At 45.8% G+C, this 72,089-nt stretch overlaps 1 gene segment (V, D, J or C); it reads right to left on the minus strand.

The window, feature by feature from the left end:
* Positions 1-46,434: 46,434 nt before the first annotated feature.
* On the minus strand, positions 46,435-46,916 carry LOC130023169 (immunoglobulin heavy variable 1-2-like). The segment is given in 2 exon segments: positions 46,435-46,751; positions 46,830-46,916. Coding segments are annotated over 2 exon segments (375 nt in total).
* Positions 46,917-72,089: the final 25,173 nt, after the last annotated feature.

Genomic DNA, 72,089 nt, shown 5'->3' on the forward strand with positions numbered 1-72,089 from the left:
TTCATGTTCCCAGAGCGAACAGATGCCATTGGGTACACTAGCACGCGACAGAGACAAATGGAGACATTACTGGCGCCCACTCGAGCAAGTCGACGACTAACGGGAAGTTAAGTGATTAAGTGATTAAGAGACAAACTGGCAGGCTACCAAATGTAGCCTGCCCACACGGCAGAGTCTGGCAAACTCTCCGTGACATACCCAATATGCCAAATACCAGTAAGAATGATGGGTCTCATTCTCCTAAAGAGCCTTGAATATAATCTCAGGGCTAGGATGAAGCAGACATTAATGGAGCCTGCTCGAGGCAATCGAAGAATAACAGAGACAGTAAAGAAAAATATCGAAAGAAAACATACGTAGAACATTCATTTCATATTTTATCATTGTTAGACATTCCTGGCTTGAGAGAAACTTTAAAATTTTATTTTTCAGAGCAACTTGAACAGTATCAAGGAATTGGAACATCTTTGCACAGGTTCATTTTCCTGAACCACTAGCTTGATCCCTGAGCACTACAGGAGAGACCAGAACACAGACAAAAACTAAACGTAGAGCAGTCCTAGGGATGGCCCCAAAACTAAAGAAACACATGTTGTCCACATTTGAATAGTACAATTTTTCACAATGATTATATATCCATTAATTTTATTCTCTATTAGCCATTTGTAATCATGACTGATAGTGTAATTTCTAATAAGAAATATACCTTCAACCTTAGTTTTTATTATTAATATTGAACCTTTAAAACTCTTCGAGTTCCCTAAGTGAAGAATTAATGGTGAACTTGTGATTTTAAAGAGTTTACTTTGGAAGGTCACCAGAACAGGAATGTTCCTTCAGGGGGGTGAGCACGTGAGGGGAGAAAAAAAATAGATTCTAATCCCCAAGTTTCTCTGTCTTGGGAGAGTATACCGGAAATTGAGTGGAACCACAGTGAGAAAATCATTGAGTCTCATCTGCAATGGTGTCCGTATGGAGCCTCAGTATAAGGAGGGTTCCTGGACTCTGGGCTGTGGTGTATCTCGGGGTACCAGGAGAGGGGGGCTCAGGGAGAGTGTTGGTGCTCTGGGTCCTTCCCTGTCTCAAGGTGAAGGGGTCAGCAAAACTTGTGTCACAGGACCTGGTCTCTCCTCTACAATGGCTGAGGGGTGGAGAAGGATTGGGGAAATCTGAATGTCCACTTAATAAGTGGATGGAGGACAGAAGTCAGCCAGTCCAGGAGAACAAGACTCCCAGGTGTAGGGTGACCAGTTAGAGGCTCTCTGGGAGCAGGTCAGAGTGTAGAGGTCAGTGGGCACAGAGTGTGTCTGAGAGCAGCAGGAAGGAGACAGCACACAGCTAAGTGGACACCAAAATTTCTCTTTCTGACCAAATGACTATTCCAGGAGACAATGATAATCTCTACAGGGTTATTTCAATTTCTGCGAGAGAATTATATGACCCTCAGGCCCCAGGGAAGTCATGATCCTATCACTGGAAACTTTTTTATGTAGGAGTACTGCTATTTATTCAGCCACTGATTAGCTGATTGAATTGGGCATGAACTCCATCTTACTTTTTTTTCATAGTTTTATTTATTTATTCATTTTTCTTCTTATATTTATTTATTGAATCACTGTGGGAAAAATTACTAAGCTTTCAGGTCTAAGTCTTGGTCATACAATGATCAAACACCTCTCCCTTCACCGGTACTAATTTTTCACCACCAAGAACCCCAATATACCCTCCATCCCTCCCAATGCCTGTGAGGCAGATGATTTCCACTTAAATCTTCTCTACATTGATTGCATTCATTATTTTGACAAAATATGCACCAATATTGTTTAGAATCCCACCCCCCAACAATCAGAATTGCTGAAAAGCATTGTGAAATACTTTGTTTTCTATAGCTTGTTATGAGAATCTTATAATGTCGTGCAGTCACGAAAGTGGCCATGTGATTTTGGATTTCTGCAAAGAGCCAGATAATTACAAAATTGGTTTCTGTGCGTCTGGTGTTATGACTGTGCCAGAGAACCGCTCGTGGGGGGCAAATAATGACCTTGGTAGGGCATGAAGGAAGAGCCGGTACCAACCCCCTTCCCATGAGACTGCAGTTGCCCTGTCACTGCCGGCTCATACTTGGCTTTCCAATAAGCTCAGAGGCGGTGGCCACCTTGCTGCTGGGGTTGGGTGGGGGAGGTGAAAGGGAGCAACAAGGGAGCGCCATGCCTCCCGGGGAGGCATGGCGCTGTAGTTTAATGCACCATCCATTCACTTTTCTGCCTCAAGCTGCCAGGCTCTGGATTAAATTCTTTTGCCTCTGTAGCCATGGTCGTGCCAGAGAGCTGCTCTTGGGGGGCAACTCGTGACCTCGGTAGGGCGTAAAGGACGAGCTGGTACCATCCCTCTTCCCATAAGACTGCAGTGGCCCCATCACCACTGGCTCATACCTAGCTTTCCAATAAGCTCTGAGGTGGCAGCCAACTTGCTGCCCGGGGTGGGGGGGGGGGGAAGAAAGGCGGAAGGGACCAACACCCTTTTCCTCCTGGGGAGGCATGGTGCCGTAGTTTAACACATGGTCCATTCACTTTTCTGCCGAAAGCTGCTTGGCTCTGAACTAAGACCTTTTGCCTCTGGAGCCATGGCCGTGTATGTGGTCTAGATGCATTTCTGCCAAAAGCAGCTGGGTTTCAAGGTTTGTTTCTGAAATCATTGCCATTAATCATCTTGATCAGAGCCAGAGAGGCCGTTTGTAGGCAGTGACTCAGGATCTCGCTGGGATGGGGAGGAGGCCGGTTCCATCCCCATCTGGTGAGGCCCGGCGTGTCTCGTCACTGCAGGCCCAAGCCTGTCTGTCCAGTAGCCTGTGGAGGATGATAGTCACTGGGTCGCCAAGGGTAATAGGCCAAGGTACAAAACCGATTCCCATCTGGAGTGGCCCGCCCCAGTAACCTACTGCAGGAACAGGATGCCTTTCTGCCAAAAGCCTTTGGGTTCTGAGGTTTGTTTCTGAGTCTCTGGGATCATGGCTATCAAGAAGTTCAATCAGGAACCGGAGAGGCAATTCCTCCAATTATATAGCTGAGCCAGAGGTGGTTCATGGGTGTATCTCCCACATATGTAACTTTTGGCCGTTTACTGTCAGGCTGGAGCGATAGCACAGTGGTAGGGCTTTTGCCTTGCACGCAGCCAACATGGCCGACCCGAGTTCAATTCCTCCGCCCCTCTCGGAGAGCCCGGCAAGCTACCGAGAGTATCTTTCCCACACGGCAGAGCCTGGCAAGCCACCCGTGATGTATTCGATATGCCAAACACAGTAACAACAAAATCTCCAATGGAGACGTTACTGGGCCCCCTCGAGCAAAATCGATGAACAACGGAGGGCCTTTACCTTACTTTTTGGTGAACTTTGCCCCAAGTTTTTGTGGTCTGACCAAAGACACAGCAGCAATTTTGGGGTATTTGAAAGTCTGAAGGTGCCATCAGGCTGCTGATACACTTGCCTCACAGGTACAAATTGACCTGCTGACGGCACCATACCCCCTGTCACTGGAAACTTTTCATCAGGAAAGAGAGAGTGTGATAAGTTGTTACTGCCCACAGCGGGGATGGAGACTCAGGGCCACAACCCGCAAGACAAGGTGCCCTTGGGTTTATCTGAGAGCTGAGGGGCAGGTCACGCCTGATCTCCAAAGAAACATGATTCATCTGCTCATGAGCAACGTCTCCTCAGGGGAGAGTCCTCAGAGCCTCCTCCCGGTGGCCTGTGCCACTGAAGCTCACCCTGCTTCCTCCTGCAGGTGGTTTGTGTCTGGGCCCACACAGCCTTCCCCTCACTGTGTATCTCTCTCGCACATTAGTACAGGGTCGTGTCGTCCTCCTTCAGGTGGCTCATTTGCAGAGAGAGCGTGTTCTTGCTGTTGTCTCTGGCGATGGTGAATCGACCCTTCACAGATTCCGCATAGTATGTTCCACCACCAGTACTACTAATGCATGAGTCCCACTCTAGGCCCTTCCCTAGAGCCTGGCGAACCCAGTGCATCAAATAGTTGCCAAAATTGAATCCAGAGTCTGCACAGGAGAGTGTCAGGGACCCTCCGGGCTTCACCAAGTCTCCCCCAGTGGTTGTATCTCCCACATACATAACTTGCAGCTCACACAGGACCCCTGCAAACACAAAGACATCCTGGTCAGGAAAGTCCCCTCACACAGAGGATCTGCCTCTCCCATCTTTCCCATGCTCCGTGTCCCTGTCACCCACGAATCACCTCCTAACACAGCGACCAGGAGAAGCCAGCTTAAACCACATACCATGTTGGTTCTGTGTGAGTCAGGATGGAGCCCCTGGGAACCCCTGAATTGACGCCTCTCCTGGAGCTGAGGCTGGGCTGGTCCGTTTTCATCATAGCTGGGAGAGGCTCATTTGCATATCCTTCTCCTACATAAAACATTCTGTCTGAACATAAAGAGTAAGTGAAGGACTCCAGAGCAAATGTCTTCTTCTGGGGTGACTTGTGACCTAGAAAAGATTCTGTCATGTAATTATTATATGACAACAAATTTAGTTTGTGATTTCTGTTTTTATTTTTGATAACTATTATGTAATATATATAGTCATACTTCTGTTTCATGCATCATTTGTCACAGAAAAGCTTAAATACTTCATATAATATTCCCATAAGACATTATGTTAGTCCAATTATTGAGACAAAAATAATCCACTGAATGACACCGAGTTATGAATGAGTTGGAAACGAAGAATTAAAACAGAATCAGGAGTAAGGCAGAATGGACAGACAGCATAGCCCAGATACCTGGGAAACCTGAGGCAGGGTCCTGTGTCTGCTCTGTCTCTGCTGCTTCTCCCAGAGGAAACATCCCCAAGGTTAAACGTGTTTGTCCTTATATCAAAGGCCCCCAAATGTGCAAAATCTTAGCTCATATAGACTAAGTCAGGTAGCTGACCTAAGAATGTTGTTCTTCTGATGATTCCTGGTTCTAAGTGAAAACTCTCACTGTGTTGGGCTTTAGGAGCTCTCGGTCCATGAGCATGTTAGTCCCTTGACTCCCACCCCTTCTCTCTTAAGTCTGTGTTTAAAATACTCACTGCTTCCCATGGTTTGTCCCTGTCCACCAGGATTGGTGTCCAGTAACAAGAGATGTAGAGACAGCAAAGCGATAAGCTGCTTTCCTTGAATGTGACAGATCAAGGTTCATTCCCTGCACTTCATATGGCGTCTCATGCCCCCACCAAGAGTGACCCCTGTGCACAGAGCCAGCATTATACCCAGAGTGGCACAATAACAAATCCCAAACAACTGGGGCTGAAGGATAGCACAGTGGCGGGGCACTTGCCTTGCACATGGCTGACCCAGGTTTGAACTCTAGTATGCCATATTCTTCCTCCAGCAACTTTTTTTATTTACAGATTACCATTTTATTTCTTTTTTCACTAAAAAAACATTTTATTTATTTTTTTTCCGACTTACACATTTTTGTGCTTGGGTTTCAATTATACAATGATCAAACACCCCCAGCAATTTCAAGAGTAACTTCTGAGTGCAGAGTCAGGAGTAGTTCCTAAGCATAGCCAGGTATACCCCCAAATCAGACAAAAACTCACAAATAATACTAAACAAAATATGGGCTAGCGGCTGTCAAGAACTTCTTCCCTGTAATGAGAAAAAATTGTATTTATTCTGAATTTTTACATTTACCTGGAGGAGGATGTTGGAGACTAGTGTGCATGGAGGTGCATGGGGTGTGACTCTTCACATCAGCCCGACCCCACGTCTCCTTCTTACCATGTCAATATTTGATTAGCTGTTAAAACCACAGGAGGCTATGCCCTACACAGACTTATAGACTTATACTGACTTATAGATCATTAATGTTTCATGAGCGCTGGCATAAATGGACACTTGTGCAGTGATCATTACACCCAAAACATTGGATGAACCCCTCACCCCAGTGTTTCCCCTTGGCCCATGGTATTCCTCCCCCCACGCTTCACCCCTCCCTCATGCTCTCTGCATGCCTCCTGTTTGTGTAAGTGTGTGTATGGTGGGATGACGGAGATTCACTCTCAATAGCCTCCCACTCTAGGGATATATTATGGATTTTACTCATGACCCAAGGCATCATCTATTACTCTCAGTCCTGGGCCTTTAAAATGGGTCACACAAGCTTTCTAGAAGGAGGGAGAGAAATGAGGAAAAGCTGTTCTACATCTTACGTGAGTATCAAAGAGAAAGCTATGAAAATAATAACAAACAGGAAAGTACCGATTAATACTCACCTGCCAGGCGTTGGAGTCCTGGGGGCCTGGTGGGGGTGAGTGTGAGGGACAGAGAGGACAGATCACAGGGAGGGGGTTGGGAGTTTGACGGTGTCACTGAGAGTGGCTCTGGAAGCGACGGGGAAAGGTTCCAGGAAAGACGCTGGAACCGGGCATAAATGAGAGTGGGTGGGGGTGAGTGTCTTTATGTTGGGCAGTGTGGACTTCTAGCACATGGTGACCCTCTTTGCCCCCTGGTTGATTTGAGGCCTTTTCTGGAGTGGCTTCCTAGGTCCTCTGGTGGCCGGCAGAGCCCCTGCAGCCCCTCCTATGGTCTGGGGGGTCCTTCAGAGTTCCACAATTCCCAGAGTGAATAGAGGAAGTGAGTCCTCAGCACCATCGGAGACAGGAAGTGTGAGCACTGGGAAATGAGTCCGGCTTGATTCACATCAGTTTCCCCAGGGAGGTGTGTTCAGAGACAGCCCCATGGAGAAGGGAATCCTTTCTGCCTCCACGTGGAGGTCACTCATGCCTGAATCACATCACAGCTCACAGAGACCTTAGAGTAAGTCTGGGTTACAGAGAAACAGCTGGATAGGAGAAGCCCTGCAAAGGGAGAGTGAGGGTCAGTACAAAGAGATGCAAATATAGGAAAGAAACAAATTATGAGGTAAGACTCAGTTTCTCTGGAAGTCCATTATAATGAGAGATTGATTCATCGACCTGTAGCATTCCTGACACAGAAATAATCAATTCAAGCAGTACTTAAAAGTGTCTTTGAATTATTGTCATTATCTGGTTTGTTGTTGTTGTTTAATTCTTCTCATAATATCAGGTATTTATGAACAGTTCAGCCTGCCATGCACAAAGTCCTTCCCTAGGATAATTTCATTGTTTTAATTGAATCAGGGAAACCCAGGACCTGAGGTAACACCCACTCACCCCCCTGTGCCTGCTGCTGGACTGCAGCCTTTGCGAGGACCTGAGCGCCCCCTGCTGCTCAGTCTTCTTACATTATTTCAATGACTAATCACCTTGCAATATCTGGATTTCTGGAGGCTCCTTGAGGGGCTGCCACCAGGTCACTGTCTCAGCCTCATTCCTCTGTAGGTGCTGCAGCTCACCTCCGCTCTGAGCACCGGGAAATCATATCTGGATGCGAATATGATGCACAGCTAGGATCGAGTCCAGGTCAGACCCAGAGACAATCTGTCTAAAGTTTGTGCAACTTAGGATCCGCGGGAAACCGTTTCTACCCAGTCCTCACTCACCGTCCAGAAAAAAGCTGTCCCAGAGGAAATTGCATCTAACACAGAATTTGCACGCCCACAAGAAGGAAATCAGGAATACGTGAATAGTTAGTGGGTAAAAAGTAAAACCAAATAATTGATCCATGAAAGAATTTCATGTGTTTTTTGATGTTTCTACTGGAATGGTACAATTTTATCATTCATCTCTGATGATTTCGAACCTGTAAAAATCCTGACTGTAGGTATGGAGCAGATACATTAGCTGATTACACACAAAACCATCATAATCTCTAATAAGTAAGTTTCTTTGATGTATTATGCAGAGGAGAATTTAACTTTGATCCATGAATTTATTTACCATTATCAACATTGTCATTTGAGTGATTAAGGTGGGATAGTCCGTTGTTAGCAACATGAAACCTGTATACCAGGACAATAATAATTTCTAGATATTTCCCCAACTTTGCAGAGACCTCTCCTAGGTGATGCCGTCAGTATGAGAGACATTCCCTTCACGGTAGTCAGCTCTCAGCATTCCTCTCTGCCAACGACTGGGGGTTCTCTCTCTCTCTCCTGGCCTTACTGAGGTGGGTTTCCACTGTGTCATTATGGAAATTTCCACCCCATCATCTAGCTGCTCCAGACCAGCACTGTGTTATTGACATATGTCTCTCAAGGAAATGTATTCCATGATTAGGAATAAGTAATAACTTTAAGATGACGAGGACAGTGGTTTTTGCCTTGAGAACTTGGGAAATTCCGGGTGAATCTGAGATTGGCACCATGTACAGAGAAAGAAATGAGGGTAGACTGAGACACTACACCATAGTAAGCAGCAGCTTAATATCCAGGGACCCACATAGGTGTCTGTTTGGGGGCACAGAAGGAAAAGTGCATCAGGAACAATCACAGAAGGTTCATTTCTGGACTTGACCCCCTGTGAAAGTTCCTCTGCCTGTCATAGATTTATGTTGGCACACGTGTTCTCAAAGTTGGCCTTTGTTTTCTTGATCTTCCTTGGCCTCTGTTGGAACAGATCTGTGCCCATATTTGGAACAAAATTCCAACAGGGTTGTCTAAGCATCAATAGGGCTGTGGGTGGGCAATGCTCCCCTTGTGGGGGGGAAGGGGTGTCATTGTGGGGTCTCTGAGCTCAGTTCCTGAGTCATAAATTGTTAATTCACCACTATTAATGTAATTTGGGGATATTTTTAAAGTGAAATATTGAGATGTTGGTGCAGCATAATAAGTACAACTAATATTACATCTTCTGCTGCCCCCAGATGTCCAGGAAGACTGTGAGCAAACACACATGTGGCAGCCCATCCCGTGGACTCTATCATATCTGCATGGAGTTTCCATGAACACTAATAGGAGATGTGCTTATCTCTCCAAGTACTGATTCTCTAGTTTTTATTTCTGGGTTTTGTCAAACACTTTTCTCTAGGTTCTTAAAACTAGGCTCATTTTTAATGTTAAGTGTCCATGCATTTCTCCCTGGGTGTCTGTCCTCTGTGCCAAAGGATACCAAGTAGAATTGTTTGGTTATTCAGTTTGCATCTCATAATTCTTCTAAATCTGGCTCAATAAATGGCATTCCTTTTCAACAAATTTTAGGACAGGTGAATTAAGTTGCCACCTCCCTTCAGCTGAAAGCGCTGAGTTCTGTTATTGCCAACAGGGCCCCCTTAACCTTGCTCAGGAACCGCTGCTGCTGTCACTCAGGGAGCAGCTTCTTTGCACACATGCTCCTGGTGTCTCTGCCCTCTCCGAGTGAAGCATCTCTTCAGCACGGGCATGATGCCTCCAAGGTCAGGGGTCACAAGGACAGAGGGAGAGGCACGCAGGTTTCACGCTACTGCGTCATGCTAAGTCACAGAGGAAAGTCACAGCGAGGTTGGGACAGGACATGGACAAGCTCTCATTACACAAAACCATGTGGTCCTGGACCTCTGACCTTGGCCGTTATCCTAGTGTCACCTTGTCCACTCCACGTGTCTAGTGGCAGGATTTCAGCTCAGGGATACAGAGATGCAAATTCGAGCACGGCGCGGGGCCCACAGCCTCTCAGATGGGGTCTCTCAATTCCTGGATTCCATCTCACATGAAAGGAATTCCTGCTGGCCCACAGCAGGGGAATATGTACATATTTAGATGCTGGGATTATTTTACACATTAGTCAAAGGACTGTCCCTGTCTTTTCAGGCACAAATCACAGAAAGGAGGTCAGAAACTGACTCTGATACACCCGGGCCATCCTCCCCACAGCTGGTGTCCTATGTCCCATGTCTGGCCGAGTGCCACATGTGTGATGCTGAGAAGAGGAAATGAAGTTCAGTTCCAATTTCAATCTATTCACATTTCACAAAGAACAATTTTTTTGCCCCAAAATGTATAATAATCAAAGATTTTCCTGGAGCTGGATCCATGGTCCCAAACCTGCAATGGTCCCAGCACACACTGTCATATGTTAGCTCCTGTGGCAAGTGTGAAACACGAGGAGCTCAGCCACACATGAAAGAGGAGTAAAGGAATGTTCTAGAGGAAACTGTCCAAGAACCTGCTAAGCCCCCAGCACATACTTAAAAGTGATTCTTCCACTAGCGTCTGGGAAGTCTCTCAATCCAAAAAGTGTACAATCCAAAAAGAAAATATGAGTGTCTGCAGTTGTTCTAGAGAGAAGCCATCTTCCTCTTGGCTCTTGCTGAAGGACAGAGAGAGATCCTGAGCCTTTCCCTCAAATGAAGCCTGGCCCTGTGAGCTCCATTCCATGTCTCAGTGTCTCAGACCCTGATCCTCTGAGGAGGAAGTCAGGAGGATCAGCGTCCCTGTCATCTCCTCACCTGGCACAGCTGCTTTCCCCTCGGTTTTCTGACACACTTGGGATATGGTTGACACACTGTGTCTCTTGCACAGTAATACACGGCTGTGTCCTCAGTGCTCAGCCTGCTCAGTTCCATGTAGGCTGTGTCCTTGGACTTGTCTGCAGTGAGTGTGAGTCTGCCCTAGAACTTTGGTGCACAGCTTGTACCACCATTGTCAGCATATATCCTTCCCATCCACTCAAGACCTTGTCCCGGGACCTGTCGCACCCAGTACATCGTGTAGCTGGTGAAGGTGTATCTGGACGCCTCCAGGTGGTATTTTTACCAGCAGAGAATGAGGATTGCATTTCCCCCACATATATGCCAACACAGAATGTTTTGGTTCTTTGTGATGTGTGCCGTTCTCCCTGGTGTGAGGTAATAACTCAATATTGTTTAAATTTGCATTTTTCTGATAAGTGATGTAGAGATTTTGTTCACACCGTTGACTTCCTCAAACTCTACTTTAAGGATATATTCGTTTAAAACCAGCTCCCGGAAGAGAACAGTACAGTCTCCTGCCCCGGCGCCTGGCTGTCCTCGCAGGGGCCCCTTGGAGGGGAGCGGGTTGAGCTTTCCTCCCTGCTCCGACCAGGGCTCCAGCAGTCGAAGACCTCCAGGACCAGCCACCACCATGCTGAGACCACTCTCCACACACCTAAAGGTACCGGCAGAGGAACAATGGCAAGCGGGTCCTGGGGCTAAGATCTCCAAGCCTACTCGGATCGGGGCCGAGCATCCTCCACCCAGATCCTCCGAATTCCAGTAGGCGGGGGTCACACCCAACAACTGGCCCCCTGGCGCCGTGTAATCCCATCAATGGCCAAGACTCAGAGACTATAAAAACCAGCATTTGCAGCCGGGTGACATCTTATTATGACATCTTATTATCTCATTCCTACTTTGGACAAACTGGCAGGCTACCGAATGTAACCTGCCCACACGGCAGAGTCTGGCAAACTTCCCGTGGCATACCCAATATGCCAAATACCAGTAACAATGATGGGTCTCATTCTCCTAAAGAGCCTTGAATATAGCACTTTCTTAAAAATCTCAGGGCTAGGACGAAGGAGACGTTACTGGGGCCTGCTCGAGGTAATCAACGAATATTCGTTTAAAACCCCATTTTTAACTGGAGTTCATTTTTCCCTTAGGTTTTTCAAGTGCTTTATATAAGTTTTATTAATCCTACATAAGATAAGTAGTGAGTTTTATTAATTCTACATAAGATAAGTAGTGGGCAGATATTTTCCCCAGTTTTGGGGTTTTCTCTTAATTCTGGTCATCATTTCATTTACTATGACCAGTAGTTCTCCCGTTGTTCATTGATTTGCTCGAGTGGGCCCAGTAATGTCTTCATTTTTTTTGAGACTTGTTGTTACTGTGTTTGGCATATTGAATATGACACGGGTAGTTTGCCAGACTCTGCTGTGCAGGCGAGATACTCTCGGTAGCCTGCCAGTCTCTCCGAGAGGGGCGGAGGAATCGAACCCGGCTCATCCAGGCTGGCTGCGTGCAAGGCAAACGCACTATCGCTGTACTATGAGCCATATTAAAAAGTAGGTGTCAACTCAAAGCATGAAATGAGTGAAAATTTTGGCTCCACGTTGATGCAAAATTTATGGGAGAGAAATTGAAACAAGAAGACAGAGACCATGTGTTTGAACTCAGGTGAAACACAAAACGTTTGTCATGGGCTGATCAAAATCACAAAACAAAATCACCTTCAATGTTGGGTACAGAAACAGCGTAGAGAGTCGGTGACCCCTCAGATGGAATTGTGACCAATGTAGGTGGGTCATTGCAGGTTCAGAGTCAGGACATAACTCACGTGTATTCACAACGCAGGGCCGAACTTAGCCTCTGTGCACACAGCAACGCCCTAGGATGTGGTTCCTCCTTCCACAAAAACAAAATAGACTCTGGACTCACTCCCACTGGTTTCTCAGCACTTCCTCCTCAGACTAAGATGAACCGCAGGTGCTTCCTTTGTCTCCTGGAACCCAAAAGCATTAACTAGTGGAGGTGATTATCGTCGTGTTCATGCAGCACCAGATACAGTAGCCAAGATCCACACACAACACAAAACCGCAGAGTTTAGTTCTGTCTGTTTCCTCATTCAGCCATGGAGTCCATTCTTTCTCTCCTTTAGTTCTGTTTGAAGGACAGTGATCATTGTTCCCTTCGTTTTCTGAGACTCCCAAGTCTCCTTGTCAGTGTTTTCTTCAGGTCAGAGAGCACTGAGAGGATTGTTGCTCTCCATACACTCACAGAGCATTGAATGTTCTGATGTTCTTACCTGGATTCAGCCCACATTCATTGAACAATAGAATTAGGTTTTCATTGTTTCCACTGCTGTGGGTGCCGAGCGTGTGAATGCCCAGTGGTCTGGGTATGGATTGGATGCAGTTCTGCCCAAATAAACACTCTATTCAGCTAGGGCTGTGACTCTAGTAACTTCTGGTAGCCACAAAGCTTGTGGTGTTTTCTTAGTGGGACTGGTAGGACCAGAGTTTGTTGGCAGGAATAAGAGTGGGTTCCGGTGCTGATGAGGCTTAATTGAAACCTGTGACATCCTCGGGGAACAGGCTTTAAAGAATATCATGAAGTTATAGGAATTAACCCATGAGTTTCAGGAATATAAATTATCAGTCCAACTGTATAAAATTCGGAGCCCAGAACAAATCCTTGCATCTTTTATGGTGAATCTTTGAGAAAGGATTCCATCCCCTGGAGTGGAGCAAGTAAAATCTCTCCTGTGGAGCAAGGAATATCTCCAGGCATCTAGGGACGCCCCGGAGGCTCTCCCCTTCGCTGCCCAAGTTGAAGAGGGGTCAGGCCGCAACCCCACCAGGGTAGTTCATATCCTGGGTGGACGGAGGAGGAAATGAGGGCCAACACGGTTGATTGTTCAGTTGCTATTTATGCCATTCTCCCCACGCGCCTGTTCCAGTCTCTCTGAGCACCCCATTCTAGTCTCACACTGCCCCTCATTTCTGTTTCCTCCTGTCTCTCCCTCTCATCTCTCCATGCTCCATCTTACAGCCTGGGCTTTATCTCTCTCCATGAGCCTACTCCTGTATTCTTCTTCTACATTCTTCTCCCTCTGTTCCCCTCACTAGTCTCTCTGCGCTCCATTTTGCTGTCCTGCTCTCTCTCTCCAACTCTCTCGCTTCTCCAGTTCCCCAGCACTGGGGGTAGCCACCACACCCTGTCAGTTGCAAGATGAACATAAGAAAACCCTTCCTGATCATCCATCAGGCTCAAGGGCTGAAACACCACCTAGGAGTGTTCCCTTCTCCTTAGTCCAGTAATTTATTTAACATCTTTCAATTAACATCTTAATCCTACTTTTTAATATTAGTTATTTTGTATGGACACAGTACGAGATACAATGAGCTTGTAGTGTGGCCCTCCCAGGAACATCTCTCCAAGGACCAAACTATAGTGCCCAGGCCGTATTAATCATTTCTAATCGTACCAGGGTCAGAATCTAGTGATTACTTTTTATATCATGACAGAATTTGTCCATGACCATGCTCTTAAGTTATAGTAAAGTATTATGACACTTGGGGCAGGCCCATTTTGATGCCATGATAGCATATAGCTCAGAGCTTGCCCTGGGCCCATCCAGTCCCTCATCGAGACCCTGATTTTGGGGTGCTAGGAAGTAAGGGCAACTGAGGCTTAAGTGAAGAGAACAGATTTCCAGGAAGTAAAAATAATTAATAGTCAATTAACTCCCAAGTTCTCGGCCCTGGAACCCGGGGCCGAGATCTCCAAGCCTACTCGGATTGGGGCCAAGCAATCCTCCACCCAGATCCTCCAAATTCCAGTAGGCCGGGGTCACACCCACCAACTGGCCCCCTGGCACCGTGTAATCCCATCAGCGGCCAAGACTCAGAGACTATAAATACCAGCTCCCGGAAGAGAACAGTGCAGTCTCCTGCCCCCGCGCCTGGCTGTCCTCGCCGGGGCCCCTTGGAGGGGAGCAGGTTGAGCTTTCCTCCCCGCCCCGACCAGGGCTCTGACAGCCGAAGACCTCCAGGACCAGCCACAACCACGCTGAGACCACTCTCCGCACACATGAAGGTACTGGCAGAGGGACAAAGCCACGTGGGTTCCGGGGCCGAGATCTCCAAGCCTACTCGGATTGGGGCCGAGCAATCCTCCACCCAGATCCTCCAAATTCCAGTAGGCCGGGGTCACACCCAAGAACTGGCCCCCTGGCGCTGTGTAATGCCATCAGCAGCCAAGACTCAGAGACTATAAAAACCAGCTCCCGGAACCCTGCAGCTGCATTCGCGGCTGCGCGACATCTTATTATGACATCATATTATCTCATTCCTACTTTGGACAAACTGGCAGGCTACCAAATGTAGCCTGCCCACACGGCAGAGTCTGGCAAACTCCCCTTGGCGTACCCAATATGCCAAATACCAGTAACAATGAGGGCTCTCATTCTCCTAAAGAGCCTTGAATATAATCTCAGGGCTAGGATGAAGGAGATGTTACTGAGGCCTGCTCGAGGCAATCGACGATTAACAGGATGGTCGTGATTCGTGAACTCCCAAGTTACTAAAGCATAGTATTAACTGACTTCTTGTGTCCAGACAAAAAGGAAATTGCTCTGAATTTACTATGCAAATAACTTAAGGAAAAGAGAAAAACAATAGTTACAAGTGAACATAGTACAAAGAAAGAAATTACAAATAAATGCAGAGGAATGGGAGCACAGTGATGGGAGCAACCCAATAAACCTAAGCTCTCTGCGGCAAGGCAGACAGAACACCCAATGTTATCCTACATTCTACAACAAATGTTGTAATGGAAAAACAACACCATACACAAAAACAACAATAAAAGACAGAATGAATCCATACCTCACAGCAGATGCAGATTTTAATTAAAAGTGGATTTATATTCCAGCTTTGACAGCAGAATCCTTAAAATACACAGAGGAAAACCTCTGCCACTCTGTTCATCAATGTGCTTGAGGGGTACCAGTAACGTCTCTCAACAAATTGTGAGACTTGTTGTTACTGTTTTTGGCATATCGAATACGTCACAGGTAGCTTGCCAAGCTTTGCTGTGCGGGCGAGATATTCTAGGTGCTTGCTGGGCTCTCCGAGAGGGGCGGAGAGATCAAACCCGGATCAGCCACGTGCAAGGTATATACACTACCTGCTGTGATATCGCTCCAGCCAATCAGAGCAAATAACACTCTGTAAAATGGTGTGGGAAATAAACAGATTATTTACTAAAGCAATATTTCTATGGGCTGTGGGCATATGAAAAGGTGTTTATCAACACTTACTATAAGGTAAATGTTAATACAAAAGACAATGAAACCATCTCTCCCCAATGAGAAGAGCTTAGATTAAAAATACTGGAAACACTTGTATGTAAAGTTCATGACTTCATCTTTTCTAAGAGCCACATAGTACTCCATTGTGTAGATGTACCAAAGTTTCTTATCTGTTCTTGGGCACTCAGGTCTCTTCCAGTTTCTGGCTACTGTAAAGAGTGCTGCAATGAACAAACAAGTGCAGATGTCACTTCGGCTACACATTTTTGCCTCTCTGGGATATATTCCCAGGAGTGGTATCGCTGGGTAAAATGGGAGTTCAATTTCTAATTTTTTGAGGAACGTCCATACTGGTTTCCAAAAGGGCTGAAGCAGTCGGCATTCCCACCAACAGTGAAGGAGTGTCCCTTTCTCGCCACATCCGCGCCAGCAACGGTTGCTTTTGTTCTTTTGAATGTGGGCCAGTCTCTGCGGTGTGAGATGGTATCTCATTGTGGTTTTGATCTGCATCTCCCTGATGATTAATGATGTAGAGCATTTTCTCATGTGCTTTTTTGCCATTCGGATTTCTTCTTTGAGAAAGTTTCTGTTCATTTCATTGCCCCATTTTTGCATGGGTTTGGATGTTTTCTTCTTGTGGAGTTCAACCAGTATTTTGTATATCCTTGATATCAACCCCTTGTCAGATGTGTATTCGGCGAATATTCTTTCCCATTCCGTAGACTGTCTTTGTATTTTGGTCACTGTTTCTTTGGAGGTACAGAAGCTTCTTAGTTTAAGATAGTCCCATTTATCTATCTCTGTTTTCACTTGCTCAGCCAGTGGCGTGTCATCTTTGAACATACCATTAGCCTCAATGTCATGGAGGGTTTTGCCAACTTTGTCTTCAATGTATCTTATGGTCTCTGGTCTGATGTTGAGGTCTTTAATCCATTTTGATCTTACCTTTGTACATGGTGTTAGGCAGAGTTCTGAGCCCATTTTTTTGCATGTAGCCGTCCAGTGGTACAATATGGAAAGTATCATGCTAAGCGAAATGAGTCAGAAAGAGAGGGATAGACATAGAAAGATAGCATTCATCTGGGGGATATAAAATAATAAAATATGAGATTAATACCCAAGAATAGCTGAGAGCAGCACCAGGAGAATTACTCCATAACTTAGAGTCCAGCTGGGTATTCTAGGGGAAAGGACAATTCAGATAGAAAGGGGAACACCAAGTGGAGGGTGTTTGGAGGATCCTCCCAGGAGGGGAGATGCAGGTTGAAAGTAGACTGGACTGAACATGTTCGCCACTCAATGCCTCTTTGGCTGATCACAACACCCAGGAGGAGAGAGAAAACAAAAAGGGAATGCCCTGCCACAGTGGCAGGGGAGGATGGGGGGATGGGAGGATGGGGGGGAGGGATATTATCCTGGTGGTGGAAAATGGGCACTGGTGGAGGGATGGGTATTTGATCGTGGTATGACCGAGATCCAAGCACAAAAATTTGTAAATCTACAACTGTACCTCATGGTGTTTCACTAATAAAAAAAATACTGGAAACAATGATATTTGAAAGTTGCCAAGAGAAATACTGTTTCTAGGTTTGTGTGAACTTATCTAAGGAAAACACTATCAGATTTCTCTAAAAAGTGAAAATAGAATCTCCAAGTTACAAGTGATTCTATTTTTGGTAGCTTCACCCTAGCATGACAACAGTCATTTAAGAAAATACATGTAGACATATGTTTATTACAGTGTTTAGAATAGTTGCCAAGGCATGGAAACAATTCTAATGCTTAATGACAACTTTATGGAAAAGGAGTTGTGGTGCTTATATACAATAGGATATTATGCAATTATAAGAAAAGACAAAATAGCAGCGTTTTCTGCACCATGGATGGAACTAGAGGATATCAAATTAAGTGAAGTTAGTCAGAGGAAGAAGAATGAATTCAGACAATCTCATTCACCTGTGGTACACAGAGAAAAGAGCGTCAGGATGGAAAGGATCAAATGATAACGGCCTCTGAATCCTAACCACTCTGGGGTTCCCGTGAGGAGTCAGGTGAGGGCTTAGATCACTGGAAAGAAGAGACCGAGCACAGGGGCCACAGCAGATTGTGGGGGTCTCTGGGTATTTGGTGCTTGGAGAAGCTCAGGGAGTTTGTGACTCACCAGTATCAATACTCAGACTATTGTCATGGTGTTCCCTCAGTGACAGTAAGAAGGGAAGGAGAGAAATTCTCCTTTCTGTGAAAATGTATGATCTTGATTAAAGAAAAATCAACAACACCTGACCTGGCAGGACATAACAGTCTCTAATAGACTCTGAGAAAGGAAGAGAAATAAGCAAATTTGTAATAGGAGAGAAAGCAATTACTAAAATGTATTAAAATATATATAGGTAATACATTAAATTTTATTCATATATTTCAACTAAAGAGTAAAGAAGCCCCCCTCCCCTTATAGCCCCTCTCCCCGTGGCTCTGCATCACAGTCCTAGAATCCATGGATCACAGCACCCCCTGGTGGCCACACGCATCCCTGCAACTCCCTGTCTCCCTCAGCAGGTTTGTGTCTGGGCTCACAGGGACTTGCCCTCACTGTGTGTATTTTGCACAATAATACACAGCTGTGTCCTCAGTTACTGAGTTGCTCAGTTTTAGGTAAACTTGGTTCTTGGACGTGTCCCTGGAAATGCTGACGCGGGCCTGAAGACTCGGTTTATAGTATGTACTTCCATCACTCCATATACCACCAATCCAATCCAGACCCTTTCCGGGGGCCTGGCGGGCCCATTGCACACCACAGCTGGTTAGAGAGAATCCAGAGACCGAGCAGGTGAGGGACAGCGTCTCCGAGGGAGCCACTAGGCTTGGTCCCGACTCCTGCAGCTGTACCTGGGACAGGACACCTGGGGACAGAGACCCACAGTGAGTCACTAGCTCAGATGCCCCATGCCCACCTTGGAGCCTCTGTCCGGGGCATACTCACATCTGGAAGCTGCCACCAGAAAGAGGAGGAACCAGAGCTGATGCACGTTCCTGCTCATGAGGTCCATGATCTCAGCCAACGTATCAGGGGGAGAGGGAGCCCGAGTTGGGTTAAGTGTGAACGTGGTTTTAACCCCGGCTCCTGAGTGCAGATTTGCATGGGCGAGTGTCTGTAGACAAAGGAGGGGACGGCCAGTGACTCAGAGAACTCAGGCTTGTCCCTGGGGTCCTGTGAGAGCCGGGCCTCTTCCTCCAGCACAGGAAACGTGCTGAGGAGCTTACAGAAAACAGGAATTACTGAGGGGGAATCGGCAGGTGGGGAGGAGGGTCACCATGTTTCAGGTCCCTGATGACCAAACCCAGTCCCCCAGGGCCTCTACTTTGTAAACAGGCCCCTGCCCCTCCGTGTTCCTTGGTGGTGGCTCCTGTTCTTCCACTGTATGTGCAAAACCTGGAATCAAACACACAGCGTAATTGACACAATCAGTTCTGATTTCTTTTGGTGAAGTCACAGGTCAATCAACTTTCACAAAGTTTATTCAGACACTTTCTAAGGATGATCATTCCTTCAACTGTAGCAGCCTTATTTATAAGTAAACAGGTAGTTGTTAGATGTACATTCTCTCTGATGACGTGTTTTTATGAAGACTAGGAAGATACTTCTGCCTCGGTGAGTTTCCTGGCGTGATTCACCTGATCATCAGTACCAGAACCTACTCTGTCCTGTGTGCATCTCAGTGTCAAAAAGATGACCATGAACCTCAGGACCCTATTCTTGGTCCCAGCCCTGTATTATGCTTAGAAAAACTCAGTAAAGGGTCCTCAGCACATAATTTATTGGGCCAGAGTTCTGGTCCTAATGCAAAGACTCACACGTGCTGTAGATGTCCAGTGTGCAAGCCCTGAGCAGTAACATGTGGGGCCCCCCACCCTGACCCCAAATGCATGGAACCTAGACACAGCCTGTGTCACATAATTGTACCTCTAATTCCATGGAGCATCAGGGGGTTTATTTCAATCTAAGGGACAAGAAAATATGCTCTTAAAATTTCATGTTCAAAATGTCAACATTAAGGGTCAAAGTAATTAAAACCCTAGCAAGTTCAACATAATTCTATTAAAATAAACAAAGAAAGATATACAAAGAACTCAGACAACTTGACGATTGAACAGATCGATATTACATCTCACATACAGATAGCTCTAATAGGATTAATAAACATTCTATTATGCAAACATGTGAGTCGCTATGGCTCTCTGTCCCCAGGTGTCCTGTCCCTGAGCTGCAAGCCCAGGACGGTGAATCCTCCGAGTTCTGGCCCACTTCCACTATCTCTGTGAACTCCACCACTGGCGGCAATTTCCAGGGTAACTTGATCCCTGGATTTCAAATATATTCTGGATGGATGGGGAGATGGAAAATGATGGGACTGTTTCCTAAAGCTACTTCACCAGACCAACAGGGCAGTTTCTTAACTCTGTTAAGACTTGTTTCCAACCACCAACTTTAAGGGATGATTTTATAAACTTTTTTTTTCTGTTTGGAGAAAAAAAAAACAGCGATGCACAGGGGTTACTCCTGGCTCATGCACTCAGGAATTACTCCTGGAGGTGCTCAGGGAACCATATGGGATCCTGAGAATCGACCCCGGGTCGGCTACGTGCAAGGCAAATGCCCTAACTCTGTGCTATCACTCCAACCCAATTTTATAAACTTTTAAAAATTTTATTTTAAGGATTTTAAATAATATGGATTTTTTTTTGCTTAATGGTTCTTGACTCATATTGTTGGTGTTTCACTCATAGATGTAGACTAATGAAATATTCTGATTTATCATTAGTAATTTATTAGAAACAATGAAAGAAATCAATTAGATATGAATTGAAAGCTGTGATCATTCATTTTGTGTTTTATCATTGTGACACACTCCTGGCACCATCTCCCTGTTCTTTGGGGAGCCTAGCAGTCATGCCCAGGTATTGCCCCGTGCCAGCCATGTAAACTCATTAATGGCCATGATCCAGAGATAACAAATAAATCTTGAAGAACAGCAACACGCTGCAGAGATGCATCTGGACCTCAAAGTCACCATCAGTTAAAAATTTAACTCCACCTCTATCACCCTATTACAAATTTTAGAATTCCTGGACATCTCATACTCTACCTCACTGATGTACCAAGTACCATGTACCAAGTACACATTTGATGGGGTGTAAAATAGAAACGAATCGATCTCAATCCAAAAAATTATAATAGCACGGAAGGCTCAAACTCTACCAACATGTTAGTAATCGCATACAGAGACTCAATAGCTCCAGGGTGAGAAACAACAATCTCACATACTTTCCTCTAAGGGTACACTTTGGGATCATTTTTCACAGATTTTTTCATACCAAGAAAATAAAGTAAAGTAAAGGCTCTCCCGTTGATCATCGATTTGCTCGAGCGGGCCCAGTAACGTCTCCATTGGAGACTTTGTTGTTACTGTGTTTGGCATATTGAATACGTCACAGGTAGCTTGCCAGGCTCTGCCATGCGGGCGAGATACTCTCGGTAGCTTGCCGGGCTCTCAGAGAGGGGCGGAGGAATCGAACTCGGGTCGGCCATGTTGGCTGCGTGCAAGGCAAACGCCTTACCCGCTGTGCTATAAATAAATTATTTAGGAACTGCTTTGGGGGCAGGTTTGGGTGGTGGTGAAAAAATTTGAAATAATGGTGTTGAAAGGTGTAATGGTGGTGCGACTGGTGTTGGAACAGTTAATGTAATACATTAATGTGAGCCACTTAATAAAATAAAATTAAGAGAATTAGAAATACTTTTAATTTGTTCTTTATAGCAATTTGTTAAGGCTCAATGGAATGCTTTGTATGTGAGTGTCCCAAATTTATTTTGCAGGAGCAGTAATTGATACCTGAGCACCGCAATTGAAACCAGGACAGATAGGAAGTAAACATGAGTACCCAGCTGTGTTCCTCAAATCAAAGAAAACCGTATATTGCCCATATTTGGAGAACGTTATTTTAACATAATGATTAGAGATCCATCAATTTAAGTTTTTTGTCTTATAAAGTAGTTCAGTATATTTGATTACATTTAATATTCAAACACCAATCTCAACACCATTACACCTTCCCACCACGATATTTCAGATGTTTCCATCCTGAACCCAAAACCCTGCCCCAAAGCAGAACCAAGATAATATATTTTGTATTGTTTGTTATGAGAAACTACTGAAAATGCTACATCAAGTATCCTTAGTGATATCCATGAATTTTGTCCTAATTTACTCATTTGCTCCCTTGGTTGATAGCGTGATTTCTAATAAGAAACACATTTCAATCTTTGTGTTTTGTTGACACTGAACTTTTAAATGTCTTTCAGTTTCCTAAGTCAAGACCTCGTGATGTATTTGCAATGTTTAACACGTGGCTTAGGATGGTCTCCCAAAGAGGAGTGGTAATTCAGTGGGGTCACCATGTGCCGCGAGAGAGTAATACTGACTCTAATCCCCGAATTTCAGTGTCTCGGGTGGGGAGACTGGAGAGTGAGGGTGATCCACAGCCAAATACAGTAAGAGTTGTATCTGTAACAGGCTCTGAGAATTCAGGATATGAGTTTCATTGGGCTCTGGTTTGTGATTTTCAGGAGATCTGGGAGGGATGAAGGCTGATATCTGGCCTCTCTGAAGCAGAAATGTAGGTATATCTCTGTGTGTGTTAGAGAGTGTGTGTTTGTGTGTGGTTGTATGTGTGTACGTGTGTGTCTGTGAGTGTGTCTGTATGCGTATGACTATGTGTGCATGAATATGTGTTTGTGTGTGTGTGTGTGTGTGTGTTTATGTATCTGTGTAGGTTGTGGGCCGGGCAATAGTTCTTGAGGAGTAATAAAGACATGATTGGACTTGCAGAAGTAATTCTGTCTCTAGCCCTCAAGCATCTCCAAGCATTTGGGCCTGGCCCATTTTCTGGACACAGTACCTGAGGCCTGATGAGACTCTGAGGTCACAGGGGCCTGAGGGAAGCCTGGAGTCCTGCAGGAGAAGGGAGACTCCAACAGAAGCAAAAGGTGGAAGCACATAAACAGCCAAAGCTCTTCCCTGTGGCTACAGCCTGAACAACCCTTGGGTGCCCAGAATGCCCAGTTTGAGGCTCTCTGGGAACGAAGCACATGTAACTCAGACTGAAAAGCCACTCAAGGCTGCTGCCACCTCTTGAGCCGTCCACGGTCTCCTTTGAGCATGTTACTTATCTTCCCTCTTTCCTTCCTTCTTTTATAACCTCTGATCAAAAGGTCATCCTTCTCAGTGCTGCCATGTCGGTGAAGCCTTCAGGGTCAGGTGAATGAGACCAGTTGTAGTTACTGGCTTTGGCATATTGAATACACAACGGATAGCTTGCCAGGCTCTTCCGTGCGGGCAGAATACTCTCGGTAGTTTGCAAGTCTTTCTTTTGCTTTCTTGGTAAAGAAGCAAACAGCACCCGGGACAGACAAGGTCAGACCTGAACACCTGAAGAACCTGCCATCAGTACTCATCAATACACTGGCTCGGCTCTTCACTCGCTACCTGTCTAAATGCAAGGTTCTGTCCCAATGGAAAACCAGCAGGACCATACTACTGTTCAAGAAGGGAGACATCTATGACATTGGCAACTATCGCCCAATCTGCCTATTGTCTGTCATATACAAGTTATTCACTCGAGTCATCCTAAATAGGATTGGCAGAACACTAGATAAAGGACAACCATGCGAGCAAGCTGGGTTCCGCAAAGGATTCAGCACCATCGACCATATCCACACGATAACCAAGCTCATTGAGGTTTCTCGGGAGTTCAAGATGCCGCTCTGTTTAATGTTCATTGATTTAAAGAAGGCCTTTGATTCTGTTGAGATGGAAGCGGTCATTGAAGCCCTAGCCAATCAGGGCATTCAAGCCCAATACATCAAGATCCTCCATGAGCTGTATTGGAAATTCACTACCAGGATCTCACCATTCTACAAGGAGGTAATTATTGATGTCAAGAGAGGGGTTCAGCAGGGTGATACCTAGGTCGAGAAGTCAACATGACAAATGACCTGGCACCCAAGCAGCACAGGAGGAAGATAGCGGCTTGGAACACCTTCAAGAACGTTGAAGGAATAGCTAAGAGGACGAAGAACCTCCGACTCCGGACACATCTCTTTGATTCCACTGTTCTTCCGGCATTAACATATGCCTCAGAGACCTGGGCCCTATACAAACAGGATGAGAACGCGATTCAGGTCTCCCAAAGAAGAATAGAAAGAGCTATGCTTGGAATATCATGTTTCACTCAAATGAGAGAAAGATTCCAGAGTTCCGACATCTGTCGACGAACAAGAATCAGGGATGCTGTCTCATTTGCCAAGGTGTCAAAAATCAGATGGGCTGGTCACATAATGAGATTTAAAGACAACCGCTGGACTAGAGCTGTTACCGACTGGATTCACGGGATGTCAAAAGACCGCGTGGCTGCCCACCTACCAGATGGTCAGACTTCTTCATCAAGATCATGAACGATTGGTTTGAGGCTCTTCATGTTCCCAGAGCGAACAGATGCCATTGGGCTACACTAGCACGCGACAGGGACAAACGGAGACGTTACTGGCACCCACTTGAGCAACTCGATGACTAAAGGGAAGTTAAGTGATTAAGTGATTAAGTGATCAAAAGGTCTCACTCACCCTTTCTCCCCTCCTGAAGTTATATTCTGTGGGGGAGAGTGACAGACCTAGAGCCTGAGTCGGGCCTAGACTGACTTTCCTCTCCTGCCAAGGGCGATTCCTCGCTGCAGCCTGATTCCAAGGTGCCCCCAGCAATCGGGTTTTGGGTATCATCTCCCACACAGCACAAAGCAATAGGCACCAGGTCAGCTTCCTGCTGTCCCTGGGGCTGGAGAGATGTGAGGTCTGTTCCCGCAGGGGCTTCTGAACCACTTTCCCAGAGGTGGATTCCTTGGGCACATTGCACTGACCTCGGGTGGGAGGTTGGAGGCAATCAGCCCCTCTCCAGGCTGCAGCCCTCCCTGTCCCCGCTCGGGTCCCTGCAGCACTCCCGCTTCGCTTCCCTCAGATTCTCTTCCATCCAGTTTTTCTCTCATTCTGCATTTTGAAAATATGGTAGGATTTATGTTAGACCAAGGCTCACGCACAAGTGAAGCCCCACAGAACCAGGGAAGCAGAACTCTGTGACCTTGTACTCCAGCATCAATGGACCTGGGAACAGAGATCCTCTGTCTGTTTCCAGCAGCCCGGCAGACCTCCACTACCTCCACTACCTCCACTGCCCGGTGGCCACCACACTCCTGGACTCTTTCTGGACACTCAGGAGAGACTCATGCATGAGTGAAGCCCCACAGAGCCCGGAAAACAAGAAAACTAGAAGCACAATGTTGGATTCAATTTTTAATCCATTTGGCCACCTTGTGTCCCTTATTTGGTACATTTAGGACACTGACAATGAGAATGATTATTGTCTTTGGGTTTTCTGCCATCTTTCTTTAGAGGATTATCGTATTTGTCCTGCCTTACATTCATTCTTTGATTTTTTTCTTTCAAACTTCCTTTTGAGTCTTTGAAGTTTCTGAGCTGTTCTTTATCCATGAATTATTGTATATTTATTTTAAATATGAATGGGCGTCTACTGTGTATTCGTGGTGAAGCTCCATTTTGATAAGTTTTTTTTAACAATATTTTACCATAGTCCTAGGAACCAGAGGATTCATTTGATAGGTCTGCTGCATATCTGAGGACATTATTTTGTATGTAATATTCTGCTTTGATCTTGCTACTTTCAGTGTTGTATCTCTGTTTATGGTGCTGGGCCTTCTGATTACTGTTATTTTCTGTAGTCTTTCTATTATAGTCTCTTTTAGCTGGCACAGTCTAGATTCTTGGACCTATGTGCCTGTGGTCTCCAGCACTGGGATCTTTTCAGCAACAATGTTTTTAGTTGTTACTACCTCATTGGGGTTGCTCCCCTGTTCTCTCTTGGACTTTGAGGATTCTAATGTTTCTCCTCTTGAATAAATCCATTCTCTGTTTTGCTGTTTAATTGAGGTCTTTTTCCAAATTCTGTTGTTGTCTGGAGGTTTTCTGCAGCTCGTCCTCAAGTTCACTGATTCTGTCTTCTGCTGTTGTAACTTTTTCCATGAATATTTGTTCATTTGGAGGTGCTGAGACAAAGAATGAGAAAGAAATTATTTTCATGGAGGGTCCAGGTTCTCTCAGATACCGTGACAAAGGTAGAGAGCCTCGAAATCTCCTTTTATTAATCATGGTGCTGAAGCGATAGCACAGCAGGTAGGGTGCTTACCTTGCTCACAGCTGACTGGGGCCGACCCTGGTTTGATTCCTCTGCCCCTCTTGGAGAGCCCGGCAGTGTACCAAGAGTATTCCGTCCGCACGGCAAAGCCTGGCAAGCTACCCGTGACGTATTCAATATGCCAAAAACAGTAAGAACAAGACTCACAATTTGTTATGAGACATTACTGGTGCCTGCTTGAGCAAAATCGATGAACAACGGGAGTACAGTGACAGTGACCTCTAAAGGGCGCAATACTGTGATGTCATCAAAAGAAGTTACAGAAAGAACATTGAGGCAGCAAAATGTACATTGTTTCCTTGCATCTACAGGCGAGTAATTTTGGACTCCTGAAAGAAGATACAAAAGCAAAGCCAAAACCTTTCCTGGGATGCAAGTATTTGGATTTGCATCACAAAGACTAGTCTGGCTAGAGCCTGGAATCTATATCCTAAAGATCAGGCCTGGGTAGCACCTGAGATCTGCATGTCATTGCCCAGCCAGGTTACTGTGAGAAAAGGAAAACTGCTCTTTTCAATATACTGAAATTATTTACTGAATGCCATTTAAAGGGGAAAAGATGTTCAGCCTCATCCAAACCAGTCAGGCCACAGGAGAAATTTCTCCCATTTTCATGGGTCCCTGTGTGTCTGCCCGTTGTGCAGTGCACTCTACATGGGCTCAGCATGACAGGTCAGTCCAGACCCACAGTTACTCTACTGTTGAGGGAAACAATTGAGTTTTTTATTTCATGTACTGACATTTTTATTAATGCCATTTGTCATGTCAGCCCAGTTGCCCAGAGTGTATATATATTAGATTGTTCTTATCTCTCCACATTGGAGATGTAAGTAGGTCATCTGAAAGCAGATTGACGTGCCCACACTTTGAAGTCTTTTTTAAATAATAGTTACACAAAAGTCTCTTATTTCAGAAACAGACATGACAGGTAGAAGCGTGATAGTTCTGTACACTGCTGAGACCCCGTCTCCAGGATGGCAGGAAGGAAGCTGAGGTGGTGGCTGAAAAGGGGCTCGTGTACCCCTTCCCACACCCTGCCTCTCTCATGTTATCCAAGGGCTCAGCTCCCTTCACGGGCCCAGACTCTCCCAATAGTTGACCGAGTCTGGGACAACCCAGAATGCTGACCAGGTTTACACCCATGTATCAACTCAGAAGCAGAACCCAAGCCTCCTGTACCCTATAGGGTGGACACAGCCATGAAGACCATCCACGCACTGAACACAACATGGGCCCTAAATCTGAGCCACAATGGGACCACAGGGCTGGCCACCCTGACAGATTTCAGAGACCCTCGCATGCAGGGATACACAAAAGGGGTGTGATGAGACCCTGGATCCATACCTCACTCACCTGCGGCCCCTCACAACAGACAGCCAGATGGGGATCAGCGGGATTAGGCTCCACATAATGCCCAAGGCATGCTCTGTCCACACTGAAGTCAATGGGTTTCAGTACTCTGGCAAGTTCCCTGCACTCCACATCCCTCTGCCCCTCTGTAGTGGGAGCGCCCATTCTGTTCTGCCTATCCATCTGGGGAGAAGCCAGTCAGGCAAGGGTAACAGAAAGCAGGATGGAGACATTTTTAGAGACCACAGACATTTTTCTCCTTGTTATGGAAACAAGGAGACTGACAGGAGAGGGCAGCCAGTTGCTGAGAGATGCTAGCCCAGGCCCTGCTCTGGTGCCTTCTGGAAAGCCAGAGCAAAGCAAAACTCCCCGTGAAGGCAGAGGGCGCATATACAACATAGAAAACATATATCCCAGGGGGTGGAGGAAAGGAGGAAAGCACAAGGGAAGAAGGCGGCTCAGCTGAGCCCCAGTGCCCAGCGCGCACACCTCGGTTCCTCAGAGAAGCTCCAGTGGCCAAGGAAGGGGAGGGAGGGAAAGACACAAGGACTGGGGGGTGGGGGAGAGACAAAGGGAGAGAGAGAGAAAGAGGGAGAGAGAGAGGGAGAGAGGGGAAAGAAATGTAGGGGAGGGAGGGAAGAAGGGCGGGAACAGCTGGTAACTGGCGCAGGAGACCTGGAAGGTTCTGAAACCACCACTCCCCACTGTTGGCCCTCAGGAGTTGTTTCCGGATCAGGGAGCAAAGATCAGGTAGCCCCGCCCCGCCCCTCCTATCCCTTCTGACCAACCCTCTCTGGGCTGGGCGCCCCCAGACAGCCCAAGTTGGGTGCGGTTGCTGGACAGGTCAGCGGGAGCAGGTATCCGCTCGGGCTGTCCAGGGGCTCCCTGTGTCCCTCAAGACTGTGGGGTCGCAAGGGCAGCGCTGCCCATGGCCTACCCCTGCCGAGCCCAGTACCCCTTCTGTGTCCCCCCGGGGGACGGCCAGTGTGGAGGACCTTGGGGACCCCCGGAGGGGCCGAGCCAATCCCGGGTCTGAGAGGAAGGGCTTTTGCAGTCCCATCGTTGGGACCCCACAGATGGACAGACAGTGAGTGCTGCATGTGTGGTCTCAGGTCCAGGGCCCCCGAGAAACTCGGACCCCGAGACTCGCGGGAGGTGTCCCCTACATGCACAGCCTTCCAGGGACTGGGCAGGGGGAAGGAAGGTCTGCACTGATGTCAACTACTCCCATCGATAGTGCGATCGATACTCATCTATTGGGAAGTTCTGGTATTTCCCGAAAATGACTCAGAGTCCAGGAAACTTTGTTTGTGCCAAACCCACAGTTACGGGCTGTTGGGGCCTGTGTCAGGGCCTGGACAGGGCAGGGCTGGGGCAGAGGGTCAGAGGGAGCATAAGCGGGTCCCATGACGGGTGTCTGTGAGAGAGGAGAGGAGGCAGAAGGTGTCTGACCCCACCCAAACGCCCGCCTGGGGAGTTTCATGATGTTATTCAGTGAATTTTCTCAACAATGCTGAGATCACTAGATCCTCATGGCTGTCACCTTGATGACACATATTTTCACTTTGTTACAGAATATGTTAAAAGTTACCGCGAGTATCTTGCCCGCACAGCAGAGTCTGGCAAGCTACCCGTGATGTATTCGATATGCCAAACACAGTAACAACAAAAGTCTCCAATGGAGACGTTACTGGGCCCGCTCGAGCAAATCGATGAACACCGAGAGGACAGTGACTGAAGGATTATCATGGTGCTTATTTTTTAATTTTATTTTTATAAAGTTCTTCACAGTATAAAGTTTACTCACAGTTCCAGAAGGTCGAATCTAAACGTTGGACATGGGAGTCTCCCGGTGGACGGTTCCACAATATAATTCACCACATCATATTCAATCGACTGTTTTGCCTGACCAATGTCGCTGTTGTCCCAAAATTCCAAACAGGACCAGACCACCATCTTCTTCGTGCAAAATTCTACTTAACAGAGCAGGGAGAAAGGGCTGCAAATTTTAAGAAGAGAACTCCCAGAATGACCACCAACTGGGAGCTCTTTGGCACTATTGCTGCAACATGGGAAGATGCTGTCGTTTTCAACATTGATGAAGAATACTATCAGCTGGTTCAGCATCTCCATAATTGTGCGAGGAATGCCAAGAGAGTGATAGCCACAAAAAATCGCCTGTCTTCGAAAACTCTTGAGCTTATTCGCCAACATGGTTTGGCACATGCCACAGGCAACTGCAAGCGAACATCTGAGCTCGCAAAGTAGTTCAGAGATGCGATCAAGGAAGACCTCAAAGAGAGAAAAGCAGAAGTGCTGGTAGATGCGGCAGAAGCAGGGAAAAGCATTCGTAACGCCCGCCTTTCCTTCAAGACCAAGATTAAGATGACTGCCCTCCGACTTCCTGATGGGTCTATCACATCTTCCAGAAGGGCAATGGAGAAGATTATCCATGAGTTCAACTCAGATCTCTTTGACAGCCACGTCCACCTGCCCACATACCAAATTCTGCAGGATGGATATGTCGTTCCCAATGTTCTACCTTCTGAAATCTGACACGCCATTTCATCGGAAAAGAAGTGAACAGCACCTGGCCCAGACAAGGTCAGACCTGAGCATATGAAGAGCCTGCTATCAGTACTCATCAATACACCGGCTTGGCTCTTCAGGCGCTACCTGTCTGAATGCAAGGTTTCGTCCCAATGGAAAACCAGCAGGGCTGTACTACTGTACAAGAAGGGAGACAGCCACGACATTGGCAACTATTGCCTGATCTGCCTATTATCTGTCATCTACAAGCTGTTATATCACTCCGGCCGAGACCTCCAAGCCTACTCGAATTGGAGTCGAGCATCTTCCACCCAGATCCTCCAAATTCCAGTAGGCGGGGGTCACACCCACCACCTGGCCCCCTGGCGCCGTGTAATCCCATCAGCGGCCAAGACTCAGAGACTATAAAATCCAGATCCCGGACGAGAACAGTGCAGTCTTTTGCCCCCGCGCCTGGGTGTCCCTCGCCGGGACCCCTTGGAAGGGAGCTGGTCGAGCTTTCCTCCCCGCCCCGACCGGGGCTCCGGCAGCCGAAGACCTCCAGGACCAGCCACCACCATGCTGAGACCACTCTCCGCACACATGAAGGTACTGGCAGAGGGGCAAAGCCACGCATTCGCGGCCACGCGACATCTTATCAGAACTTTTCTTTATGACATCTTATTATCTCATTCCTACTTTGGACAAACTTGCAGGCTATCGAATGTAGCCTGTCCACAGGGCAGAGTCTGGCAAACTCCCCATGGTGTACCAAATATGCCAAATACCAGTAACAATGATGGGTCTCATTCTCCTAAAGAGCCGTGAATATAATCTCAGGGCTAGGATGAAAGAGACGTTACTGGGGCCTGCTCGAGACAATCGACGATTAACAGGATGATGAAATGAAAATGAAAAAAAACAAGCTGTTCACTTGAGTCATCCTGGACAGAATTGGCAGAACAAGAGATGAAGGACAACCATGTGAGCAGGTCGGGTTCCACAAAGGATTCAGCACAATCTACCATATCCACAGGGTAACCAAGCTCATTCAGGTTTCTCAGTAGTTCAAGATGCCGTTCTGTTTAATGTTCATTGATTTAAACAAGGCCTTTGATTATGTTGAGATGGAAGTGGTCATCATAGCCATAGCCAATCAGGGCATTCAAACTGAATACATCATGTTCTCCTTGAGCTGTATTAGGGATTCACTACCAGAATCTCACCATTCTACAAAGAAGTGATCATCCATGTAAAGAGAGGGGTTCGGCAGGGTGGTACCATTTCACCAAAACTCTTCAGGGACACCCTCAGGAACGTTATGTGATGACAGGAATGGGAAGGAATGGGAGTGAAGATAGATGGTTGGCAACTACACATCCTCTGCTTTGCTGATGACATTATTCTAATAACACAAAATATTAGCCAAGCAGCACAAATGCTGGCCGACTTCGTTAGTGTGGAAAGGTCGGACTCCAGCTGAATCTCATGAGGACAATGTTTACGAGAAACAGTCTCGTTCCTTATGTTCCATTTGCTCTCAATGGAATGACCAACTCCGAATGCAACAGTTATGTGTACCTAGGTCGAGAAGTCAACAGGAGGAGTGACCAGGCACCTGAGTTGCGCAGGAGGAAGAGAGGGGCTTGGAATGCCTTCAAGAGTTTCAAAGAAATAGCTAAGAGGATGAAGAACCTCTGGCTGGCGCCAGTAATGTCTCCATTCATCCCTGTATCATGCTAGTGTAGCCCAATGGCGTCTGTTCATGCTAGGAAAACAAAGAGCCTCAAACCGATCATTTAGGATCTTGACAAAGAAGACTGACCATCTTCTAGGAGGGCAGCCATACAGTCTTTTGACGCCCCATGGAATCCTGTTGTAACTGCTCCAGTCCAGCGGTCATCTCTACATCTCATTACGTTTCCAGTCCATCTGATTTTCGATGCCTTGGCAAACGAGACAGCGTCCCTGATTCTTGACCATCAATGGAGGTCAGTACTCCGGATTTTTTCTCTCATTTGAGTGAAACGTGATGCTCCAAATATAGCTCTTTCGATTCCTCTTTGGGAAATCCGAATAGCATTCTCATCCTGTTTTCGTAGGGCCCAGGTCTCTGAGGTGTATGTTAATGCAGGAAGAACAGTGGAATCAAAGAGGTGTGCCTGGAGCCAGTGGTTCATAGTGCTGTTCATAGTGCTTTTCTACATATTGCAATATGTATACATATATATATTGCAAATGAGTCTACTTTCAAGTATCAACAGGTGACACTATGAGTATGTGAGTATAATGATATCTTACTCTAATTTCTTTCTCTCTTTCTCTGAGTAATATTGAGATTTAGAATTAATATATATGTGCATATATATATGTTTAGTATCCTCATTTTTGAAACAGAGCTATAAAAACTCTGCATTTAATTAATAATCTGGGATAACAGAGTTTCACCTTGTTATGCTTGTAAATTAATTTGAAGGTTTTTAGGCCAATTAATTATGAGAAGTTATTAATTGTGATGTTAGTCATGTGATAAGAAGTTTGGAAATTTGGGGGGTATGGTGCTGGCTGAAGGTCAATGTGTACCTGTGAGGCATGTACATCAGCAGCTTGATGGCACCTTCAGACTTCCAGATACCCCCAAATTGCTGCTGTGCCTTTGGCCAGACCCCAAAAACTTGTGGCAAAGTTTACCAAGAAAGTAAACGGCCAAAAGTTAGGCATGTGTAATACACACTTAAAAACCACCTCGGGCTTAGCTATGTAATTGGAAGCATGGTCTCTCTGGTTCCTGATCAAACTGCTTAACAGCCATGATTCCTGCAACTCAGAAACAAATCTCGAAACCCAAAGGCTTTTGCTAGAAATGCATCCGATCCCTGCAGTTACCGGCGCCGGGCCACCCCAGGTGGAAATAGGTTTCGTGCTTTGACCTGTTCGCCCTTGCAGCCCAGTGGCTGTCATCCTCTAGAGGCCACTGGACAGTCAGGTTTCGAACCGCAGAGACAAGATATGTGTGGCCTCACAGGATGGCATGGATCGGCCCTTTTCTCCCCACCACAACGATAACACAAGTAGCCACCCACGAAAGGCCTTGCTGGCTCCTTATCAAGCCGCTTACTGGCCATGATGAGCCCAGAGACTCAGAAACAAATCCCAGAACCCAGTGCCTTTTGACAGAATTGCATTCTGTCCCTGCAGTAGGTTACTGTCTCCGGGCCACTCCAGGGGGGTAAGGGTCCTGTCCCTCTACCTGCTCCCTCTTGGTGTTGTAGTGCTGCTATCCACCAGAAGCCACTGGACAGTCATGTTTGGGCCCACAGTGACAAGACATGCGGGGCCTCATGGGATTGGCATGGAGCAGGCCCTTTCCTCCATGTCCCACTGAGACCCTGAGTCGCCACCCACGAATGGCCTCTCTGGCTCCTGATCAAGCTGCTTAATGGCCATCATCCCAGAAACTCAGAAACAAATCTCAGAACCCATAAGTTTTTGGCAGAAATATGTCCAGTCCCTGCAGTAGGTTACCGACGATGGGCCACCCCAGGTGGGAATAGGTTTTGTGCCTTGGCCTGTTTCGCTGGTGGCCTGGTGGCCACCATCCTCCCAAGGCCAAAGGACAGTCAGGTTTGGACCCACAGTTACGAGACACGTGATGCCTCCTGGGATGGGGGTGTAGCCGGCCCTTTCCTCCCTGTCCCAATGAGACCCCAAGTCACCACCACGAATGGCTTCTCTGGCTCCTGATCAAGATGCTTAATGGCCATGACCCGAGAGATTCATGAATAAATCTCGGAACCCAGCAGGTTTTGGCAAGAAATCCCTCCAGATTTATGTGTTAAAATTTCAGAATTTCAAAATTGTGAAGCCACTACTACAGCCACGCAACATCATATGTTATTCATAACCAGCAATAGAAAACAAATTGTCTACTGTTGCCTTTTCGGCAGATCTGAGTGTTGGGGTAAAATTCTAAATAATAATGGTGGGTCTGGTGTCAAAATATTGAATGTAATCAAACTAGAGATAGAGTACTTAGGAAATCATCTGCCCCACAGGTAGGGGGAGGGTGTGGGACGGGGGTATACTGGGGGTTTTTGTGGTGGAGAATGGGCACTGGTGTTTCATTGTATGACCGAAACTTAAACCTGAAAGCATTGTAACTGCTCTCACGGTGATTCAGTAAATGAATACAATTATAAAAATGGGAAAAAAGTAAGGTGGAGTTTATGCACAATTCAATCAGCCTAATCAGTGGCTTAGTAAATAGCAGTGGTCCTACATAAAAAGAAATATAAAAACAGAAGTTTGGGAATTTCAATTCCAATTACTAAGCTTCAGTCATCTGGTAAGGAGATTAGAAATTGCAATTAATCGCCAGGGACAACAAATAATGAATCACACTTATGGAAAAAAATCTCAATAAAAACTCAAGTGGATGGTATTCAGAGATTGTGGGAAGTACTGTACTCAGCTAGAGCATGGAGACTCACTGTCCCTCCTACATATCTTGCCCCATGCATCTCTTTCAGCTTCCACTTTCAGAGTTAGGTACATTTTTCTTCCAAAAGCATACATTTTATTGAGATACCATGAGTTACATATGTGCTATTACTCGGGTTTCAGACATACAATGTTCTACCACCAATCCAAGAGCCAGTGTCAACTTCCTCTTCTAATGTTCCCTGATTTCTTCTCACCCGACCTCCTGCCTCCTTAATAGTCATATTTTGTGTTTTGGGTCTCTGGCTTGTAGTCTAGATGACCCTATGGTTTAGCTGCTACTTAAGTCATCCTGCTACATAACTGATGTGCCCAGGGACCCTACCCTGCCCCTGTCATCTCACGTCTCTCTCTTCTTAGCACTACTCCTTTCCTTTCCTTTCTTGGCCTTGTAATTTCCATAATTACATTTTTAAAGATTTTTATTTCTATCTCCTTTGATACTGTGCACCCTGAACTCACCTCAATTTACATGTCACAGATGAGTGAGGTCACTTGGTACAAGATCTTGTGTCTCCCTTCACTTAATGTGAGATGACTCAGCTCCACCTAAGCTGCAATGACTTGCACGATTCCAACAGGTCCTTCAGTTGCATAGTGTTCCATTGGGTACATGTACCTCAACTTTCTTATCTACTCATCTGCCATTGCAACCTTCGCTGAGTCCATACCCGAGCTACTGCACTAAGTGCTGGGTATGTCCTAGTGAATGAGTACTTTTGTGACTTCTGGGAGAGATTGCCTCGAGCAGGCCCCAGTAACGTCTCCTTCGTCCTAGCCCTGAGATTTTTTAAAATGTGCCATATTGAAGGCTCCTTCATGGTTAGGAGAATGAGACTCATCAATGTTACTGGTATTTGGCATATTGGGAACGCCACGGGGAGTTTGCCAGACTCTGTCGTGTGGGCAGGTTACATTCGATAGTCTGCCAGTTTGTCCAAAGTAAGGATGAGATAATAAGATGTCCGGGATCTGGATTTTATAGTCTCTGGGTCTTGGCAGTTGATGGGATTAAACGGTGCCAGGGCGCCAGTTAGTGGGGGTGACCCCCGCCTACTGGAATATGGAGGATCTGGGTGGAGAATGCTCAGCCCCGATCCCAGCAGGCTTGGAGATCTCAGCCCTGGGACCCGCATGCCTTTGTTCCTCTAAAGGTACCTTCATGTGTGCGGAGAGTGGTCTCAGCATGGTGGTGACTGGTTCTGGAGGTCTTCGGCTGCTGGAGCCCTGGTTGGGGCGGGGAGGGAAACTCAACCCGCTCCTCTCAAAGGTGCCCCAGCGAGGACAGCCAGGCGTGGGGGCAGGAGACTCTGGGAGAGAGAGACGTGGAATTGCTAGATTGTAGGGAAATTTTAGTCTTCATTTTTTTTGAGAAATCGCAATACTTTTTTCCAAGTTGCTGAAAATGATAGCATTCATGTGGTCATAACTGTTTTTTTTTCTGATAGTTTGCTATGTTCCCTTCTCACTACTATGAGATTATACGTGTTCTTGATTTAAATTTCCCTGACTATCACTGATGATGAAGACATTTTTTTTTATTTTTTTTATTTTATAAGGTGGTTCACAATATTTGATTACAGCTAATATTCAAACACAAATCCCACCCACATTACACCTTCCCACCACCAAATGCATAGAAAGTATTGCAGAAATATTGGTTAAGTATAAGACATTGAGAGGTTTTTTTTTTTTTTATTGAATCACTGAGGGAAAGGTTACAAAGCTTTCAGGTTTATGTCTCAGTCATGCAAATATCAAACACATTTCCCTTTACCAATACTTATTTTTTACCATGAAGAACCCCAATAAAACCCCACCCCCCACCCCTCCCCGTCCCTGTGAGGCAGATGAATTCTAGTTAACACTCTATCTGCTTTGATTGGATTCATTGTTTCAATAAAAGATTCACCACTATTATTTAGAGTTTACCCCCCCCCCCCAAATCAGACATGCTGAAAAAGCATTGTGAAGTGATTTGCTTTCTACAGCTGGGTTCAAGAATTAAATGTTGGTTTTGGATTTCTGCTATTTTACCTATTGACCCTGGAAGTATTTCTACTGAAAGTCAGATAGTTAAGAAATTGGTTTCTGTGTTCTGGAGTCGTGGCCGTGCTGGAGAGCCGCTCGCGGGAGGCAACCGGTGGCCTTGGTAGGGCGTGAAGGGCGGAGCGAAACGCCCCCCTTCCCATGAGGTTTTAGTCGCCCCCACACTCCCGGCTCATACCTGCTGTTCACAAGGCTCCCATGTGGCCGCCATCTTTCTTTCCAGAGAGGAGAGGGCAAATGGGGCAACACCCTTTCCCCTCCGGCAGACTTGATGGGCTGGATCAATGCATAGTCCGTTCACTTTTCTGCTCCAAGCTGCTGGGTTCTGCATTAAGTCCTTGTGCTTCTGGGGCCATGGCCGTGCTGGAGAGCCGCTCGCGGGGGGCGACTGGTGACCTCGGTAGGGCGTGAAGGACGGACCGGAACGCCCCCCGACCCATGAGGTTTTAGTCGCCCCCACACCCCCGGCTCATACCTGCTGTCCACAAGGCTCCCATGTGGCCGCCATCTTTCTTTCCAGAGAGGAGAGGGCGAATGGGGCAACACCCTTTCCCCTCCGGCAGACTTGATGGCCTGGATCAATGCATAGTCCGTTCACTTTTCTGCTCCAAGCTGCTGGGTTCTGCATTAAGTCCGTGTGCTTCTGGGGCCGTGGCTGTGCTGGAGAGCCACTCGTGGGGGGCAACTGGTGACCTCGGTAGGGCGTGAAGGACGGACCGGAATGCCCCCCTTCCCATGAGGTTTTAGTCGCCCCCACACCCCCAGCTCATACCTGCTGTCCACAAGGCTCCCATGTGGCCGCCATCTTTCTTTCCAGAGGGAGGAGGGCGGAAGGGAGCACCACCCTTTCCCCTCTGGGCAGAAATGATTGCCTGGATTAAGCATAGTCCTTTCACTTTTCTGCTCCAAGCTGCTGGGTTCTGCATTAAGCCTTGGTACTTCTGGGGCTGTGGCCGTGCTGGAGAGCCGCTCGTGGGGGCAACTGGTGACCTCGGTAGGGCGTGAAGGACAGACCGGAACGCCCCCCCTTCCCATGAGGTTTTAGTCGCCCCCACACTCCCGGCTCATACCTGCTGTCAACAGGGCTCCCATGTGGCCGCTATCTTTCTTTCCAGAGAGGAGAGGGCGAATGGGGCAACACCCTTTCCCCTCCGGCAGACTTGATGGCCTGGATCAATGCATAGTCCGTTCACTTTTCTGCTCCAAGCTGCTGGGTTCTGCATTAAGTCCTTGTGCTTCTGGGACTGTGGCCGTGCTGGGGAGCCGCTCGTGGGGGGCAACTGTTGACCTCGGTAGGGCGTGAAGGACGGACTGGAACGCCCCCCTTCTCGTGAGGTTTTAGTCGCCCCCCACACCCCCGGCTCATACCTGCTGTCCACAAGGCTCCCATGCGGCCGCCATCCTTCTTTCCAGAGAAGAGAGGGCGAATGGGGCAACACCCTTTCCCCTCTGGGCAGAAATGATGGCCTGGGTTAACTCATTGTCCGTTCACTTTTCTGCTCTAAGCTGCTGGGTTCTGCATTAAGTCCTTGTGTTTCTGGGGCTGTGGCCGTGCTCCAAACTTAACTCTGACTTTCAGGGAGAAAGATTGGGTGGTTTACTTCTCATTGATAACTTTGTATATAGAGAGATGTCGCGCGGCCGCTTATGCGGCCGCGCGGTTTTGAGAAAAAGTCCTCGTTCCCGCATACTTGAGCTGTGTTTGTAGAGGCTTCTGGTCACCGGGGTTCCATCTGGGGGAGGCGGGATGCGGCACCTACTCCATCTGGAACTTGCGGGTGATCTCGGCTCTTTTTGGAACCTGTTTTATCTTTTTTTTTTTCCTCCGGGATCCCGCACCCTCCATGTGTTCCTTCTCTTATGCTGAACGCTGATGAAGACATTTTTAATGTGAGTGGATATTCACCTGTCTTCACAGCGAAGAAGAATATTACTTGCCATAGTTTTATCATGTAAGGCAAACATGCTATCCATAATGCAATCGCTCCAGGCCCAGTTTGATTACTCCACCTCTCTCGGAGAACCCAGAAAGCTACAAAGAATATGCCGCCTAGACGGCAAAAACCTGGCAAGCTACCCGTGATGTATTCAATGTGCCAAAATTTGTAACAAGTCTCACAATGGAGACGTTACTGGTGCCCGCTTGAACAAATTGATTAACAATGGGATGACAGTGCTACAGTGCTAATTTTATAGCATTTTGAACTTTTATGTCATTCTTTTCTGTGGATTAGTTGTTTATTTTGGATTTTAACTCTGTTTCAGATGCGTGGAGTATAAATAGGTTCACCCTTTCTGGAGGGTGCACTGTAGTTTTAGGCCATTTCTTTTTTCTTTTTTTCTTTTGCCATGAGGAAAAAATGCAATTTGATGTCACAGTATTTTATTTTTGGTTCTGTTGCTTTGGCAAGTGGATTCAGATCACTGAGTTATAGAAACTCTCAGGCTGCCTCACATCTCCCCAGACTCCACGACTCTACCTCACACTGGAAGTCTGCAAAGAGAAAGACATCCTGGTCAGGAAACTCATCATCCTTCTGTTCCTCTCACTCACCTTCACTCAGATGCTCTTGACCTGATGCATTAGCTCCAGACATTGCAGAAGGATATCCCAGCTCAGCCCAAACTCCACGTTGAGCCCAGGGACACCAAGGAATTCTTGTGCTGACTCCTGTCCCAGAGTTGAGGGCTGCACTGGGCTGGTTTTCATCATCAGAGTGAGGGTTTAATTTGCATTTTTTCTTTAGATTTAGAAAGTTCTGGAATGGGAATTTACAGAGAAAGCTGGTCCACGTTCTGGAATATGTGCCCAGGAGGAGTTAGGTGTTCATGAAAATTTCCAAAAATTATGAGTTGTAGTATTTGATTATTTTTTAATTAAACACTTCATTTAACTCATTGATTTACTACTCCCTGTTTTCAGAAACGTTATGTTCAGAATTATCTTATTTTATAAATGAAAGCTATAATAGGAAAGAAAATAACTTTGTAATGCATTAAAGATACAGATTAGCAAGAATAATCCCAAAAATTTAGACATAAATGCTCTCCTGAATCATCCTACATCAGAACTGTACTTGTGTACTTAAAGTTTGTAAAATCTCCTCTACTAAATCCAATGTGACATGATTTTTCTGAATCTGTTAACCTGGAATTTGTTAGAGAAAATAATCAGAGTCCACTCAGTTGCACTGAGATGATACACATCATTTGACCTATGTTCCTGCTCCTCCTATTTACCGATACAGGCATTTTTTGGTAAAAAATGTATATATGTATGTGGAGATTTCTATATTATACTGAGAAAAACATAGGCAGAACTTTTCAGAATCTGGGTATTAAGAGATATTCACTGATCTATTTTCAGTGGCCAAAATAAGAGAAACAAAAATAAGCAGGTTGATTATAGGAAACATGAAAATTCCTATCATGGCATAAGAAACTTGAGCTAAAATGGAAAGTCACACCGCTGATCTGGAGTAGATATTCACTCATAGAGCTTCATATGACAGACTAGCATCCCAAATCTATAACGCAGGCACACAATAATAACCCCATCACAAAAGTGGGAAGAGGAGACAGACATACCATTCTGCAAAAAAAAGGCATGTGGATGGCTAATCAGACAAGGTAAAGTAATAGTTTATCACTTAGTATCAGGGAAACACAAGCAACGAGTATCACCCCACATCTGTGAGAATGACACGTATCTCCCAAAACTGAAATAGACACATGTTAGTACGAGTATGGCATATAGTTATACTCAGTGGTATTCTATGCAACTAAATGGAAAATAAAGTCATGCTGTTCATTACACCTTGGATGGGGATGAAGGGCATGATGGAGAGCTAAATAAGTCTGTGGAGAAAAGGACAAATAGAGGATAATTTCACTTGTTTATGTAAAGAAACAAATCAGCGGGGCAGAAGAGAGTTGGGTGTTTGCCTTGCTCTTGGCTGATCCGGGTTGGATTCCCAGCACCACAAATGGTTCCCTGATTATATCCGGAGTGATCTCTCAGCCTAGAGAGCAGGAGGAAGCCTTGAGCACTGTTGTGTGTGGCCCTGAAACTAAAACACAGTTATATAAATAAATAACGAAACAAATGAAGGGAATGAGCACTACCAATTGTTAACGCACCTTCCTAAGGAGATACAGTACCGAGAGTGCAGGTTTGGAGTGAGGGGAGGAAAGATGTTGAAGTAACCCACAGACGAGGACAGATGGTCTGGATCACAGAGGCGCTACTAAGGGAGGTGACAGTGTGGACAGAAACTGCAGCTGCCAATCAGGGTCGAATAAGGGGATGGAGGGAGGGAAGAGAGTGCAGGTCGCAGATGAAATAGGATTGGGCTTGTGGGGTATGGGAACTTGAAAACCGTGGTGTGCAGTAACTGTACACTGATACCGTAAACTGAAATTTTAAAAAAATTCTATCACCTATGTTACAACTCACAAAATTTTTTGTTAGAAATACCATAAAGTCTGCACAGAGATCTTGTTTACAGCACTGGCACTGTGCACCCATTGCCACAGAACAGGAGTGATTGGCTGTATGTATCAGCATATTGAGCTTGTTTCTCCACACAGGGATGTGCATCTGGAATTTGCTCAGTGCTTGACTCATAAGGATACTCGGTCTCACTCTGTAGATTTATAAGAAGACAAGTTGATAGTATTATGAAAAATAACAGAATAATGTTAGGAAACATCTAAGAAACAAGTATCATCTCATAGAACTGAAGTGCCAAACTCAATATAAAGGTGGGAGAATTCAGATGCTCTTTTTAACTTACCACTAGAGATCCAAAGACTATTGTGCTTTGTCCCCTGTCGTTCAGGGTGAGTCTCGAAAGTTAAGACAGACTGTGTGGCATGTCCTGGTTGCAAGTTATCCTCAAAAGCCTTAACCAAGGCAACAGACTGAAAGATTTTAATTCATTTCTAAAAAATATGAGGCGGCGAGAGGGGGCAGAGGTGGTGGGCCACAACTGATGGTGCTCAGGGTTTATTCCTGACTCTGCCCAGAGAATCACTCTTTTAGGCCACAGGGTTTGTGTGTTGCAGGAGACAGAAATCAACTCCAGGTTGATCCGTCCAAATGTACGGGTAGGCCCTGCCCACTGTAACATGTCTCTTGCCCCAGTTTGGCCATTATTGAACACAAAATCTGCTCCACTAACCCAGTACCTTGCTCCAGACACATTAACCATCGTTTTATTTAATATGTGGAAGAGTTAGATAGCTTAAAAGCAGGACTGGTATATTCACACAGCTGTGGCCATTTGTTACTGTTACTGTGTCTGGCATATCGATAGGGTTATCAGACAACCAGCAATTACACTTAAAACATGACACAGTGATGGCAATTTTCTACTTATTCTTGCCTGGAGCACAGCCCTGAGAATTTTCTAATCTTGTCTGCTTTAGAAACCCTTTAGACAGTCTCAGAACATTCAATTGATCACCCCGACTTTGGGCTTATTATTAAGGGGACAGTATCCCACTGGATGCCTGGAGGTGTGGAGTTCACCCTGGCACAGCCCCTTGACCACTAGAGGACATTGGACCTGTAGAGAGTTCCCCAAGCCCTATCTTCTCGGACACTTCTAAGAATAACGTAGATGAATTGGCCTTGATTTACTGGTGCCTAATGGCTCCAGACTTGGGACAGAGATATATCTGGTGTCAGCAATATTTCAACCTTGCCTCTGCCACAGAGCATCAAGGAGAGTACTCCAGCAGCTTCTTCCAGTCATAACAATCCCCTGATTCTCTCTGCCACCTGATACTTAGTGCACACAGACATCCTCCCTCAGACTCTATGGACCACTGTTCTCCTAATAAACTGTCATATGACGAAGGGTCTATGGCCCATATGGGCGGCTATGTCTCAGCCATGCTGCACTCATAAACCTTTGAGCATCTACTTCCCAAGACGGACGAACCATCTCCTTGTTCTCAGAGTCCCTGTGGTTATGATATAATTACAGGCCGGGACATGGTAGTCCAAGCATTTGATCAATGGCTTCTTCAAGGGGAACGTTTCCCCAGTCCCATGTAGAAGCTCCTCACTTCATGATGAAACCTCGTCAGGGAAGACAGGGCATGGATCCAACTATCTGGGATTTTTAACTAAACACCTTTGAGAGGAGAGGTTTTTCCTGAGACTCTAGAAAGGGCAGAAACATGTCCCCAGTGTCAACCAAACTATTTCCTTTTTTCCTGTCATTTCGAATGTGAGTTGAGGGTCCTCTACCTAGATGTTGAACACAGGAGCCTGTGTGCCTTGGGCCTCCCCAAAACAGGAAACTGAAAGTCTCCTCCAGGTACTGAGTGAGGGAAACTGAGGTTCTTGTTTGTCCCAGAACACAGAAAGATGGTTAGACCTTGGTCAGGCTAGGAGACTCCCCTACACTTCTGCTCATAAGGGAGCAATTCCTGTCCCAGTGCCCTGCCTGTGTGCATCTGGGACAATCATTCTAAGATCCTGGAACTTGATGCAGGGCCTGAGAGATTAAAACAGGTTTAAGTATTGGAGTTCAGGGAATTGGATGTTGTGGGGATTTAGAGATTGACGTCAGGGTTAAAGACCCTTTCCCCAAAACTCAACTCTGTGGATCAGTTCTCCTATTGTGCTGCTCTTAGTCTTTGTTGCTACCTTGTTATGTATACTTTAAGCTCGATATTATGAGACAGATCATCTATATCTCTCCCTTTTCTGCTGACTGATTCACTCAGCATGACATCATCTAGTTTTTTTTTCTATGTTTCAGAAAGTTGAGTGATTTTTATCTCAGTAAGCATGGTAAGGCTCACAGAGGGTATACAGGATTAGGACTCTTTCCAGATCTTCCTCATGTACGTAAAATTTATGAGTAAAATGTCTTCAGAGCAATGCCCCAGACTTTCTGGATTCAGTTGGAAGTGTGTAACACTAGGAGAGTTGTATAAAATCTCCGAGGGCCGCCAGGGGGTTGCCCCAACTGCTCTTCTCCTGGCCGCCCAGGATTCTGATGGCCTGGGCTGCTCTCCCAGTCGGGTAAGCCCGGGCCATGGGGCAGATGGTGGACAAAGCGAGGGCCAAGCCAATTGAGTGATCAGATGCTGTTTATTCCATTCTCGTCCACGTTCACTCCTGTCTCTCTCCTCTCCCAGGACCCAATCTGGAACTGTTGGTCCTTCTTGCTTTGGCTCTGGCTCTGATCTCCAAGCCCACTCTTACAGTCTAGCTAAATCCCAAAATCATGTGGGCTGGACTTACACATAGGTGTGGTCACACTCGATAGGGTTAAAGTTCTCTCCCTCTGGGGATGCTGCTTCTAAGACAGATTCTCTTTCAGCAGGAATCTCATGGGTGTGTTTCTCCTCTCCTTGTCCAACAAACATATAAGCATTCATAATATTAATAATTTTATGGACACAGTAAGAGATACATTAAGCTTATAGAATTGCTCTCCCGGTGTCATTCTAATCTCAGACTACAGTGCTCAGGGAAGATTAGTCTTTCCTATCCCTAGCAGCATCCTAGTCTCTTTGTTACTTTTGGATCATAACAGCATTTGTCCAAGATCAAACTCTTAACGTATAGTTAAGAACTGTGCCACTTTGTCCAGGCCCATCTCGATGCCAGGGTAGCACATAGCTTACCAGTTGATCTGGTTCCATCCAGTCCCTCCTTGGGACCTTGCTTTGGGGGGTGCTAGAAAGTGAGGGTAACTTAGGCTTAAGTTGAGAAAGCAGATGCCCAGGAATAAGTATTATTTGAAGCCAATTAAATCCCCTGTTACAAAAGCATAATATTAATTGTCTTCATGTGTCTTTACAAAATGACATTGCTTTAAATTAAACTATTCAAAAGACATAAGGAGAGGAGAAAGGCAATATTAACTTACTATACAAGTTCAGTGTCCTAGAACGATCTGGCCTTACAAATGAATAGAAACTGGTTAGGGGAATAAGCTGATTAACTGATTGCGGAAGAGAGCATAGAGAAGTGCTTACAGATAAACAAAAGAATGGGAGTGACTCGGGAGCACTGTCATGAGTGTGACCCGATAAACCTAAGAAACTTGTGACAAGGGAGAAAGGACAAAGCAATGTTATCCTACAGAGAGTGGTTGGTGATTTGAGAACGTGGCATTCCCAGCGTCACTTGGAGCTGTCACTACACACAGAGGACAGTGTGGAGACTGAGAACAGTCTGACACTCCAGAACTGTAGGTGGCAGTTCAGTCACCAAGAAGCCCCATCTAGGCACCTGCTCTGTGCAGAGGTCTGAAGGGTACATTGAAAACAATCCTCGAGGTCTGATTTCTGGACTGCCCTGTCCCTATAATCTGTCTGCGTCTTTCTGCTCTACCACACTGACAATCCAGGCTGGCCCTCAGGTCGGGCCCCTGCTTCTGTGCTCTGCATTGACCTCTGTCAGAACTTTTGCCCATTTTGTGCTCTTTGTGCCTTAAGGAATTGAAGGTCATCCTGATTTGTATGTGGTCAATGTTCTTCTAGGAGAGAGAATGAAAATACTCTTATATCAGATATGAGCATTTTTCCTGTCAATGGGAAGGATTTTACTCATTTTTTGTATATTGACAATTTTAATAAATTTGTAGCAGTTTTCAAAGTACAGGTATGAATATTGGATTTACATAAGAAGTAAAGGTCATAGTCCAACTATGGAAGCACATATATTCCCAGTAATACTGTGGTCTGCATGACCCATAGCCCCTCACGTTGTCAAGCTTTCTGAGGCTTCCCCGTGGACAATGATAGGAGATAGATATGTATGTATATACATATATTTCTGTTTTCCACTCATATAGTCTATACATTTGTGCATGGATATATGATCATGTATATATGTTCTCAATATCAACTGAGAGAAAGTGATACATTGTGATTATTTTTTCCGAGATGGCAAGGCATGCACAAAATTTATGCTTCACTCAATCACTGTCATGGTATCACTTTTATCCCATTGTCCAACAATTTGCTCGAGAGGGGGCCAGTAACGTCTCCATCCATCCCAGCCCTGAGATTTTAGCAGTCTCTCCTTACGCGTCCTTCCCACTGGTACCATATTGGAGGCTCTTTCAGGGTTAGGGGAATAAGACCCGTTATTGTTACTGTTTTTGGCATATAGAATACACCACGGGGAGCTGGCCAGGCTCTGCCGTGTGATGTCTCACTCAATACTATATATTTCCTAGGAATATTGGTCAATTGGTGAGATCTGACCCAGGTAAACTCAGCTGGGATAGATGACCCTGGGGTGGAGGAAGAAGCCCTTGAGGCCTCACTCTAGATCCTGTCTGCTGGTCCTTGCTACTGTCAGCCTTCCTGGGCACAACCCTGACCGTATATCTGTGCTTGGGTAACTACGTTCCCCTGAACTGGGCTCAGATGCTCCCAACATCAGGATTACACAAACCCTGACCCTGACCACTTTCTTACCACTACGTGATAGGAGAAATGTGATCATGGTCCCTTTCACATAGGGTCATCTCCTCAGGAATTATGGAGATACAAACATGCACAGAGGGGCAGGGCTCCATAGAAACTCCAGAACAGGCTTGGGGCCAACAGCAGGATTTTGTCTCAGAGAAAGGCATTTCTTGCAGGGACACAGAATTTAAAACAAAACGTGTAACAATGGTAGTCTGCTATTTGTAGACCTACAGTTCAGGAACCTACAATGATAATAGCCTAAACTTATACATGGTTCTTCCTGTACCATATGGGGAGTTCCAAACAAATTCCTAGGACAAAATATGAATGACATCAGGTGATCTAGAGAGAAGCCATCTTCCTCTTGGCTGTTGCTGAAGGACAGAGAGAGATCCTGAGCTTTTCCCTCAGGTGAAGCCTGGCCCTGTGAGCTCCATTCTGTGTCTCAGACCCTGACTCTCTCAGGAGGAAGTCAGGAGGATCAGCGTCCCTGTCGTCTCCTCACCCGGCACAGCTGCCTCCCCCTCAGTTTTCTGACAAACTCAGGTTGTGGTTGTCACTCTGTGTGTCTTGCACAGTAATACACCGCCATGTCTTCAGTGCTCAACCTGCTCAGTTCCATGTAGGCTGTGTCCTTAGACTTGTCAACAGTGAGTGTGAGTCTGCTCTGGAACTTTTGTGCATAATCTGTACCACCATTGCTAGGATTTATCCATCCCATCCACTTGAGCCCTTGTCCTGGGGCCTGCCGCACCCATCTTATCATGCCGCTGATGAAGGTGTATCCGGACGCCTTGCAGGAGATTTTCACTGATGTCCCAGGTGTTCCCACCTCAGGCCCTGACTGCACCAGCTGTACCTGGGAGTTCACACCTGTGGACAGCAGACAGGAGTGGGTGGACTCCACTTGACTCGCCCCATTCCCTCAACCCAAGCCATGGGGATGCTTACCTGCAGCCATTGCCACCAGGAAGATAATTCTCCAGGTCCAGTCCATGGTGAGGACCATGCACTGAGGGGCTTCTGAAGGTGTGGGTGTGCCTGCTTGCAGTGCAAGCTTGTCAGGACACAAACACATCTGTATTTAATGCAATGTCCCTTCTGCAATTTGCATATTCATGAGGACATAGAATTAATAGCTGCAGGCCTGGTCCAACATGAGAAGGGGCTGGTGGAAGCCACCGGGTCCATCCTCAAGGGTAGTGAAGAGGTCCACGTTCTGATCCTTGTTTGAGGAGATGAGACCCTGCCTTTTCCCAAGACTTTGCACACAGAGCTTACTCTCCGGAGGGCCAAGCCCTTTCAGGACCTTCCCCTCAGGGTCCTCCACACCTGTGTGACCTGAACACATCTGGGCACACCTGGGGTTTGAGGTTATTTCTGGGATCCTGTAACTCCTCAAGGGATGCCACAATGAGACTACAAAACCATCGTAATGCTCCTGTGGTTTCCATTGGAGATATTAAGAAACACCCCCCCCTGCATACAGGTTTTACTGTTTATCAATATGTTAAGTATTTTATCATCAAAATAAATATGCACAATTTCATCTTCTGTGTCCTATACTGATTTTAATTTCGGTTTTTCTGAGAAAGCAAAATTTAGTTTTATTGAAGAAGGAAATCCTGTTTCTGAGAGATTTCTGCATATCTGCACCTATTTCTTTCATCTCTTCACCCATTCTAGCCTTCAACTGGGTACTCTAGGGACTTGGCGCCCCCAGAAGCCCAGTCCCCCTATGCAGGGAGAGACTGGGCTCACAGGTGTGTTAACTTGTCATGTCTCCAACACAGGATTGAATCCTGGCTGTTCACTTCAGGAGACCTGTTCATGAATCATATTTGTATGACCCTTTTGGTTTGGTATTGAGCCACACCAGGCATTCTGAGGACTTACCCCTGGCTTGCACTCAGGAATCACTCAGATCGATGTATCCCTGAGAAAAAAAAAATAACTACTTTATTTTCCAGTAATTATATATATCACTGTATCACTGTGATCCCTTTGTTCATCGAATTACCCTAGCGAGTACCAGTAACATCTCCATTCATCCCTGTCGCATCTAGTGTAAGGTCCTCATTCCCCTGATCCTGACATAACCCCCAATATGCCATTGGACTACACTAGCATACAAGTGTGTGTGTATATATATATATATGTATATATAAAAATTAAAAAGTGACACTGAGTTTTCTTTGCTGAGATTATGTTGATCACTTGATCTCTTGACTTCCCGTTAATCGTCAACTTGCTCGAGCGGGCTCCAGTAACATCTCCATTTGTCCCTGTCGTGTGCTAGTGTATCAATCACATTCATTGATTTAAAGAAGGCCTTTGATATTATGTTAAAGTGATAGAATACATATTTAATTCACTCAAAAATATTAAAAGTCACAATATAAACAAGGAGCTAAATATTTAAGACTTTAAGATAAACAAAAATTATATTAAATTTTCCTTGCTAAGGTGCCATCAGGCTGCTGACGCACTCGCCTCACAGGTACAGATTGACCTGCTGGCGGCACCATACCCCCTACCATAGAATATTTTACAGACATAAATACAGGTCTTGTTATAAACTTTAAGTAATATAAAACATGATTTGGTTCAGAAATTCATTTCTCTGCCACCAAAAAAACCTGCTGGAGCGATAGCACAGTGGTAGGGTGTTCGCCTTACAAGCGGCCAACATGGCCGACCCGAGTTCGATTCCTCCACCCCTCTCGGAGAGCCCGTCAAGCTACCGAGAGTATTCGATATGCCAGACACAGTAATAACAAAGTCTCCAATGGAGACGTTACTGGGCCCGCTCGAGCAAATCGACGATCAACGGGAGGGCCTTTACCTTTGCTAAGAAGATTTTTTCAAAAAGCAAGCCTGAGTCTAACATAGCTTCCAACAAGTTTATTCTATAGTAGTATTTGTGGAGCAAAAAAAGTGAATAAGAAATTCCTAGAATAAAATAAATGAAGTTTTATGGCACATATGACTTGAACTCTGACTTTTTCAGTGACACAAAATAGTATTACTTAAAGAAATGTACTGGGGATGGAGAGATAGCCCAGCGGGTAGGTCGTTTGCCTTGCACACGGCCGACCCAGGTTCGATTCCCAGCATCCCATATGGCCCCCTGAGCATTGCCAGGAGTAACTCCTGAGTGCAGAGCCACGAGTAACCCCTGTGCATCGCCAGGTGAGACCCAAAAAAAGCAAAAAATTAAAATAAAAAATAAAGAAATGTACTTAGAGGAATGAAAGGGGAGAGAAAGAGAAAGCCGTGTTTATGAGAGAACATGGGTTTCTTCAAATGGGAAAGATTCTTGGGTTCTGATTTCTAGTCAGACATGTTAGAAGTATGGAAAACATCTCACCCAGCACATGTGAAAACCTGAACAACTGAAAACCTGAACAAGTGAGATTCACTTTCTGTCTCTCTGTGAATACTAGAAAAAGGAAGATGGAAAAAGTAAAATAGTATTATTAAATAAATATTCTTACAAAAATGAACTGTAGCGATAGCACAGAGGGTAGGGCGTTTTTCTGCACGCAGTCAACATGGGTTCCAATCCTTTTCCCCTCTTGGAGAGCCCAGCAAGCTACTGAGAGTATCCCGCTCAAGCAGTAGAGCCTGGCAAGCTCCCCATGGCGTGTTTGATATTCCAAAACCAGTTACAACAAGTCTCACAATGGAGACATTACGGGTGCCCATTCAAGCAAATTGATGAACAATGGGAGAACAGTGCTACAGTGCTACAAAAATGCAAGGAGGGTGAGAGACAGTGGGGGGAGAGAGAAAGGAACAGACAGACAGAGAGACAGAGATGGCACAGGATTGAGACAGGAAGGACAGTCCAAACACAGAATCTGGTCATCATCATGTGAGCAATCATTCTCCTTTATTGATCTCTAGGATCGTGTATGGTTTTCTCTCCCTTTCTTTCTCCCTCTCTCGGTCTCTCACTTTCTTGCTCGCTCACTCTCTCTGGTCTATGGATTGCAATATACACACTGAAAGGTTATCATGTATATCCCTTTTCCTACTTTCAACACTCAGTTCTTGTCCAGAGTGACCCTATCTACCTATTCCTGTCACACTGGTCCTTCTCTGTCCTTCACCCCCCACACACTTGAAGCAAGCTTCCAACCCTTGACTAGTCATTAAGGCCTCTATATACTGGCAATTAATATTAATTTATTAGAAAAGTATAAATCCCATGGAAGAGTTCAATTATTCTATATCTATCCCTTTCCTTCTGAGACATTTGACTCAGCCTGAAATATCCAGGTCCATCCATTTATAAGCGAATTTCATGATTTTATTTTCCCTGGTGGCCACATAGTATTCCATTATGTAGATGTACTGTATTTCATCCAGTTGTCTCTTCGCAAACACTCTGTTTGTTTCATATTTGGCTATTGTGAATGCAATAGTGGAATGCAGTAAACATAGTCGTGCAAGTACATTTCTAAATTAGTGTTTTGAGTCCTTTGTGGTCAATACAAACAGTGGAACTTCTGAGTCATATGGAAGGTCAAGTCTACATATATTGGGAAGTATTCAAGATTTTTCCAAAGAGGCCTCTCCCTTTGATAAATTCCAACCAGCAGAGAATAAGGATTGCACTTCCCCAACATCTATGCCAACACAGAATGTTTTGGTTCTTTGTGATGTGTGCCCTTCTTCCTAATATGAGGTTATACCTCATTATTGTTTTAATTTGGATTCCTCTGATAAGAGCTGTGGAAAATTTGTTCATTCAATTATCTGCCTCAAAGTCTACTTTAAGGATGTTATCTGTTTAAAACTCCCATTATAGATGGGGTTGATTTTTTTCTTGATAAGTGCTTTATATATGTTTTATTAATCTTACATCAGATGAGGCATGGGCAGATATTTTCCCCCAGGTTTTTGTTTGTCTTTTGATTCTGACAATCATTCCATTTATATTTATTGGGTCATTTAAAAAAGAGTGAATCAGAACACAAAAAGCATGAAATGGGTGAAAACTTTGACTCCACGTTGATTCCAAAATTATTAGGTTACATGAGGGAAATTAAAACAAGAATACAGAGACCATATGTTTGAGGGCAGCCGAGAATAACTGCTTGTTGGCAACACAAAACGTTTTGTCACAGGCTGAACACAATCACAAACACAAAGTCACCTTGAATGTTGGATCACAAACAGCCAAGGGAGTCGGTGAATTCTCAGGTGGAACTGTGTTCAGGGTGGGTGAATCACTGCTGGTCCAGAGTCGGGACACACCTCACATATCTTCACAGAGCAGGGCCTCACTCAGCCTCTGTGCACACAGCGAAGTGCTAGGATGTGGTTCCTCTTTCCACAAGCACAAGTAAAACAAAATCACCTCTGGACTCCTCCCCACTGCCTCCTCAGAGAGTCACCCAGGCTCACCACTTCCCCATCCGACAAGATAAGCCTCGGATACTTTATGTGTCTCCTGGAAACCCAAAAGCATTAACTGGTGGAGATGATCACTATCGTGTTCACGGCAGCACCAAGTACAGTAGCCAAGATGCACACACAACACCCAACTGCAGCACTCAGTTCTGTGTTCCCTCATTCAGCTGTGGAGTCCGTTCTTTCTCTCCTTCAGTTCTGTTTGAGGGACAGTGATCATTGTTTCCTTCCTTCTCTCCCTGAGATTCCTGAGTCTCCCTGTCAGTGTTTCTGTCAGGTCAGAGAGCACTGAGAGAATTGATGCTCTCCGCACACCCACAGAGAATCGGATGTTCTGATGTTACCTAAATGCAGTCCACATTCATTAAACAATTGAATTGTTTTCATTGTTCCTGGTGCTCTGTGGGAGCTATGGGTGTAAGTGCTCTGTGGTCTGGGCACGTATTGAATGAAGTTCCTCACTCTACTTATCTAGGGCTGTGACTCTAGGAACTTCTGGCAGCCACAAAGCCTGTGGTATTTTCTCGGTGGGTCTGAGAGGGGCAGAGGTCGGGTGGCAGGAATAACTGTGGGTTCTGGTGCTGATGGGGCCTCACTGAGGCCTGTGACATTCCCCAGGGAACAATATCATGAAATTATAGATATTAAACCCATGAGTTTCAGGAATATAAACTCTAAGTCCAAGTGTATAGAATTGAGAGCCCTGAATAAATCTTTAGATCTTTTTATGATGAAATTTTGGGAAAGAATTCCATCCCATGGAGTGAAGCAAGGAAAATCTCTTCAACAAATGGTGCTGGGAAAACAAAACCACATACAAAAACAACCATAGAAGACAGAATTGAATCCATCTCTAACACCAGATACAGAATTTATTTAAAAGTGGTCTCATGATCCAGCTTTGACAGAAGAATCCTTAAAATACACAGAGGAAAACTTCAGAAGTTTTCTCCATAAAATCGATCTTAGAAGACTCATTTCAGTCTATTGCAGAGATAAGAGCAATTAATATAAGTCAATGGGACTAAATCAATTAAAATATTTTAAGGACAATATAAGTCACAGTCACGGTCACGGTCTTCCCGTTCATCGATTTTCTCTAGCGGGCCCAGTAACGTCTCCATCGTGAGACTTGTTGTTACTATGTTTGGCATATCAAATACATCACGGTTAGCTTGCCAGGCTCTGTCGTGCGGGCGAAATACTCTCGGTAACTTGCCGGGGTCTCCGAGAGGGGCGGAGGAATCGAACTCGGGTCGACCATGTTGGCTGTATGCAATGCAAACGCCTTACCGCTGTGCTATCGCTCCAGTCCAGGACAATATAAAAGGCCCTCCCGTTGATCGTCGATTTGCTCGAGCGGGCCCAGTAACGTCTCCATTGAAGACTTTGTTGTTACTGTATTTGGCATATCGAATACGTCGTGGGGAGCGTGCCAGCTCTGCAGTGCGGGCGAGATACTCTCGGTAGCTTGCCGAGCTCTCCGAGAGGGGCGGAGGAATCGAACTCGGGTCGGCCATGTTGGCTGCTTGTAAGGCAAACGCCCTACCGGCTGTGCTAAAATTCAGATACCCTACTGCCTTGGAGAAAATCAGATCCAAACTAGTTTCTAGATATTCATAGAAGTTACCAAGGTCAATTTTAGAATAAATCACTTACCATAAAATAGGAAATAAACAGATACTTTCCTAAAGGAACATTCCTATGACCTTTAGGCATATAAAACCTGTTTATCATCACTCACTCTGAGGGAAATGTTAATATCAAGGACAATGAAATCATCTTTTCCCAGTGAGAATGACTTATATCAAAATTACTGGAAACAACCAGTGTCAGCAGGTTGTCAATGGAAAAACTATTTCTATGTTTGTGGGAACCCATCTATGGAAAACACTATAAGATTGCTCTAAAAAGTAAAAATAGAATTTCCAACTTACAAGTGATTCTATATTTGGCTCCTTGACCAAAGAATAAAAATTTTAATTTCATAAAATATATGTAAACTTATGTCCATTATTGCATTTAGTATCATGGCCAAGGCATGGGAAAAATCCTAATTCCTAATGAAAGTTTCATGGATAAGAAGTTGTGGTGTATATGCACAATGGAATAAGAAAAAGTCAAAATATTAGCATTTTCTGCACCATGAATTGAACTAGCGAATATCAGATTAAGCAAATTTTGTCAGAGGCTAAGGACCAATTCAGACAATCTCATTAATTGTGGTACAGAGGGAACAAAGCATTAGGATGGACAGGATCCAATGATAACGGCCCCTGCACCCTAAGCACACTCTGGGGTTCTCTGAGAAGTCGGGTGAGGGCTTAGATCACTGGGAAGAAGAGACTGAGCACAGGGGCCACAGCAGAGTGTGGGGGTCTGTGAGGATTTGGTGCTGGGAGAAGCACAGGGAGTTTGGAACCCACAAGCATCAACACTCAGACTATTGTCATCGTGTTCCCTCAGTGACAATGAAAAACATAAAGGGAAAAATCTCTTCTTTATGTGAAAAGGAATGATCTTTATTGGAAGAAAAATCAACCTCATCTGACCTAGCAGGACAGAACAGTCTCTAGTGGACTCTGAGACAGGAATGAACAAATCTGTAATAGGATAGTAATGACTAAAATGTCTATACATGAAGTATTAAATTTTGTTCTATATTTCAAAAAGGGCTGGAGCGATAGCACAGCGGGTAGGGCGATCTATCTGGGTTTGACACCTCCACTCCTCTCAGAGAGCCTGGCAAGCTACTGAGAGTATCCTGCTCCCAGCAAAGCCTGGCAAGCTGCCCATGAGGTATTTGATATGTCAAAAGTAACAATGAATCTACACAATTGAGACTTTACTGGTGCCTGCTCGAGCCAATCAATGAACAATGGAGGACAGTGCTACAGTGCTATATTTCAACATAACAGTAAAGTTTGCCCCCCTTAAAAGCTTCTGCTCCTACAACCGGAACAAGAGAAAGGAAATAATAAAGCTCAGAGCAGAGATTCACTTAATCACTTAACTTCCCGTTAGTCGTAGATTTGCTCGAGCGGGTGCCAGTAACGTCCCCATTTGTCCCTGTCGCGTCCTAGTGTAGCCCAATGGCATCTGTTCGTTCTGGGAACATGAAGAGCCTAAAACCAATCGATCATGATCTTGACGAAGAAGTCTGACCATCTGGTAGGTGGGCGGCCACGCGGTCTATTGACATCCCATGGAATCCACTCAGTAACAGCTCTAGTACAGCGGTCGTCTTTAAATCTCATTATGTGACCAGCCCATCTGATTTTCGACACCTTGGCAAATGAGACAGCATCCCTGATTCTTGATCATCGACGGATGTCAGAACTCCGGATTCTTTCTCTCATTTGAGTGAAATGTGATATTGCAAGCATAGCTCTTTCTATTCTTCTTTGGGAGACCTGAATAACATTCTCATCTTGTTTGCATAGGGCCCAGGTCTCTGAGGCATATGTTAATGCAGGAAGAACAGTGGAATCATAGAGATGTGCCCGGAGCCGGAGGTTCTTCCTCCTCTTAGCTATTTCTTCGACGTTCTTGAAGGCTTTCCAAGATGCTCTCTTCCTCCTGCGCAGCTTGGGCTTCAGGTCATTTGTCATGTTGACTTCTGGACCTAGGTACACATAGCTGTTGCATTCGGAGGTGGTCGTTCCGTTAAGAGTAAATGGGGCATCAGGAACGAGGCTATTTCTCATAAACATTGTCTTCGTAAGATTCAGCTGTAGTCCTACCTTTCCACACTTACGGTCAAAGTCGGCCAGCATTTGTGCCGCTTGACTGATGTTTGGTGTTATTAAAACAATGTCACCAGCAAAGGGGAGGTGGTGTAGTTGCCGACTATCTATCTTCATTCCCATTCCTTCCCATTTCAGTCGTCGCATGATGTTCTCGAGGGTGGCACTGAAGAGTTTCGGTGAAATGGTATCACCCTGCCGGACCCTTCTCTTGACATCAACGATCACTTTGTAGAATGGTGAGATCCTGGTAGTGAATCCGCAATACAGCTAACGGAGGATCCTGATGTATTGGGCTTGAATGCCCTGATTGGCTAGGGCTACAATGACCGCTTCCATCTCAACAGAATCAAAGGCCTTCTTTAAATCAATGAACATTAAACAGAGTGGCATCTTGAACTCCCGAGAAACCTCAATGAGCTTGGTTATCGTGTGAATATGGTCGATGGTGCTGAATCCTTTGCGGAACCCGGCTTGCTCGCATGGTTGTCCTTCATCTAGTGTTCTGCCAATCCTATTTCGGTTGACTCGAGTGAACAACTTGTAGATAACAGACAATAGGCAGATCGGGCGATAGTTGCCAATGTCATGGATGTCTCCCTTCTTGAACAGTATTACGGTCCTGCTGGTTTTCCATTGGGACGGAACCTTGCATTCAGACAGGTAGCGAGTGAAGAGTTTAGCCAGTGTATTGATGAGTACTGACAGCAGGTTCTTCAGGTGTTCAGGTCTGACCTTGTCTGGGACGGGTGCTGTTTGTTTCTTTACCGATGAAATGGCGTGTCGGATTTCGGAAGGGAGAATGTTGGGAACGACATATCCATCCTGTGGAATTTGGTATGTCGGCAAGTGGACATGGCTATCGAAGAGATTTGAGTAGAAGTCATGGATAATCTTCTCCATTGCCATTCTGGAGGATGTGATGGATCCATCAGGACATTGGAGGGCAGTCATATTGGTCTTGTAGTTGGCGAAGGACAGGCAGGCGTTAGGAATACTTTTCCCGGCTTTTGCCACATCTACCAGTACTTCTGCTCTTCTCTCTTTATGGTCTTCCTTGATCGCATCTCTGCACTGCTTTGCGAGCTCGGGTGTTAGCTTACGGTTCCCTGAGGCATGCGCCAAACCACACTGGCGAATTAGCTCAAGAGTTTTCGAAGACAGGCGGTTTTTTTTGGCTATTTTTCTCTTGGCATTCCTCGCACATTCATGGAGGTGCTGAACCAGTCGATCGTATTCCTCGTCACTTTTGTCAACAATGGCATCTTCCCATGTTGCTGCAATAGTGCCAAAGAGTTCCCAGTTGTTGGTCGTTCTGGGAGTTCTCTGAGAGCAGAGATTAACTTTATGGAAACCCAAAAAACAATCCGAAAGATCAATTAAACCAAGAGCTGATTCGTCGAGAAAACTAACAAGATCGATAAGCCTCTAGCAAACTGACAAAGAAAGGGAGAGAGAAAACCCTAATAAACCGAATCAGAAATGAAAAGGGGGTCATTACAACAGAAACTACAGAAATTCAAAGGATCCTCAGGGAGTATTTTGAGAAGCTTTATGCCATGGAACATCAAAACCTCGAGGAAATGGATAAATTCCTAGACTCCTACAAACTCGCAAGGCTAAACCAAGAAGACCTGGAATACCTGAACAGACCTATCACCATCAAGGAAATTGAAATGGTAATAAAAAGTCTCCCCAAGCACAAAAGTCCTGGCCCAGATGGATTCACTACTGAATTCTTCCAAATCTTTAAAGAGGACTTACTCCCAATCCTCTTTAAGCTTTTCCACAAAATTGAAATATCAAAAACACTTCCAAACACTTTCTATGAAGCAAATATCACACTGATACCAAAAGCAGACTGAGATACTACAAAGAAAATTACAGACCGATATCCCTGATGAACACAGATGCAAAGATCCTCAACAAACTACTAGCAAATAGAATCCAACTACTCATCAAAAAGATCACACACCATGACCAAGTAGGATTCATCCCAGGGATGCAAGGATGGTTTAACATTCGGAAATCAATCAATATAATCCATCATATCAACAAAAGTAAAGATAAAAAGCATATGATCATATCAATAGATGCAGAGAAAGCATTTGACAAGATCCAGCACTCCTTTATGATGAAAACCCTAGCCAAAATGGGGATAGAGGGGACTTTCTTCAACATAGTTAAAGCCATCTACCACAAGCCTACAGTAAACATCATCCTCAATGGGGAAAACTAAGAGCCTTCCCTCTAAGATAAGGGACGAGACTAGGATGCCCACTCTCTCCACTGCTGTTCAATATAGTACTGGAAGTACTTGCAATAGCGATTAGGCAAGAAAAAGATATTAAGGGCATTCAGGTAGGAAAGGAAGAAATCAAGCTCTCACTATTCGCAAATGATATGATACTATACTTAGAGAACCCAATAACCTCCACCAAAAAACTCCTAGAAACAATAGACTTGTATAGTAAAGTTGCAGGCTATAAAATCCATACCCAAAATTCCATGGCTTTCCTATACGCAAACAGTGAGAGAGAGGAAGGCGACATGAAAAAAATAATCCCATTCACAATTGTTCCCCAGAAAATCAAGTACCTAGGAATCAACTTAACTAAGGAAGTAAAGGACCTGTACAAAGAAAACTACAAAACGCTACTTCAGGAACAAAAGAGGACATGAGGAAATGGAAAAATATCCCCTGCTCTTGGGTCGGGAGACTTAACATTGTCAAAATGGCAACACTACCAAAAGCATTGTATAAATTCAATGCAATCCCTATAAGGATACCCATGAAATTCTTCAAAGAAATGGAGTAAACACTCCTGAAATTTATATGGAACAATAAATAGCTAAAACAATTCTTGGGAAAAATTAAATGGGAGGAATCAACCTCCCTAACTTCAAACTGTACTACAAAACAGTAGTAATTATAACAGCATGGTATTGGAACAAAGGCAGAACTGCAGACCACTGGAACAGGGTTGAATACACTATCATCTCCCCTCAATCATATGATCATCTAATCTTTGATAAAGGTCCAAGTAATGTGAAGTGGGTAAGGAAAGCCTCTTTAACAAATTGTGGTGGCATCACTGGAGGGCTACATGCAAAAAAAATGGGCTCAGAACTCTGCCTAACACCATGTACAAAAGTAAGATAAAAATGGATTAAAGACCTCAATATCAGACCAGAAACCATAAGGTACATTGAAGACAAAGTTGGCAAAACCCTCCATGACATTGAAGCTAATGGTATCTTCAAAGATGCCACGCCACTGGCCGAGCAAGTGAAAACAGAGATAGATAAATGTGACTATCTTAAACTAAGAAGCTTCTGCACCTCCAAAGAAACGTTGACCAAAATACAAAGACAGTCTACAGAATGGGAAAGGATATTCGCCAAATACACATCTGACAAGGGGTTGATATCTAGGATATACAAAATACTGGTTGAACTCCACAAGAAGAAAACATCCAACCCCATCCAAAAATGGGGCAATGAAATGAACAGAAACTTTCTCAAAGAAGAAATCCTAATGGCAAAAAAGCACATGAGAAAATGCTCTACATCATTAATCATCAGGGAGATGCAGATCAAAACCACAATGAGATACCATCTCACACCTCAGAGACTGGCCCACATTCAAAAGAACAAAAGCAACTGATGCTGGCGTGGATGTGGCAAGAAAGGGACACTCCTTCACTGTTGGTGGGAATGTCCACTGGTTCAGCCCTTCTGGAAAACAGTATGGACGATTCTCAAAAAATTAGAAATTGAGCTCCCATTTGACTCAGCAATACCACTCCTGGGAACATATCCCATAGAGGCAAAAATGTATAGTCGAAATGACATCTGCACTTGTTTGTTCATTGCAGCACTATTTACAATAGCCAGAATCTAGAAAAAACCTGAGTGCCCAAGAACAGATGACTGGTTAAAGAAACGTTGGTACATCTACACAATGGAGTACTATGTAGCTGTTAGAAAAGATGAAGTCATGAATTTTACATACAAGTGGTACCACATGGAAAGTATCATGCTAAGCGAAATGAGTCAGAAATAGAGGGATAGACATAAAAATTTTGCATTCATCTGGGGGATATAAAGTAACAAAATAGGAGATTTATACCCAAGAATAGCCGAGATCAGTACCAGGAGGATACTCCATGACTTAGAGGCCAGCCGGGCATTCTAGGGAAAAGGGCAGCTCAGATAGAGAAGGGAGCACCAAATAAAGGGTGTTTGGAGGATCCTCCCAGGAGGGGAGATACATGTTGAAAGTAGACTATGGACTGAATATTATTGCCACTCAATGCCTCTTTTGCAGACCACAACACCCCAAAGGAGAGAGAGAACAAAAGGGAATGCCCTGCCACAGAGGCAGGGTGGGATGGGGGGGATGGGTGTGGGAGGGATACTGAGATCCGTAGCGGTGGAAAATGGGCACTGGTGGAGGGATGGGTACTTGATCATCGTATAATCGAAACCCAAGTACAAAAAATTGTAAATCATGGTGTTTCACTAATAATAAAAAATAAATAAATAAAAATAAATAATAAAAAAAAAGCTTCTGCATCTTGCCTAGCTGCTCCTGGAGCACAGCTCTTGTGTCGCGAGAGCAGAGCTCCCCCCTGGTGGTCACACGCACCCCTGCCCCTCTTCTGCCTCCTCAGCAGTTTTGTGTCTGGGCTCACAGGAACTTCGCCTCACTGTGTGTCTTGCACAATAATACACGGCTGTGTCCTCAGCTACTGAGTTGCTCAGTTTTAGGTAAACTTGGTTCTTGGAGGTGTCCCTGGAGATGCTGACTCAGGACTGAAGACTTGGGTTATAGCTTGTGTTTCCATCATACCGTATACGACCAATCCAATTCAGCCCCTTTCCAGGGGCCTGGCGGACCCAGTCTATACTATAGTCTATACTATAGGCTAGAGAGAATCCAGAGATGGAGCAGGTGAGGGATAGCGTCTGTGAGGGCGTCACCAAGCTTGGTCCCGACTCCTGCAACTGACCCTGGGACAGGACACCTGGGGATAGAGAGCCAGAGTGAGTCACGGGCACAGAGGTCGCATCCCAGCCTTTGAGTCTCTGTAAAGGCGATACTCACATCCAGGAGCTGCCACCAGAAATAGGAGGAACCAGCGCTGATGCACGTTTCTGCCCACGAGGTTCATGATCTCAGACACTGTGTCGGGGGAGAGGGAGCCCGTGTTGGGTTGAGTGTGAACGTGGTTTTAATCCTGAGTCCCGAGTGCAGATTTGCATGGGAGAGTCTCTGTAGAGAAAGGAGGGGACCCGCGGAGGCTGGTGTCTGGGCTCCCTGGGAGGAGGTGCTGACTGTGGCTCAGAGCACTCCGGCCTGTCCCTGGAGACCTGTCAGAGTCGGGCCTTTTCCTCCCACACAGGAAACATGCTGAGGAGCTCTCAGGAAACAGAATTGCTCTGGGGGAAATGGCAGCTGGGGAGGAGAGACCCCGTGTCTCAGGTCCCTGATAACCAAAACCAGCCCCTCCAGGGCCTCTACCCTGTTGACAGGCCCCTGCCCCTCCGTGTCCCTGTGGTGGCTCCTGTTCTCCCACTGTGAATGCAAATCCTGGGGCCTAACAGACCATGTCATTTTCCCTGTGAATTCTGACATAGCCTGGTCCAATCCATGCCAATCATATTTCACAGTTTTTTTTTTAAACTCAGCCCAGGTGCTCCATGGAATATGGGCTGAGTTTTTTCACACGTTTATTTATTCAGGTACCTTGGATAAAAATTCACTTTCCTTGAGCAGCTTCACTCTGAAATATTCAAGGCAGTTATTATGATGAATTTGTTCTTTCTCATTGGTGCCGAGTCTATTTAGGGACAAGAAAGATTCCTCACCTAGTGACCTTCCTGGTTTGGTTGGACTGGTCATCAGGAGCACCTCAACCCGCTTTGTCCTGCATGTAACTCAGCACCCAGAAGGTGACCATGATCCTCAGGACCCTGTTATTGGGGTTATCACTTCATAATCTTAGCCTCATTAGGTGCCTGAAAAGAGGTCAAGGAGAGTCCTCCTCAATCCACAAACTGGAACCTGGTCTTAGTGCTCAGACTCACATTATACAAGGGCACAAGTGTGCTGGCCCTGAGGAGCAGACTGCCCTCTACCAGCCTCCCAAATGCATGGAACCTGGACACAGGCTGTGGTACATACGTGTTCCCAAATGCATGGAACCTGGACACAGGCTGTGGTACATACGTGTACCCCGGAGGTCTGGGTTCAATCTAAGGGGTCAGAAAATATGCTCTAAAATTTGATGTATAAAAAAGCCAGCATTAAGGATCAGAAGCAATCTACACACCCAGCAGGTTCTACAAAATTCTGCTAAGATAGACACAGAGACATACAAACACCTCACAGGCAACATGAGGATTGAAATGGATGATGTCACACCTCAGGGACTAGGTGGCTATGGGATTCACAAACTCACTCTCATGTATAAGCACGTGACTCACTGTGTCTGTCCCCAGGTATCCTGTCCCACAGCTCCTGGACGGCCGAGACAGTGAATCCTCACAGACCTGACCCACATGCGCTGAGTCTGTGTCTCAACAGTCAGCAGTTTCCAGGCGAACTGGGCCTCCAGACCTCAGCAACTGGGGTGCCTGGGGAACGTTGGGAATATTTCCTAAAACTGTTGCACCAAGACCAACAGGAAAGTTTCTTAAATTTGTGAAACTTTATTTTCACACACCAATAATAACTGTAGATTAACAATTTTTGTTTATATTTTCATCTTATTAAATTAGACATATTTCTTTTCCCTTTCTTGCCTCATGTTGTAGCTGTTTCACTCTTTCAAATGGAGACTAAATAAAATATTCTGGTTTATATTTAGTAATGTATTAGAAATAGTGCAAGAACCAAATTAGAAAGGAAAAAAATCCAGAATATTCATTTCATATTTTGTCATTGTTAGACACTCCTGGCATGACAGAAACTTTAAAATTTTGTTTTTCACAGCAACTTGGGCAGGATCGATGGAATTGGAGCATCTTTGCACATGATCATTTTCCTCCATAACTAGCCTGATCCCCGAGGACTATAAGGGAGACCAGTACACAGACAGAGTACTCCTAGGGGTGGCCCAACAACTAAAAAACACAGAATGTCCATATTTGAATAGTACAGTTTTTCATAATGGTTTTGAATCCATTAGTTTAATTCCAAATTAGCCAGTTGCAATCATTATTGAGAGTGTAATTTCTTTTTTTCTTTTGAGAGTGTAATTTCTAATAGGAAATTTACATTCAACATTAGTCTATAGTATTGATACTGAGCCTTCAAAATTCTTTGAGTTCCCTAAATGAAGAACTAATGGTGCACTTGTGATTTTAAAGAGGTGACTTTGGAAGATCCACAGAACAGGAGAGGTGCCCAGTGATGTCACCCTCTGAGGGGAGGGAAGAACGTAGATTTCCAGGTTTCTCTGTCTTGGGAGGGCAGAGAGGAAACTAAGGTTGATCTACAATGAGAAACTTATTAAAAGTCACATCTGCAATGGTCTCAGTATGGAGCCTCACTGTAAGGAAGACCCATTAGGCTCTGGGATGTGGTGTATCTGGGGGTGCCGGGAGAGTGGGGGCTCAGGGAGAGCATCGATGTTCTGGTTCTTTCCTCTGTCTCACTGTGAAGGGGTCAGTGCTGCAGGTGTCATTGGACAGGGTTTCTGCTCTACAATGGCTGAGGGGTGAAGAAGGAATGAGGAAACTTGAATGTCCATTTAGTGAGTGGATGAGGGACTGTAAGTCAGCCCATGCCAGACAACAGAACTCCCAGGTGTGGGGTGACCAGGTGTACACTACCTGCGTGCAGGTCAGAGGGTAGAGGTCAGTGAGCACAGACTGTGTCTCTGAGAGTAGAAGGAAGGAGACAGCACACAGCTGAGTGGACACCAGGATTTCTCTTTCTGATGAAGTGACTCCTGAGCATTGTCAGGTGTGACCCAAAAAGCCAAAAAAAAATGACGTGGGGGTGAAGTGGAGGAAAGTGGATAGACCCTTGCAGCCTTGGTCAGCCACTTGCAAGGTAAATGCTGTATCCACTTTCCTTTGCTGTAACCCCAGATCATTCTCTTCTTTTGGCTCTTTTGGGTAACACCTGGCAATGCTTTGGGGTTACTCCTGGTGATGCTTGGGGAACCCTATGGGATGCTGGGAATTGAATCCAGGTTGACAACATGCATGGCCAATGCCTTTCCTGCTATGCTATCGCTCCAGCCCTTGTCATTCATTCTTGAGCCCCTCTTTGTGCCTCAGACAGGTCGGGGCAGTCCTCCCCCTCTTGCCTTTGCTTTGTCTCAGTGAAGAATGTGGCCAAAGGGCAAGTTTTGCTTCTCAGTGGGGTTGATCAAAATTGAGAATTGAGCATTTCAGTAAAGCCAGATGCAGTGTGGAGAGGAGGCAGAAGGACCGTGCTCTCTGCCTGGCTCCTCTGTGGGGGTTGGTGCCTCCTTCTTCTACCAGGGTCTGGGCCTCAACTGCCCTCTGGTTCCTATCATCTCTGCTGTCTGTCCCCGGACCCCCGTCCCCCACATTTTCAGCTGGGCCATGGGTCATGGACCCCTGTGGGCCCTCGGGTTCTGGGGCGCCTACTGATAAAGCCTCTTACCCTTTTCCGGCCTGGATTTGGGGGACGCTCCTTTTCTGTTTCTCGGGGAGTCAGCCCAGGCTTGCCCAGGGGCTATTCAGGCCAAGGTTCAGAGTCGGACCCGGGTCTCCTGGCCTGCCGCGTGTGCTCCGGCTGTTGAGTTCTGTGGCCCCTTGGTTTGGGAAAGCTGCTCTCGAGCAATCGCTGACCCAGCCTTGCTTGGAGGAGCGGTCGGCCTGGGAAAACGGGTGGAGGCAAGCAGCAGGTGCATGCACGCTGCGCCTGGCCCTTCCCACGGGGTCCCAAGGGATGACTATCGTGCTCCTGACTCCCAGAGCCCCTGGCAGCCTCCAAGACCCCCGCGCAGGACTCTGGGGTCTATGTGTGTGTTCTGGGCCCCTTTCAGTGAATCTGGGCTCCTGCTGCCGTAGAACAAAAAAAAAATCTTGGGACCTTGTTTTTGTTCTGTTCAGTTGCTTGATTTGGGTTTGGGGGCCACACTCGGGGTCTTCAGGGACTAGTCCAAGCTTGGTTATGTGGAGTCGTTCTCTGCAGTGCTGGGGAGGTCATGGCATAGGCTGGAAACCAGCCCTGGGCTTCCTGCGTGCGAAGCCTGTGCGGTGGTCCTTTGAGCTGTCTCCCTGGCAGTGCGACCCTTTTGCTTCTGGTTACACCCAGCTGTGTGGAGGGCTGATTCCTGGCTCTTCTCTCTTTGTTGTTCATTTAGTTTTCTGGGGACACACTCGGGAGTGCTCAAGAGTTATTCCTGTGTCTGCACTCAGAAATCACTCCTGGTGGTGTTCAGGGGAAGCCAGGGATCAAATCCCAGGTCAGCCTCATGAAAGGCAAATGCCCTACATACTGTACTATCTCTATGGCACTTTTGGAGGTACCACGGTACTGGAAGTGGTGCCGGTATCCAACCTGGGTCAGCTGCATGCAAGGCAAGTGTCTTCCCTGCTGTACTCTGTTCCTGGTCCTAGACCCATTATTATTATTATTATTATTATTTTATTATTATTATTATCATTACTACTACTACTACTACTACTACTACTACTCAATTCTTCTGTTCCTCTTGGAGAGCCCAGCAAGTTACCGAGAGTATCTCTCCTGCACAGCAAAGCCTGGCAAGCTCTCCATGACGTATTCTATATACCAAAAACACTAAGAACAAGTCTCACAATGGAGATGTTACTGGTTCCCAAACGAGCAAATCAGTGAAAAATGGGAGCACATGCTACAGTGCTACAGATGAAGTGACTCCTACTATGAGACATGATAATCTCTACAGAGACATTTTAATTTCTACAAGAGAATAGTGTGCCCTCAGGCCCCAGGGAAATCATGGTCCCATTAGTAAAAACTACCATCATGAGGGAGTGAGTGAAACAAACTCCTTCTTGCCCACAGTGGGGATGGAAGACTCAGAGCCACAACCCACAGGACAAGGAGCCCTTGGAGTCATCTGAGAGCTGAGGGGCAGGTCAGTCCTGATATCCACAGAAACATGATTCATCTGGTCATGACCAATGTCTCCTCAAGGGAGAGTCCTCAGAGCCCCTGAAGCTCACCCTGCTTCCTCCTTCAGGTGGTTTGTGTCTGGGACCACACGGCCTTCCCCTCACTGTGTGTCTCGCACAGTAGTACAGGGCCATGTCCTCCTCCCTCAGGCGGTTCATTTGCAGAGATAGCTTGTTCTTGCTGTTGTCTCTGGAGATGGGGAATTGGCCCTTCACAAAGTTGGCATAGTATTTAGTACCACCATCATAATAAATGACTGTGACCCACTCTAGGCCCTTCCCTGGAGTCTGGCAAACCCAATGCATCCCATATTAGCTAAAGTCGAATCCAAAGGCTGCACAGGAGAGTGTTAGGGACCGCCCAGGCTGCACCAAGTCTCCCCCAGACTCCACCAGCTAAACCTCACACTGGACCCCTGCGAAAACAAAGACATCCTGGTCAGGAAACTCTCCTCACACAAAGGATCTGCCTCTTCCATCTCTCCTGTGCTCCGTATCTCTGTTGCCCATGAGTTACCTCCTAACACAGCCACCAGGAGAAGCCAGCTCAACCCACACGCCATATTGGTTCTGTGTGAGTCAGGATGGGGACCCTGGATACCCCTGAACTGACGGTTCTCCCGGAGCTAAGGCTAGGCTGGGCTGTTTTCATCATAGCAGGGAGATGCTAATTTGCATATCCTCCTCCTACATAAAATGTTCTGCTTGAACCTAAAGAGTAAGTGAAGGACTGTAGAGTAAGTGTCAGGTTCTGGGGGTGACTTGTGACCCGGAAAAGATTCTGTCATGCAATTGTTATATGACAACAAATTTAATTTGTGATATTTTGTCCTTATTTTGATGTCTATCATGTAATATCTACAGTAATACTTCTGTTTCATGCATCATTTGTCACAGAAAAGCTTAAATACTTTATACAATATTCTCATAACACAATGTAAGAGTTGGTCCCATTATTATTATTTTTGAAATGTAGGAATATTACTATTTATTTAGCCATTGATTAGGGTGATTGAATTGGGCATGAACTCTGCCTTACTTTTTTTTTTTTTTAAGAATTTATTTATTGAATCACCATGAGAGCAGTCACAAGGCTTTCTGTTCTAAGTCTCGGTCTCACAATGATGAAACACCCGTCCCTTCACCAGTGCCCATTTTCCACCACCAAAAAAAAAACAGAATACACCCTATCCCACACTCTCCCCCACACTTAGGGGAAAAAGATGATTTCCACATTACTCTCTATATTTTGATTACATTCAATATTTTGACACCAAGCCCAACATTATTATTTGAGATTTTAACCCAACACTTAGATCTGCCAAAAAGGCAACCATAGACAAATTGATTTCTATTGCTGGGTATCAATAACAATGATGTTGCATGGCTGCAGTAATGGACACATAATTTCAGAATTCTGAAATTTTAACAATTAAATCTGGAGGTATTTCTGCTAAAACCTGCTGGGTTCTGAGATTTGTTCCTGAGTCTCTGGAATTATGGCTGTTAAGCAGCTTGATCAGCAGCCAGTGAGGCTGTCCATGTGCGGCAACCCACTGTCTCATTGGAACAGGGAGGAAAGGGCTGATTCCACCTCCATCCCATGAGACCCCGAGTGTCTTGTCACTGCGGCCCCAAACCTGACTGTCCAATGGTCTCTGGAGGATGGTGGCCACCAAACTGCCAGGGGGAACAGCCCAAAGCATGAAACCTATTCCCACCTGGGTGGCCTGGTGCCAGTAACCTACTGTGGAGACTGGACACATTTCTGCCAAAAGCTGCTGGGTAACAAGATTTGTTTCTGAGTCTCTGGGATCATGGAAATTAAGGAGCTTGATCATGAGCCGGAAGCTGGGTTTTATAGTCTCTGAGTCTTGGGGCCCCTTGGAGAGGAGCAGGTTGAGTTTTCCTCCCCATCCCGGCCAGGGCTCCGGCAGCCGAAGACCTCCAGAACCAGCCACCACCATGCTGAGACCACTCTCCGCACACACGAAGGTACCGGCAGAGGAACAAAGGCACTCGGGTCCCGGGCCTGAGATCTCCAAGCCTACTCAGATCGGGGCTGAGCATCCTCCACCCAGATCCTCCAAATTCCAGTAGGCGGGGGTCACACCTACCAACTGGCTCTCTGGCGCCGTGTAATCCCATCAACGGCCAAGACTCAGAGGTTATAAAACCCAGCTCCAGGAAGAGAAGCGCAGAGTCTCCTACCTCCGTGCCTGGCTGTCCTCGATGGGGCCACTTGGAGAGGAGCGGGTTGAGTTTTCCTTCCCGCCCCGACCAGGGCTTCAGCAGCCGAAGACCTCCAGAACCAGCCACCACCATGCTGAGACCACTCTCCACACACATGAAGGTACCAGCAAAGGAACAAAGGCACACGGGTCCCGGGGCTGAGATCTCCAAGCCTGCTCGGATCAAGGCTGAGCATCCTCCACCCAGATCCTCCAAATTCCAGTAGGCGGGGGTCACACCCACCAACTGGACCCCTGGTGCCGTGTAGTCCCATCAATGGCCAAGACTCAGAGACTATAAAACCCAGCTCCCGGAAGCGACATCTTATCATCTCATTCCTACTTTGATCAAACTGGCAGGCTATCGAATGTAACCTGCCCACACGGCAGAGTCTGGCAAACTCCCCTTGGCGCACCCAATATGACAAATACCAGTAACAATGAAAGGTCTCATTCTCCTAACTCTGAACGAGCCTTGAATATGGCACTTTTAAAAAAAAATCTCAGGGCTAGGATAAAGGAGATATTACTGGGGCCTGCTCGAGGCAATCAACGAATAACTGGATGGTTGTGATTGTGATTGTTGTGATTGTGATCATGAGCCATAGAAGCCATTCATGGGTGCGTGACTCGGGGTCTCCTTCGTGGGGGGTGGGGAGAAAAGGGTCGGCTCCACGCCCATCCCAAGAGACCTCATGTGTTCCATCACTGCAGGCTGAAACCTGACTGTCCAATGGCTTCTGGAGGTTTGGCACCCACTGAGCCACCAAGAGGGAGCAGGTGGAGGGACAGCATCTTTTCCCCCTGGGGTGACCAGGTGCTGGTAAACTACTGTGAGGAACAGACACATTTCTCTAAAAGTTGCTGGGTTCAGAGACTTGCCTCTGAGTCTCTGGGATCAGGGGTGTTAAGTAGCTCAATCAGCAAATCAACAACCAGAGAGGCCTTGCCTCCAAGTATATAGCTGAGCCAGAGATGGTTTATGGGTGTGTCTCCCACATACCGAACTTTTGGCCATTAACTTTCTTGGTAAACTTGGCCCTAAGTTGTTGGGGTCTGGCCAAAGACACTACAGCTATTTTGGGGTATCTAGAAGTCTGTAGGCCCTATCAGGCTGCTGCTGTACTCACCTCATAGGTACAGATTGACCTGCTAGCAGCACCATACCCCTGAGTTGGTCCGATTATTGAGACAAAAGTAATCCATTCAATTACTCCGAGTTATTAATGTGTTGGGAATCCAGAATTAAAACAGAATCAGGAGTAAAGCAGAATAGCCAGATAGCATAGCCCTGATATCTGGGAAACCTGAGGCAGGATCCTGTGTCTGCTCTGTCTCTGCTGTTTCTCCCAGAGGAAACATCTTTGAGGTTGAAGATGTTTGTCCTGATATCGAAGGCTGTCGATTGTGTAAGGTTCTTTTATAGACTAATGTAGGATAAGACAGGCAGATGACCTAAGAATGTCGCTCTTCTGATGATTCCTTGTTTTGAGTGAAAACTCTCACTGTGTTGGGCATTAGGAGCTCTTGGTCCACAAGCATGTTAGTCCCCTGACCCTCTACTCCTTCTCTCTTAAGTCTGTCTTTAAAATGCTCACAGCATCCCATGGTTTGTCCCTATTCACCAGGATTGGTCCCCAGTAACAACAGATTAGAGGCAGCAGAGGTGTAAGCTTCTTCCTTTGCACTGAGTGATCAAGGTTTATTCCTTTCACTTCGTATGGTTTCCCATGCCCCCACCAAGAGTCACCCCTGAGTACAAAGCCAGCTGTATATCCAGTGTGGGACACAACAAATCCAAACCAACAGAGACTGAAAGATAACACAGTGGTGGGGCTCTTGCCTTGCACATGGCTGACCCAGGTTTGAAATCAAGTATCCCATATGCTTCTCCCAGAAATTTCAAGTGTAATTGCTGAGAGCAGAGTCAGGAGTAATCCCTGAGAAACATCAGGTATATACCCAAAACCAGACAAAAACTCACAAATAACACCAAATAAAATATTGGCTAGCAACTGCCAAGAACTTCTTCCCTGTAATGAGAACAATTTGTATTTATTCTGAATTTTGCTTTTACCTAGAGAATGTTGGAGACTAGTGTGCATGGAGGTGCATAGGGTGTGACACTTCATATCAGCCAACTCCACGTCTCCTTCTTACCATGTCAATATTTGATTAGCAGTAAAATCCACAAGAGGTTATGCCGTGCACAGAATACTGACTAATATATCATTAATGTTTCATGAGCGCTGGCATATATGGACACCTGTGCTGTGATCATCACACCCAAAATCATGGATGAACCCCTCACCCCAGTGTTTCTCCTTGGCCCATGGTATTCCTCCCCCCATACCTCACCCCTATCTCATTCTCTCAGCAGTGCTTCCTGTTTGTGTAAGTGTATGTAGGGTGTGATAGCGGAGATTCACTCTCAATAGCCTTCCACTCTAGGGATATATTATCTGTTTTTATTAATGTCTAAAGGAGTCTTGGATTATTCTCAGTCCTGGACCTTTAAAATAGGTAACAGGAGCTTTCTAGAAGGAGGGAGAAAAATGAGGAAAAGCTGTCCTACATCTTACATGAATATCAAAGAGAAAGCTATACAAATAATAACAAACCAGGAAAGTGCCGATTAATACTCACCCTGCTAGGAAGTTGGTACAGAGATCCTTGCGGGAGATTTGAGAATGGGCCTGTCCTGAGAGTGAGTGATGGCAAGGCAGGCATACCTGTGTGACCCCGTGGTCACTCTGAGTCCAGTGTGGGTCAGTTGCTGTGCTGTTAGGATTCCCTTTGTGGGCCTGACCCCCTCCTGGTCCCTGTGCCACTCTCAGTCCTGAGCGCCCTCTGGTGGCCCTCGAGAGCCCTGTAGCCCAGCAGGTCTCAGCAGGTTTGTGTCTGGGCTCCTCCTGGCTTCCCCTCACTGTGTCTCTTGCACAGTAATACACAGCTGTGTCCTCGGGGGTCACTGAGCTCAGCTGCAGGGAGAACTGGTTCTTGTTCGTGTCTCTGGTGATGGAGACGCGGCTCTTGAGGGACGGGCTGTAGTAGGTGTTTCCATCCCAACATATATACCCCAACCAGAGCAGGCCCTTCCCTGGGGGCTGGCGGATCCAGCCCCAGCAGTAACCACTGGTTGTGATGGAGAATCCGGAGACAGAGCAGGTGAGGGAGAGAGTCTGGGACGGCTTCACCAGGCCTGGGCCCGATTCCTGCAGGGTCAGAGCAGACACAGCACCTGGGGACAAGGGGAATCAGTCACTGTCAGTCCATGCAGTCACTCCCTCCCCTAGACCCTGTCACATCTGGGACACTCACCCAGGGGGGCTGTCACCAGGCAGAAAAGAAGACCCCGCAGAATCATATTTTTCTCGACCACAGCTCTTCTTTCCCCAGAGACTCAGCCCTGAGTGAAGAGACAGCTGTGAGCTCCACAGTCCAGAGAGCTTTTGACCCCGGAGCCTGAGAAGGATTTGCATGAGGCGACCCAGTCTGTTATAAGGGGAAAATTTCTAACCTTGGTTCCCCCTTTTTCCCATTGGGGAGTGGAAATAGCACACCCTGTGTGGTGTTTTGCGAATTCAGTCTATGGGGCACCTTGAAAGAGTTTATAGGAGGGTCCTGACCTAGTCTATATAATAGTGTCAGCAACATTGACAACTTCACAATTCCTTTCGTTTGACTGTCTTGGAATATATAATGAAAGTAGTTCAAATTTTTCCCTTTTCAATACTCTAAGAAACTCTAAAACTAACCATCTTCTACAATGCTGTAACTGTGATTTCATTTAAGCTGTGACTCATTTGAAATATTCTCAGTATCTCTGTCTCTGTCTCTGTATCTTTGTCTCACTGTATGTATCTATTTTTTGCTCCCCAAAGAGTCTTGATATTACATTAATCAAGGCTTTTGCAATTTTCTCTTCAAATATATATTCACTTGAGATTCTATGCTATTTTTGCATGACTCAGTTTTAGCTAGAAACCTTTGAACTCATATTAATGAAAATTCTCTCCCTAGACATCTGGGCATCCTCTAGAGTCAATCACCTCCGTGGTTTCCTCCATTCCCTACGTCGTGTCTGCTCAGCTTCCCTTCAGCAAGAAGTCTCGAGTCAGCCCCTCAGGATCACCTCAGCCTGGTTACTCCCCTCCTCTAAGCCTGCTCATCCTTTTCTGATGTTTAACACAAATCATAGCATGCACATGCAGTGTTTGGGGTTGATTCAGATTTTCAAGGATGCATAAATTTTACAGCAAGGACTTTGTTCTTTTGTGATGTGAAGATCGTGTCATAGCCAGCAGGCAGGGTGTTTGCCATGTATGTGGAGTTTCCTGGTTGGGTCCCTGGATTCCTTATATCCCCCAAAGAACCAGGATAATTCCAGGAATAAGCAGGAATAGTCCCTAAGCATCTCTGGGTGTGATCCCAAAACAAACATAAAATCAAGTTATTTGAAAATTTATTAGTTGTCTCAAGATTCGATCCGAACCCATAAAATCTATTATGGAAACCAGCCAAAAATCATCATGTATTGATGTCAGAGATGTCACCGATGCTTTGATTCCACTGGCAAAGAAAATAAAACTAAAATGAATAGTGGGCACTTTTTAAAAAAATCTCAGGGCTAGGATGAAAGAGACGTTACTGGGGCCTGCTCA

Source organism: Sorex fumeus, unplaced genomic scaffold, assembly GCF_029834395.1.
Source record: "Sorex fumeus unplaced genomic scaffold, SorFum_2.1 ptg000022l, whole genome shotgun sequence".
Taxonomy (NCBI): Eukaryota; Metazoa; Chordata; class Mammalia; order Eulipotyphla; family Soricidae; genus Sorex; species Sorex fumeus.